General features: G+C 42.7%; 2 protein-coding genes across 4 annotated transcripts; one reads left to right on the top strand and one right to left on the bottom strand.

Moving 5' to 3' along the window:
- Positions 1-4,232: 4,232 nt before the first annotated feature.
- LOC306814085 (arrestin domain-containing protein 3-like) lies at positions 4,233-18,786 on the bottom strand (the record flags this gene model as incomplete). The annotated part of the gene is made up of 6 exons (XM_079329798.1): positions 4,233-4,703; positions 6,683-6,939; positions 8,070-8,172; positions 9,390-9,537; positions 14,746-14,827; positions 18,507-18,786. 6 exons carry the CDS (start codon positions 18,784-18,786, stop codon positions 4,233-4,235), a joined length of 1,341 nt encoding a protein of 446 aa, XP_079185924.1.
- Positions 18,787-19,707: 921 nt separating this feature from the next.
- LOC306814086 (arrestin domain-containing protein 3-like) lies at positions 19,708-49,272 on the top strand. Of its 3 annotated transcripts, XM_079329799.1 has the most exons (9): positions 19,708-20,272; positions 23,949-24,030; positions 29,241-29,388; positions 30,605-30,707; positions 31,834-32,090; positions 39,102-39,264; positions 40,084-40,238; positions 40,530-40,591; positions 42,224-42,697. In XM_079329799.1, the coding sequence occupies exons 1-9, from the start codon at positions 19,993-19,995 to the stop codon at positions 42,303-42,305; spliced, it is 1,332 nt and encodes a 443-aa protein (XP_079185925.1). In that variant the 5' UTR covers positions 19,708-19,992; the 3' UTR covers positions 42,306-42,697. The 3 variants fall into 3 exon arrangements, with proteins under 3 accessions (XP_079185925.1, XP_079185927.1, XP_079185926.1); XM_079329801.1 differs by lacking the exons at positions 40,530-40,591; positions 42,224-42,697 and adding an exon at positions 46,159-49,272; XM_079329800.1 differs by lacking the exon at positions 40,530-40,591 and having other exon boundaries at positions 42,224-42,696.
- Positions 49,273-71,889: the final 22,617 nt, after the last annotated feature.

Below are 71,889 nucleotides of genomic sequence, written 5' to 3' on the forward strand. Positions count from 1 at the left end.
TCTCTAGATCATGGATCATTTTTTGGATGGGGATCACAGCATCTCGATTTGTCCGGTACTGCCGGCGGTGCACGGTCATGGTGGCAATTGGCACCTGTTGCTCAGTCACTTTCAGGAGTCCTACTGCAGAGGGGTTTTCTGGCAGTCCAGGCAAGGTTTTCAATTGTTTAATGCTCTCTGTCGCTACAGTAGCTATTCCAAAAGCCCACCTGAACCCCTTTGGGTCTTTGTAGTAGCCGTTTTTGAGGAAGTCTATGCCTAGAATGCACGGTGCCCCTGGGCCAGTTACAATTGGATGTTTCTGCCACCCCTTCCCTGTCAGGCTAATCTCAGCTTCCAGCAAAGTGAATTCCTGTGATCCCTCCGTCACCCCAACAATGGAAACAGGTACCTTCCCCACATGTTCTGATGGTATCAGGGTGCATTGTGAACCAGTATCAACTAGCACTTGATGTTTCTGTGGCTTTGACGTGCCAGGCCATCGCACCCACACTATCCAATAAATCCTGCCATCCCATGCCTCTCCCTGGCTCAAGTCAGGGCCCCTCTAGCCCAGGTTATTATTTCCTTCCTGGGCATACATAGTGGAGGTTCCTTCCAGGGGATCTGGGAGATTATCCTTCCTTCCATAATACCCTGCACCTTGCTTGTGGGAGGTTGAGGCTACCTTCATTTTAGCGTGGTTCCCTTGGTTAGCATTTCTCTCCCTGTGCTGACGCACCCATGGTACCAGGAGAGAAGTGGGTTTCCCATCCCATTTTCCCATGTCTTCCCCATGGTCTCGCAGGAAAAACCACAGGTCAGCTCGTGGGGTGTACTTTCTCTCCCTAGCTGGGAGGCATTCGGTTCTAGATTTGAGGCCTGTGACTCATACTGGTGCAGCACTGATCTTCCTTATCTCCTCCCTTCTCATCTCCTCCCTCATCTCCTCCCTCATATCCCTCATCCTCTCTTGGAGGTCCCTGGCCACGGCAGAGACATTAGCCTGCATTGGGCCATTCATCATGCTCTCAAAATTTCTGAGTTTTTTGGCAACAGAACACACTGTCTCTGGACTGTTATCAGCATTAATCATTGCTGTGTAGGTGGTATATTGAGATGGACCCAAAATTGCCAAATTCCATAACATCTGCCCTGTGCACTTGACCTTGTCAGGGTCATTGTCATGCTGTCCATCCCTCCCAAAGAGTACCTCTAATACTGCTGTCTCTCTCAGCTGCTGGATTCCTTCCTCAAGGGTCTTCCAGCGCATCCTACGGTGGTGCTCCTGCATTCTCTCTCTGTGTACAAACTTCTCTCTCACACTCGTTAAAAGCCAGTCCCAGAGGGAAAGGAGGACTTGCTCCCTTACGAATATCTGGTCCACACCTGAATCCTGGGCCAAGGATCCCAAATTCCTGGCCTCAGTTCCATCCAGTTGAACACCTGTTCCTGTAAGGTCCCAGACCCAGAGTAACCAATTTGTAAAGGGCTTTACACAGGTTACGAAGACTATAGTATGAGAGGGACTCAGTGATGATCTCAACCTCTGGCTCCCTTGCTGGTTGTGAGGACTCTCCTTGCTGATCCCCATTATCTAGTTGCTTCATTTTAGTCTTAGATTTTCTAGTTTTCACAGGGGCAACTGCTGCTGGCTGTGGCTGCCCCTGTGGCTCAGCTGGATCCTGGACAGATACAACATCTACGGGTTCCACTGCAGAACCATCTGACTCTCCCTCTTTAGGGAAGGGGGAGGGTTTCTCACCAGATGGAGAATGCTCCTTTAACATCCGGCTGTGCTCCTTCAACATCTGGCTTTGCTCCTTCAAAATGTGGCCTATATCCTTCACTAGAGCCCCCCGCCACTCTGGGTGGTTCATTTCTGCAGTGGGCTGTGGGGCAGCATCAGGCTCTGGGGAGGCATCCCTAGCCCCTGGGGCAGGGGCAGGTTCTGGGGTAGCACCTCTATTTCCTGTGGTAGGTATCAGGGTTATTTTCCAAGCCAATATTCCCTTATTTCTGAATGCTAAGTAAAACAGGCCTATCAGCAACACCAGCCACTGTATAATAACACTGGCAATTAAAACAGATCTGAAATCCTTGAGAACCAGTGGGTTAGCCTCAAAAAACTGGGTGATGGGTTGGGAGAAAATTTCCCTTGTACTCGTTACCTCACAGTAAGTACCATTACTGCAATAACCCCAGAAACACGCAGTTAGAGTACGATATCTCCGGATCCATGCAACCGCTTCCCAGAAAAAAATAAAAACCCATGAATTCCTGACATAATCAATCCACCAAACGAATTGGATAATATCTACAGTAACTTTGGTGAGGGGACTCATATTCAAATAATGGCTTGCAAATGGGAGAGAGATATCTGTGGCCACATGGAGCCCAAACCAGATTAAACCAGACAACATGTTGCCACTTAAGAGGTCTGTTACTCCTGTCTTAACTTTCCACTCAGTTCCCTCTGCCCCACGTTGGGCGCCAAAATCTGTTCTGGTTTAAGGGACGGGTGTCTGCCCATGAAGGCAGAAATTTTTCTTTGAAATAGAGACTTTATTCCACTCTCCCCAAGTATTATGATTGTTTGAATCAAGGACTCTGAGGCAGAGATAAGGGGGTAGGAATAACAGCTCTTTTACCAGTATATCTAACCGTACAAGCAGAAAACAACAGCAGTTGTTAAAATTACCAACAAAACAGAACAGATAACTCGGTTCCAGTCCCTTCTTTATCTGCAGGCACGCTCTCTCTGTGCTCGGTCCCGGTGCTGCAGCTGGAACAAAGCCCGGAGCTGCAGAGAAACGGGCAGGAGCACAGGCAGGAGGGGACGGCAGCGGCCACGCCGGTCTCAGGTGGGAACAGACTGGAGAGGGCAGCTCCTCGCTCACCGTTTGTGTCCGGGTGATCAGCTGTGTCCACAGAGGCAGGAGGCTGGAACGGGGCAGATGCAGGGCAGGTGATCGCAGAGGGTCTGGCTCTCCTGTGTTCAGCCGCGTGGGCTGGAGACAGGGCGTCCTCCTCCGAGGTCGCTGGAAACAGGAGTCCCCTCTGGAAGCACGAGAAGCCCCTCCAGAAGCCACTCCCACCTACCCCTTTTTTCTAGAGTCGTTAAAGGTCCTGGGTGTAACCCGGCCAGCTCCTTTGGCATGATAATGGGAAAAATTCTTTAAATTGACACAGTAATAGAAAAACACTAAACCCCCAACAACGGTAAATTTTATCAACATTTCTGTTAAACAAGGTAGGTCTTGCCATGTTACATATACACAGATAATGTTAAATCTCTCTAGTAACTTGGAGTTTGGCCAGTTGCTCCTTTTACCACTACATACTTATTATCCCCAGGTTTTAAAGCTTCCTTTAAGACTGAATATATTGACCCTGTGTCAACCAAAAATTCCTCCTCTTTCCCTTCTTCCCCCAGCTTCATTTTTATAACCAGTGGATCTGCTGGGGAAAGATTCACCAGTCTTCTTCAGTCTTTTTTCAAATGCGAGACCACCACCCCCTTCTTTTCTTGTTTCCCCTCTCCCTGGCACCTTCATTCTGGGCACTGATTTTTCCAGTGACCAAATTTTCTGCAAATCGCACACTGGTCTCTGCCAAGCCGGGGCAGTCCATGCCTGCATGGTTCTTGTCCGCCTCTTCCTTTCTCCTCTTTTACAACTGTTACTAGTTTCCTTGTTCCTTGCTTATATTCCTCGTCCAGGTTACTAAAAACTCTCCATGCCTCATTTAATAAGGCTTCTAAATTCCTCCCATCCAGTCCCCGGAGCTTTTGAAGTTTACGTCTGTTATCTCCTGTAGATTGTTCTAAAAACAAATTCACCAGCTGTTGTATTCCTACCTCAGATCCAGGGTCTAATGATGTATGGCGACGCATCACGTCCCTTAAGCGATCCAGGAATTTGGATGGAGACTCAGAAGGACTCTGTTTGATTGCATATAAAGCTGAACAATTTATTGTTTTTGGAATAGCTCTCTCCATTACTCGTACTATCCACTCCTGGTATCTTTCTAGCTTCTTTATTTCTTCTGTTCTATTTGGTTCCCAGTTTGGATATTGGAGTGGGAAGTACTCTTTTACATCTTCCTCTTGGCCCTATAAAACTCTGCCAAATCCCCAGCCTTTTTCAAATTCAGCTCTTTCTCTGTTTCAGTTAGAGCATCCAGCAGTAGCTGCATATCACTCCATTCAGGGTTATGCTGCTTTATTATGTATCGTAAATATTCGGCAGTGTTTACTGGATCACTGCAATAATTCTTGGCAACCTTTTCCCACGCCTCCAGATCGATAGTTGAGAAGGGTACCTTAACCAGCATTCTTCCTCCTTCTGGCCCCCACTGCCTCCCACGAGGTGCTTGTACTGTTTGTTTTCTAGTTCTGAATGAGATTGGGTACTAGTGGGTGTTTTAGGGGGTGTTCCTTCCAAGTTCCCATCATCCTCCTGTCTCCTAGGGGGAGGTTTAAATAGATCTGTTAGATCTTGTTCTTGTACTGCTGTGCGATAGACTTTATCAGATTTTGTGCATCTCTGGCCGATGCTGCAGGCAGAGCAGCACCGCTTAACTTTACCTTTATTAGCTGCCTTATAATCCTTCTCAAGGGCTAATACCAGATTATCAGAGGGAGGTCTAATCCCAGAGTCTCTCTGCCACTCAGGGTGATCCCGAAGGGTAAAGAACATATCCGCATAGGAAACTTTGTCCCACTTCTCAAAAACATTAACTGTAACAATGTGTTATAATCTAAAGTTCCATTAGGTGGCCACCTTACTCCATCATCTAATCTCTATAGCAGCCACCACTGGCCACAGTACTTGAAAAGCATTTTCTTGTCCTCCGTACTTTTTATGCCTGTTATGTCTCCCCAATGGGCTAAAACACACCCTAGTGGACTAGCCTTAGGTATCTCTTTACTGTGTCTTGTCCCCATATTGAGATTCTCAATATTTTCTCTTTTACTTTTCTTAAACCACTTTTCTGCCCTTATGTAGAGATGTCCCGGGATCCGAATAGATTGGGCACACTCAGTCCTGACTATTTCTGGAGGTTTTTCTAATTTATCATTAATTCCATCTCTTACTATTACATGTAATCTTTCTCTCCCCTCTTCCAGTTTTCACCAACATTCTTATAGCTCTCTCTGTTGTTTTCACCTCTATATCAAAACACCTTGAACACAGCAAATGTGAGGGTAGCCTCCTCCGAAACACAGCACCCTAAGTTCGCAAATTCCCAGGAATTGAGCACAAACCACTCAAGGAGGTTTCCTTTGTTCGTCTAGGCAAAATATACACACACACATCCCTTACGCAGTGTCCCTCATGCCCCAGCCAATCAGCACTTACTGCACACCACACTCACTCCAGTCACTCCAGTTGCCCGGGAAATGGGTGAAATGATTTAGCAAACTCTCTCTCTGCTCTCACTTTTCACTGAAAGACCTGTTTCGGTCACTCACACAATCAAAACACAGCGCGAAAACACAGCACTGGCAAACCAGTCTGCCTCTCCTCCTGATTTTTGCAAGCACAGTAAATGTCAAGCATTCCTCGTTTTCTTGGTTACCTAATTTTTATGAACTATTCCTTACTCTTCAATTCCCCATCTCACGTATTAGCATGCCTATTGTTGGGGGTTGAGTGTTTTTCTGTTACTGTGTCAATTGAAAGAATTTTTCCCATTATCATGCCAATGGAGCTGGCCGGGCTACACCCAGGATATCTGATGAGTCCAGACAAAGGGGTGGGTGGGGACGGCCCCCGGAGGGGCCTCTGAGGCTTCCGGGAGGGCACTCGCGTTTCAGGCGAGCTCGGAGGAGGACGCCGGGGATCGTCAGCCCACGCGGCCAAGCACAGGAGAGCCAGACCCTCTGCGACCACCTGCCCTGCATCTGCCCCGTTCCAGCCTCCTGCCTCTGAGGACACAGCTGATCACCCGGACACACACGGTGAGCGAGGAGCCGCCGCTCCAGCCGTTTCCCGCCTGGGACCGGCGTGGCCACTGCTGCCCCTCCCCCCTCCTCCCTGCCTTCGTTCCCGCCTGCCTTTCAGCAGATCCGGACTGGGACTAAGCACAGAAACAGCGTGCTTGCATCTAAAGGGACTGACACCGAGTTATCTATTTTGTTCTGTTAGCAATATTAACTGTTATTGTTTTCTGTTTGTACAGTTAGATATATTAGTAAAAGAGCTGTTATTCCCACCCCCCTTATCTCTGCCTCAGAGTCCTTGATTCAAACAATCATAATACTTGGGGGAGGGGAGTAGAACCAAAGTCTCTATTCCAAAGGGAAACTTCTGCCCTTACTGGCAGACACCTGTCCTTTCAAACCAGGACACTAAGTTACCTTTGTATGAAAGTTTTCATGAGGAGTTTGTTTCTAATAGCCCCTTTTAGGGCCCACGTCCCTATGGAGCCATGAGCTCTTCAAGTTAGGAAGAGTCTTAACATGAGCCCTGACGTGGAAATGTAGTCTACTCATTAAATGCTTGCTTAGTTGACTAACAGCTGCTTTAAGAACTTGCATGATTTAAAGTAGATTGACTTACCAGACCTCCTGTCATGACACTAATACCAGAACATGTATTTCTTTCATAACTAATGATCACAAAATGCTGTGCTAGAAATTTGAACGGCATGTTGGAAGCTACTCACTCTCGCAAGTGAAACAGACTGGCCAACATACCATCAGTGAATACTCCACACGGATTATACTACAGTCAAGGATTGAAGGGGAAACAGGTGGAATTTTCAACTGTTTGCCATTCCAGGTTTCTGTTTTGCCAGATGACAAGGATTCCCCACGGAGGTTGGCAACAAGCTGTCTGACTTCCTTCATTTTCCCTTTGGCATAGAATGCTTGAGTTTGGAAAATGGTTGCCTTGGGCACGACCATACGGGAAGAACAATTCTCAATCTCAGCAAAGATCAGAATTGATTCACCTGAAACAAAAAGAAGAAAAAAAAAAACAACAAAAAACCTCAACAAAACAGACCAGAATTTCAATTTCTCTTTACATTTACAAGGCAGCTTAAGCAAACTTTCACATTCTTTATACTGTTAAAACGATGCTGCTATCACTGCTCTACCTGCAAAAGAGCATCCACTGAGGCTAATAGAAACAATATCCCCATGAGCTGTTCAAAAAGGAACAGGAAAATGTTTGTCTTGGTTTAGGGCAAATTTGGGAGGAAACCTCCAAATGGGGGCTCTCAACCGGTTTGAGGAAAAAAAAATATTCCCTCAGAGAGAAGTGGGAAAAAAACCCTGTTTATTTAACTGACAAAGCACTTCCCAGCACAAAAATGAACAATAACAAACAGCAAAACCTCTTGCCACTCTGAAGGAGTTGACAAACTCAGAAGAATCCCTTCCATGGGTCGCAGCCTGGCTCACTCAGTCTGTTCTCAGTCCCTCCGGCGCTGGGAAATGCCGCGGCCAGGCCAGGCCAGGCCTGGTGGACCACAGGTGTGAGCTCCCGGTGCTTTTTTGGGTTTTCAGTGCAGAGCAGGTTTGAACAATTCCAAGAAAAAAAGAAGAGTCCAGGGGAACTCCTTTGCCCCAGCTAGCCAGAAAAACTAACTAAAAGCAAAGAAAAGCTCTCTCCCACCATCCACTGCAGACAACACAGTCTGTGTGAAGAATGCGGGGGAGCAAGTGCAGTCTCTGATAACAGCTCTGCATCTCTTTCTCTCCCCCTTCACTCCTGGAACCAGTCTTAAAGCTGCAGAATTCAATATTCAACACCAACAGACAATTTGGGGATACAAGCATCATAAAGTCACCCCATGACAGAAAACAACACATCCAGAAAAAAAAAAACAAAAAACAAACAAAACCAAACAAACCAGTCTAACACCCAAAACATGCCAGTCTAACAGATGAGGTCGTTGAACCATCTAGAGATACAAGTAGCGCTGTCTTTGTTAACAGGGTATGCAGAGAAGATTACTAAATGCAGACTGATGTCATATAAATACCCTTAATGTTTCATTTATGTAAACACAGTAGTACAGACTCCAGCTTTAAAAAGGAAGGAAAACCACACAGAATTAATTATAGGATCACATACCTGGGATGTAGCCCTTTCTTTCAATTTTGGCACTTAAAGATATTGGGCCTGAGGTACAAAGCCAACAACATAGAGTTTTTTCTTTTGTGCCTGCTTGGGGTGACTGCAAGAAGAAGAAAAGTATTGTCCATCAAATTAGGAGCTCCATGAATCTCATCAGGTATTTAAACCAACACAGGAAAATAATAATTTTCGTAAGGTGCTTATTATTACATATTTAGATAAACAAAGCTGCTTTCATAGGAAAAGTCTCAAGCAATTTAAACGGCATTATACAGATACAATATTTGCCCTAATTCCACTGGTGTATTCGTATTGCTTTTTCTTCATTAAAACAATACTAAAAGAAAATACTGTATAGCTTGAAACAAAAGGCTTCATAGCCTACACATCCCAACATAATGCTGCAGAGCTTTTAATTTAACTAACAGCAAATTAGAACATCCTCACACTTTCCATTAAGCTGCATTTCCAAAGCAAAATAACTAAGCTAAACTATTGCAATGTTTGCTCCTGCTATTTCCTCAGTTTCTGAATGATCCTCTTTCATCTACGTTAAAGACTCATTTTACACAACACCAGGATTCAGGGTTTGATCCAAAGACCACTAAAGTCAAAAGAGAGACCTTCGATTTTCATGGAGTTTGTGCAAGGTCCCTTTGCAAGCTGATTTTTCACCCATACACACAAGAAATCTGTTTCAATGGTATTCTACTTTTCCCTCTAGATTAAAATTTGAGAAGGGGATAAAAATAAAGGATTTTTAGGCCAGACTGAAATCAAATCCTCACTGAAAGCAGTCGTGATAATAAAGTTATTTTAATAAAATGATATTTCAGAAAAGGATTATACACAGTTGCAATAATTTCCTCCCCATCAGTAGAAAACTATCCACATGGAAACTATAAATTATGCACTGCAGCAATTTTTTTATTTTGCATTTTTACATTAGCAATCCCTCACGAAAATATTAAGCATTGCATTGCTCCTTCATAGATTATTCTTTATTTATAATTTAAGAGGACCAACCAGTTCACCAAATATTTCTTCCTTAATGAGAGTCTACAATTTGTTACTATCAGATTAGACCACAAATGTATTTTACGTCTTGTAAAGATCAAGCAACTCCAAGTACAGGATAACTTAGCCTTCAAAATACCAGCAGTTAAGAGTTGTTAAACTGATATAATACTTAAAAGAAAAGCTGTACTTAAACTAGTAAATAAATATTAGGTTAAGTTACATGCTGACGTTGTTTCCGTTATTATACTTCATTATTTTTATGCCAGAAAAGGAATGAGTAGTTCTATCAGTTCTTACCAGTAACGAAGGAGTGTTGATATCTATATGTTCAAAGACCGTAAATTCCTTCTTTAATTTTACTGGTAGAAGCCAAGGCCTATGTAATTCAGCTTTCACCCAATACCGCACACTGCCATGTCTGCCTTCGAATGAGGTAGCAAGTGGTCTGTGCAGGACAAAGGTCAAAGTTGAGTAAAGTTATTCTCTCATTCCAATAACAATGCAATTGATCAGATTTGGAATTAGTATGTTGATGGGGTTTAGGATTTTTCCTTTTATTTCTTTCTCTTAGGGAATTTCCCCCCATTTTGTTGCTAAGAAGCAATAACGACCGGTACTTGAGAGAGACAAAAGAAGTAACCACAGAGAAGGGGGAGGAGTGCAGCTGGCTGCACTGTCGTAGCTGAGAGGGCATTCTCCTGGGAAGACATATCTCGAGATTTGGGCTGGACATAGCTCCTAGCTCTCTCTCGCTCTCTCGGCGTCGGAGGAGGACGACTGAGTTGCTGCTTATTGGGGGGGGGGGGGGGGGGGGGGGAAGGGAAATCACTGCCACCGCCGGAGCCCAGCCCTGTCCTGCTGCTTCTGCCATGGGTGAGCCTTTGCTCGTGAGAGCAGCCACTGAACTGGGACCTTATTAACACCTTCCTCACTAAAAAAACCAAAGGACTCTCACCATCTGCTCTGGTACCTCAGGGGAAACCCTGGGATCCCGAGCCCTTTCCGCCTCCCAGGGAACCTCTCCCTGCCGTCTTCGGGAGCCAGGCTGCCACTGCCCGGCCCCTGCCATTTCTTTGCCACTGCTCCGGGTTTTTTTGCTACGCTGTAGCCCGCACCCTCTGCCTCCCGGGACGCCCCGCGGTTCCAGCTACAGCTGCGGAGTTTCTGATACATCTCGTCTACCACTCCGGGATTTTGCTCGTCCCTGCTCTTCCAGCTTGCTGCTTCCGAGGTCCCTGCTACAGCTCTATTTGCTATCCAGAGGGGCACCAGGATCGGCTGCCCCTGGGGATTTGTAAAGGAAGCCCCTTTTCCATCCCTTATGCTGGCTGTGTCCACTATTATCCACGTGCAGAGAGACGATCGAACTCGCGCCACAGCGCCCCCTGCAGCCGCGGGGGAATCGTCCCACCTGCCCTTGTTGCACGACAGAGAGACACGAAACAACTAGGTTGTTTAGTGCGGTGCTTTATTGAGGGCCCTGGGTCTGAGGACTAGCGTCCAAAGTCAGAACCCACAGTTCCCCTTTTTCGTCAGGTTTTTATATCCTTTTACAAAGTGGTCTACATACAGAAGTACACATTCTTCAAGACAATACAGCTACATAAATCTTGTAGATATTATTCCTAAAAGTCATAAATTCTACATGCTTGTCTACTCAAAACTGTAGGTTACCCCCCTTTAATCCCCCTTGCTTGTCTTCCCACCACCAGAACCCTTTATCATTGATTATACATTAACCTTTATCGTTTATTATTTCATTGTGTTCTGCATGCTCTACTAGATCCTTTAGTTATTAGTTTGTGGTTCTTAGTACATTCCCAGGCCTGTTTCCCAGGGCCTGCTTGTGAACTGCTGCTTTCTAAGCCTTAGCATAACTACTGCTATTGCTATATCTACATTAGTTCTTTTTCTCGTTATTTCAGTATCACCCTGACCAGCTGGGGAGCCACCGGCGCCCCTGCCGGCTGTGACCGTAACTACACCAAAGGGGAAGGTGCCTAACAGCCGAGAGAAGGCTGTTTCTGGGTTTCTGGTTTTGTTTGTTGTTACTGCCATTGTTGTTGTTTGTTTGCCTTGTTATACATACTAGTAAAGAATTGTCATTCCTTTTCCCATATATTTGCCTGAAAGCCTCTTAATTTCAAAGTTATAATAATTCGGATGGAAGGGGGTCATATTCTCCATTCCAAGGGAGGTTTCTGCCTTCCTTGCAGACACCCGTCTTTCAAACTAAGACATATATAGAACTGTATTTTTCATGTACCATAACAAGCATAAATTATTTGCAACATTTGCATATCTCAGAAAAACATAATGTTAAAATTGGGGAATTGTGCAAGAAAAGTGCCAGAAGAATACACATCTCCTTTAGAGGCGATTTTCAAGTGTAGAATAAAGCATGCCCTTTTAAGGTCAAAATAAGGCCACCAAGAAAAACCGGCATTAGTACCATTCCGCTATTATTTTGGACACTGCATTCTGTTAATATCTGTGTATTATTTACTTGGCTGGTATCTCAGTGGTTTAACTAAAACTAAATGCTTTTGTAGTTTGTTTTGTCTTGAGTAGCTAAATATTTCAGTGTAGAGTTCTGAAGAGAGAGCTTTTGAGCATCATCTAATTGTCCTTTACCCTGATGTTGGGGGTTGGGGTTTGTTCCCTTACTGTCTCAGTTTAAAGAATTTTTCCCATTATTATGCTAAGGGAGACTGCCGGGGTACACCCAGGCTCTTTTCAGAACTGGAGACAAAGGGGTAGGTGGGGGGGTGGCTTCAGGGGTTTTTCACTCTCGCCGGCGAGGTCTGAGGGGGAAGGACTGCCCCGTCTCCAGCCCACGCGGTCCGAGCGCCGGGGAGCCAGGCTCTCTGCTATGGGACACTGTTCTGCATCTGCTCCGCTCCAGCCTACTACCTCTGCAACCACAGCTGACCACCAAAAACCCAAACGGTGAGCGGAGAGCCCTTCCTCCACCCTTTCTCCTACGTGGGACACAGCTGCCGCTGCCGCCCCCTCCCGTCTGCCACCTCCGCAGCTGCGCGGGCCCGGCCCCTCCTTTCACCACCGGGACCAAGCGCAGACAGAGTGTGTCTGCGGCTGGGAGAAGGACTGGAACTGAGTTATTTGTTCTGTTGGGTTGTTAATATTCATAGCTGCCGTTGTTTCCGTTTGTCCGGTTAGATATATTAGTAAAGAGCTGTTATTCCTACCCCCACATCTCTGCCTGAGAGTTCCTGATTCAAAAATTATAATACTCGGGAGGGAGGGGGCTTACATTCTCTATTTCAAAGAGGAGCTTCTGCCTTTATTGGCAGACACCTGTCCTTCAAACCAGGACACCTGATGAGATCATTTTTATATTTTTAATGTGTATGTGTGTGTATATATTAAGACTATTCTGCCCTGAATGCTGAAAGACAAATTCCTTTTGGGGAGTTGGAGAGGGGGGAAAAAAAATGCAGACAGGGACATCAAACCTTTCAGTATTACCCTTTTAGCCTCCCTCAGTACCATAAGAGGAAGGAACTAAGATGTGTATATTCCAGTCACGTCCAGTTAACTGTAACTTGTCTTTTCCTAACAATTTACTCTTTTAATCTCCAGGAAGAATTTTTATATTGCACTATGTTTGAAATGCACCATAATAAAAGATAAGTTGTGGGCAAAGCTTCCCTCCCTAAATTCTGTATCAAATAATACTACAAGTTTCACATCTGTTTGCACATCTGAAATGTTTACTTTTTTTCTTAATAACGCAAATGAAAGGATTTTCTAATCAACCTTCAATGTTTCATCCTGCTGCAGTATCCTCTAAGAAAAAAAAAAAAAAAAAAATTGTAAGGCCAGTCTGCATATTGGTTCATTTCACTATTGCTTTGTATTTGGTTGCACTGAGTCTGGCTGGGATGGAGTTAACTTTCCTCATAACAGCCCACATAGTGGGGTGCGCACACACACAGACACACAGGAAGGCCAGATGGGCAGGGCTGACAGACATTCATGGCTATGGTGTTTGTCTTCTCAAGCAACCACTACACATTCTGAGGCCTTGCTTTTCAGGAAGTGGCTGGACATTTGCCTGCTGATGGGAAGTAGTGAATTAATTATTATTTTTGCTTTGCTTCCACATACAGCTTTTGTTGGGTTTTTTTTATTAAAACTGCCTTTATCTTGACCCGGAAGCTTGTCCATCTTATTTTCTCTCCCTGGCCTGTTGATGCGGAAGAATGAGAGAGCAACCACACGGAGGGCTGGCAGGCAGCCAACGTCAATCCACCACATTGGTTGTGTTTTAAATAAATTTTAGAAATATTCCATGGATACAAAATAGCAAGAAATGGTAAGGAGGCAGTGTCAAACTAGTGTTTTTCAGGCCTTTTACTACCATCCTTCATTTTTTCCAGAATTATTAAAAATGCCTTCATAGTTATTATTTCAAGTCACTTGACAAAACCTTTAGTGTTTTAATCCATTCTTGTGCTATTTTAGAGCTCATATTTGAACGTTTCTTCCAACTCAAAGGAATATCATAATCATCCTTATCACTTCTATAAGAAGAGTTTTTCATCTGAACCTTAAATTGACTTCTAAAAATTTCCACACATATGCATCTTCTTCAGCATTCTAAAAATCGACCGTAAAGCCCTGCACTATTTGCAGGAACTGATCTGTAAAAGCATTTATCATCTGCAGGTTCTGTTAAAGCCAGTCCCTCAATAAGCACGTTTTATTAGCTTTAATATTAGGTATCAGTCCAACACTCTGCCAACTTTTTTCAACCTTAATGACTTTGGCACTTGGCTTTTTACAGTAAAAGGCTCCTCCTACCTCCTTTCTTCATCTATTTCCAGACTCTCTCTGTTCCTTCATATTTAATTTTCCTGCAACTTGCGTTTGAGCTAATTTTCATGTTGATAACTCCTCTATGTATAAATCTTCCCTTCACAATGTATACATTAGACACCTCCAACTTGTGTGTTTGTTTGTGTGTGGCAATTTATTTTAAGACTTCTGCTATCGCTCTTGTTTCACCTTTGCTTTCTGAGTCAAGCGGGATTAGGTATGGGAATGTTTCTTGCTTCATCCATTCATCCATTTCTTTGTTTTCCATCCTGGCTTTTTTGTCTAGAGGTCAGCCTGAGTACATACATCCTATTTGAAGTAGAAAAAAAAAAAAAAAAAAAAAAAAAAAGCCAAACAAACTCTTATTTAGTTCAAATGTAGTTAAGCCTGCCACATCTGTTTCAGACTGAGCCTGAACAGTTAAGCTGTTCTCACTAGGTTCTGATGGCTTGCATGGCTCCAGTAAAATCTTGTTTCATTTAGAAGATACCTCAGCCCCTCTGCAGGACTCAAATGACACAAATCCCCCTCCCGTCTTCTGTGAAGGAGCCAAATCCTCCATAAGGAGCCAACATACCTCAGTCAAAAGAAAGAGCAACCAACTGGGCAACAACAAGCTCCTGTTTTGTGAACAACTCTTAACCAGTTTAAAAGCAATCTTCAGTTTAATGAGATTATGTCCTCTATTGCATGTCTGAGCACAACTCCTAACCACTGAAAAGGTTTCCCTCCCCCCACAAGAATTTTTCTTAAGCAGATATGTATCTTAGCCTTCTCTCACACAAGCTGTGTACTGCATGTAAGTACTTACATCTGTGGAAGCTCAAAGCTGAATGCATATTCATGCCTTCCTGAATGAATGGTGTGAAGGCCTTCTTCGGAGGTGTCATCATCTAGGAGGGAAAAACCCAATATGCTATTCCACCTGTGAACATTTTACATAGCATATTATATTATATAGGTTTCTTTTCTAGAATAGGATGGATTATGCATTCTTTACAATACTAAGAATACAGTGTCTCAGAAACAAGTCTCTCCAGTCCATTTGTATTAACTGCTAGATGCATAGCTGTAGAATTTTAAGGTTAGGTGAGATTCCAAGACTCTCCTGACACAAAAGCAGAAGTTAACTTGTTTTAATTTATGGTTTTGATTCCAAGTACTGACATAGTTACAACTGCTGCCGTTTCAAGGTCTGCCTGAAAGATCCGTAATGGAAACTGTTTTCCGATATGACTTCTAGTTAAAACTTAAAATGAAATAGAGCTCTCTAATAGTATTAAGTAATCTTAGTATTGCCTGCTACATTAATCAATTACATTAAGTAATTCAGCTTCCTCCTATCACCCGCCTATCAAGTGTCCAAAAATTGCTATTTTAAAGAAGTGCACAAGCATCACCTAGGAAGTACCAAACAAATTCAGGGGCACGAGAAGTGGCAAGCTGTCCGATTAATGTAAAGAACTAATGTATCAAAAATTCAAAGTTTAGCTCGATTTTGCTTGGATAGCAAAGACCCAAACATTTGCTACTTTAAATTAGAAAGCTGACCTTGTTTTATAGTCACGATTCCTTGTATTGCTTTAAATGCCCCAATAAATTTGTGGTTTGTTCCAATATAATTACCATGAACCCAGAAAAAAACCCCGCTGATTCCAACAGAATAGAAAGTTATTTAGATAAAACAATTGAGCATCTCATATACAAAAGGGTTGGCATAATAAAGGCACATATAGTGGGATTACGCAAAAGACCCTTCCTGTTGTTAATAGTCTGAAGCATCTAGAAGGAACACTGCTGCATTTTAAGATTTTTTTAGTTCCCACTGTTCTACAAAACTGCTGATGCTCTAATTTCTATAGTGCACCAGAAATGCTGAAACAAACCTATGCAAAAATATAAAACCCCTGGAACACTATTTGCACAAATGCACCCGTAGCATGTAATGCCACGAAATAACAATCTTCAATACACTGAAAGAGCAAAGTAATATGAATAATGATTTTTTTTTTGTTGTTGTTAAAAACACTTGGAGGGCTTTGCTTGTTTTTAATTAAAAATAATAGTGTTTTCCTTGCACATATGTTTTTTCATCCCTTCTTCACTTCCTGTCAGATCAGCAGTCCCATTGAGCCTGAACAGCAGCAGCAGAATTATGGTAAGCAAGTACTGAGCTGTCAGTGACAGACTAGGCCGGAGCAGAAGAGGACTGGCCTAAACAGGCACGAGCACATCCCCTGCCAGCCACTCATATACATACGGTATACATTAACACCCCACTACATTTGCTCAGCAACTCTGCGCACAGCCGGGCCTGACTACCGCACAGGTAAGGAGAGAGGGGGAGGGCATCACCCACGCCTCACCATCCGCTCTCCTCATACCACAGGGCCATGCTGCCAGCTTGCCCCGTGCAGACACCCCAATCCTGCACTTCTCTCAGGAGCATGTGCTGACCATTACTGAAAGGCGATTACAGATAGTGCTGGCCAGGGGCGTGGGACAGGAGAGATAACCGAGTGAGGGATGCAAGAGGCTGCAGGGCCGAGCCGTATGTCCCAACGGCTGCCCCTGCTCAAAACTCCTTGCTGGTCCAGTGGAGGTGCATGGCAGGAGTTGGAATACTTCTGTCTGTCCCCAGAGGTGGGCATTCCCAAGAAAGGCAGTGTGCCCTCTGGAGCCACTTCGCTCCGCCCCCCAGCACGCACTAGAGAGCAGGCAAAGGAACTTCCCCCACGTCCCAGCCCCCTACAATCAGCAGCTGGCATCACCTTAGCAACAGGATGACAAACGCCAGCAGGCCAATGACAAGGCGGGGACAGGGAGTGGTCCTCCAGACTATGGTAGGGTACAGGGCATAAACTCCACTCTGTGCAGCGAGTGTTCACAGTCCTGCCGCTGCAGTCAAGGGAAAGACAGTGGTGTCCTGGGACAACTGCTTAAGATTGTACATGCTGCACATGCAGCACCAGTCTTGCTTCTGGTGTCGAAACGTGTCAGATCTGTCCCTTCCCTGCCACCTTTTGTTCCCTTTCCAGACAAAACCAAGCACCTACTATCGAGGTCAGCATGTGGATCTGCAGGCCACATGCAAAGTCACTGCTGCTGCTTAAGCTGACAGAAACATAGGATCGCCTTCTTACTACTAAGGATACATCCTGCTATGAACGACTCATGCACACTTGCATGTTTCTGTCATCTACAAGCCAGAAGTGAATGAATTTTTCGCATGAGAGAATTATTCCTAAGGCAGCAGTATAAAGAACATGTGAACTAGAAAGACCTCTCATGAGTGACCTGAGTTTACTTGCATCACGGTAACATAATTAAAATCGATAGCAACTGCTATTGGCAGAGGATCTCTGCAGTAAATATACTTCAAATAAAAAAAAAAAAAAACCAACCGAAACAAAATCACAAACACACTTCCCCCCCCCCCCCCCCCCGCTCCCTCCCAAACAAAGCCGAAACAGCACATCAAAACACCCAACCAAATTACGGAGACAGTTTTAAACATTTTCTTGTTCTAGGAACTGAGTCATCACCACCACCTGACATGTGCAACCAATCTGCAGAGAGAAGGAATACTCCCTCCCTTCTTCCCAGGACTGACCCCAAACAGGATTGAACCGCTTCTAACAAAGGGTGGAAACTTCAGAAATAATAAGCTTAGAGTCCCTTGTACTTTCACAATGTAACTATGCAAACAATAGATTAGCAAATTTAAGACCCACAATCCCACTCACAATGCAATACCCCATTTCCATACCCCAAAATAAGGGAATTTGCAGGGCACTTTCCATTTCTATAGGAGCTTAGCAGACCAAGTTTTCATTGAATGCAGGTTCCAGAACTCCTCAACTCGGAAGCGATGCTCCAATCATACAACCATGACCTCTTATTTGGCCTTTCAGACAGATTTTTACATCTGGGTCCCCCATAGAGGAGTAGAATAAAAGAAATTAAAGTAATTTACAAGTATGCTAGTTTAGAACAAAGGAAGAAATGGAAAATTATGGGTGCGGTGGAGATAGTACATCAAAGTAATCCACAGGAAATCTTTTATCTGCCAACAATGATCAACCTTAAAATAATTCTGCGAGTCAGACCTGTAGCTGTTATGTGTCAAAAAGTCTAATGTTACATTTTAATTACACTTAGGATTCGATAGGATGCTACCAATAAAGTAATTTACTACATATCTGGTTTTGATTTAACAGCTATTTTCCCCATAGAGAAACAAATCACGCTAATATCACTAAGAAAAAAAAAGGTATTGTATATTAAAAAGCACGTGAAAAAAAAAATGCAAATCCTTATGAAAAGACTGTTAAAAGGCAGGTATTTTTAAAAAGTCCTGTTTTCAGGTACTTTGAAAATGGACCTCAACATGCTTTTAAGTAAACGTTCAAATAATCAAAAATACAACCTAAGAATGTAACCAGCATTTCCTCATCTTTAGAAATAGTGAACACTCTGAGACTGCATATTAAAAAGAGATAAACCAAGCAAAGATGCATCTTTTTCTAGAAATATGTCTACATGTAGTGAATGAATAAGCGAAAAGCTTACCTCTCGCATGCCCGACTAGAACGTCCTTGTGGTTAAAATACTCTACTTCTTCGGTGTAATTTTGTGTATAGGCAGTGTTGGATCCAGCATTTCTAGATTCGCTCCAACGTACTTTTGCATGTCCTCTTGCATGAATTTTAAGAGCTTTCACTCTAACTTCCCCAGTAACTTCTAAACTGATCCTTCCTGAGACTGTGTCCCCACTAGAATACACGGGGATATTGCTGTTACTGAGACAGTCAAAGCTTATTGTCAAACTCTTTACCTTCCCCAGCACCATGATTTTAACGAAGTGTACAAAAATATACTGTAAGGAAAACAAAAACAACAAAAAAGTCAAGGTCTCATACAAAACGCGACCTTCACTTTATAATGAACAAACGCCTCTGCTGCGTAAAGAGCCTGCCAACAAGATCAGCGTGCCCCCTACGAACGCTTCATCGGAATTACTGAGAAGACAACGGCAGCCGCCCAACACTACAATATCCTTACAAAGGCAACTAGCCTGCACGCTGCCAGCTCACTTTAAGAACAGCTTTGTGAAAAACAACCATCCCCGCGCATGCGCGAAGCGAGTCGTGGCGACGATTTTCCTCCACCGCCTGCGTATCTTTCCTGTCGTGATTATTTTTCTTGTGTTATTGCTTCCGTCTCATGCAGAGAGTCACAGCACTCCCTGGTGGAGTTAGGGCTCTAATATGAGTTCGCAGTACGCTATTGAGCTACGCACTGAAGTTCTGAGACAAAAACGTCTGGGATGGTGCTCGAGGGCTTCTTGTCTGGCACGGCCTGAGGATCCTGGCTGGCTGGGATCCTTGTAAAAAGCTTTTCTTCGTGAAGCGGCTAATCCTGAGCAAATTATAGGCAGGGCCTCGGCAGGTGAGCAGGGCACGGCTGCCTTTGCCAGCCTCCTGCTCCTCCTTTCCCGCCCCTCCTTATAGCACCTGCAGCATTCACTGAGGAGTGAGGGTAAAAAAGCGTGGTATTATGCAAAAGTAAACATTTACACCTTTATCAGGGTGAAGTTTTCTATTTTAATACAGATCAATAGCGTACTGCGAACTCATATTAGAGCCCTAACTCCACCAGGGAGTGCTGTGACTCTCTGCATGAGACGGAAGCAATAACACAAGAAAAATAATCACGACAGGAAAGATACGCAGGCGGTGGAGGAAAATCGTCGCCACGACTCGCTTCGCGCATGCGCGGGGATGGTTGTTTTTCACAAAGCTGTTCTTAAAGTGAGCTGGCAGCGTGCAGGCTAGTTGCCTTTGTAAGGATATTGTAGTGTTGGGCGGCTGCCGTTGTCTTCTCAGTAATTCCGATGAAGCGTTCGTAGGGGGCACGCTGATCTTGTTGGCAGGCTCTTTACGCAGCAGAGGCGTTTGTTCATTATAAAGTGAAGGTCGCGTTTTGTATGAGACCTTGACTTTTTTGTTGTTTTTGTTTTCCTTACAGTATATTTTTGTACACTTCGTTAAAAATCATGGTGCTGGGGAAGGTAAAGAGTTTGACAATAAGCTTTGACTGTCTCAGTAACAGCAATATCCCCGTGTATTCTAGTGGGGACACAGTCTCAGGAAGGATCAGTTTAGAAGTTACTGGGGAAGTTAGAGTGAAAGCTCTTAAAATTCATGCAAGAGGACATGCAAAAGTACGTTGGAGCGAATCTAGAAATGCTGGATCCAACACTGCCTATACACAAAATTACACCGAAGAAGTAGAGTATTTTAACCACAAGGACGTTCTAGTCGGGCATGCGAGAGGTAAGCTTTTCGCTTATTCATTCACTACATGTAGACATATTTCTAGAAAAAGATGCATCTTTGCTTGGTTTATCTCTTTTAATATGCAGTCTCAGAGTGTTCACTATTTCTAAAGATGAGGAAATGCTGGTTACATTCTTAGGTTGTATTTTTGATTATTTGAACGTTTACTTAAAAGCATGTTGAGGTCCATTTTCAAAGTACCTGAAAACAGGACTTTTTAAAAATACCTGCCTTTTAACAGTCTTTTCATAAGGATTTGCATTTTTTTTTTCACGTGCTTTTTAATATACAATACCTTTTTTTTCTTAGTGATATTAGCGTGATTTGTTTCTCTATGGGGAAAATAGCTGTTAAATCAAAACCAGATATGTAGTAAATTACTTTATTGGTAGCATCCTATCGAATCCTAAGTGTAATTAAAATGTAACATTAGACTTTTTGACACATAACAGCTACAGGTCTGACTCGCAGAATTATTTTAAGGTTGATTCATTGTTGGCAGATAAAAGATTTCCTGTGGATTACTTTGATGTACTATCTCCACCGCACCCATAATTTTCCATTTCTTCCTTTGTTCTAAACTAGCATACTTGTAAATTACTTTAATTTCTTTTATTCTACTCCTCTATGGGGGACCCAGATGTAAAAATCTGTCTGAAAGGCCAAATAAGAGGTCATGGTTGTATGATTGGAGCATCGCTTCCGAGTTGAGGAGTTCTGGAACCTGCATTCAATGAAAACTTGGTCTGCTAAGCTCCTATAGAAATGGAAAGTGCCCTGCAAATTCCCTTATTTTGGGGTATGGAAATGGGGTATTGCATTGTGAGTGGGATTGTGGGTCTTAAATTTGCTAATCTATTGTTTGCATAGTTACATTGTGAAAGTACAAGGGACTCTAAGCTTATTATTTCTGAAGTTTCCACCCTTTGTTAGAAGCGGTTCAATCCTGTTTGGGGTCAGTCCTGGGAAGAAGGGAGGGAGTATTCCTTCTCTCTGCAGATTGGTTGCACATGTCAGGTGGTGGTGATGACTCAGTTCCTAGAACAAGAAAATGTTAAAACTGTCTCCGTAATTTGGTTGGGTGTTTTGATGTGCTGTTTCGGCTTTGTTTGGGAGGGAGCGGGGGGGGGGGGGGGGGGAAGTGTGTTTGTGATTTTGTTTCGGTTGGTTTTTTTTTTTTTTATTTGAAGTATATTTACTGCAGAGATCCTCTGCCAATAGCAGTTGCTATCGATTTTAATTATGTTACCGTGATGCAAGTAAACTCAGGTCACTCATGAGAGGTCTTTCTAGTTCACATGTTCTTTATACTGCTGCCTTAGGAATAATTCTCTCATGCGAAAAATTCATTCACTTCTGGCTTGTAGATGACAGAAACATGCAAGTGTGCATGAGTCGTTCATAGCAGGATGTATCCTTAGTAGTAAGAAGGCGATCCTATGTTTCTGTCAGCTTAAGCAGCAGCAGTGACTTTGCATGTGGCCTGCAGATCCACATGCTGACCTCGATAGTAGGTGCTTGGTTTTGTCTGGAAAGGGAACAAAAGGTGGCAGGGAAGGGACAGATCTGACACGTTTCGACACCAGAAGCAAGACTGGTGCTGCATGTGCAGCATGTACAATCTTAAGCAGTTGTCCCAGGACACCACTGTCTTTCCCTTGACTGCAGCGGCAGGACTGTGAACACTCGCTGCACAGAGTGGAGTTTATGCCCTGTACCCTACCATAGTCTGGAGGACCACTCCCTGTCCCCGCCTTGTCATTGGCCTGCTGGCGTTTGTCATCCTGTTGCTAAGGTGATGCCAGCTGCTGATTGTAGGGGGCTGGGACGTGGGGGAAGTTCCTTTGCCTGCTCTCTAGTGCGTGCTGGGGGGCGGAGCGAAGTGGCTCCAGAGGGCACACTGCCTTTCTTGGGAATGCCCACCTCTGGGGACAGACAGAAGTATTCCAACTCCTGCCATGCACCTCCACTGGACCAGCAAGGAGTTTTGAGCAGGGGCAGCCGTTGGGACATACGGCTCGGCCCTGCAGCCTCTTGCATCCCTCACTCGGTTATCTCTCCTGTCCCACGCCCCTGGCCAGCACTATCTGTAATCGCCTTTCAGTAATGGTCAGCACATGCTCCTGAGAGAAGTGCAGGATTGGGGTGTCTGCACGGGGCAAGCTGGCAGCATGGCCCTGTGGTATGAGGAGAGCGGATGGTGAGGCGTGGGTGATGCCCTCCCCCTCTCTCCTTACCTGTGCGGTAGTCAGGCCCGGCTGTGCGCAGAGTTGCTGAGCAAATGTAGTGGGGTGTTAATGTATACCGTATGTATATGAGTGGCTGGCAGGGGATGTGCTCGTGCCTGTTTAGGCCAGTCCTCTTCTGCTCCGGCCTAGTCTGTCACTGACAGCTCAGTACTTGCTTACCATAATTCTGCTGCTGCTGTTCAGGCTCAATGGGACTGCTGATCTGACAGGAAGTGAAGAAGGGATGAAAAAACATATGTGCAAGGAAAACACTATTATTTTTAATTAAAAACAAGCAAAGCCCTCCAAGTGTTTTTAACAACAACAAAAAAAAAATCATTATTCATATTACTTTGCTCTTTCAGTGTATTGAAGATTGTTATTTCGTGGCATTACATGCTACGGGTGCATTTGTGCAAATAGTGTTCCAGGGGTTTTATATTTTTGCATAGGTTTGTTTCAGCATTTCTGGTGCACTATAGAAATTAGAGCATCAGCAGTTTTGTAGAACAGTGGGAACTAAAAAAATCTTAAAATGCAGCAGTGTTCCTTCTAGATGCTTCAGACTATTAACAACAGGAAGGGTCTTTTGCGTAATCCCACTATATGTGCCTTTATTATGCCAACCCTTTTGTATATGAGATGCTCAATTGTTTTATCTAAATAACTTTCTATTCTGTTGGAATCAGCGGGGTTTTTTTCTGGGTTCATGGTAATTATATTGGAACAAACCACAAATTTATTGGGGCATTTAAAGCAATACAAGGAATCGTGACTATAAAACAAGGTCAGCTTTCTAATTTAAAGTAGCAAATGTTTGGGTCTTTGCTATCCAAGCAAAATCGAGCTAAACTTTGAATTTTGATACATTAGTTCTTACATTAATCGGACAGCTTGCCACTTCTCGTGCCCCTGAATTTGTTTGGTACTTCCTAGGTGATGCTTGTGCACTTCTTTAAAATAGCAATTTTTGGACACTTGATAGGCGGGTGATAGGAGGAAGCTGAATTACTTAATGTAATTGATTAATGTAGCAGGCAATACTAAGATTACTTAATACTATTAGAGAGCTCTATTTCATTTTAAGTTTTAACTAGAAGTCATATCGGAAAACAGTTTCCATTACGGATCTTTCAGGCAGACCTTGAAACGGCAGCAGTTGTAACTATGTCAGTACTTGGAATCAAAACCATAAATTAAAACAAGTTAACTTCTGCTTTTGTGTCAGGAGAGTCTTGGAATCTCACCTAACCTTAAAAATTCTACAGCTATGCATCTAGCAGTTAATACAAATGGACTGGAGAGACTTGTTTCTGAGACACTGTATTCTTAGTATTGTAAAGAATGCATAAATCCATCCTATTCTAGAAAAGAAACCTATATAATATAATATGCTATGTAAAATGTTCACAGGTGGAATAGCATATTGGGTTTTTCCCTCCTAGATGATGACACCTCCGAAGAAGGCCTTCACACCATTCATTCAGGAAGGCATGAATATGCATTCAGCTTTGAGCTTCCACAGATGTAAGTACTTACATGCAGTACACAGCTTGTGTGAGAGAAGGCTAAGATACATATCTGCTTAAGAAAAATTCTTGTGGGGGGAGGGAAACCTTTTCAGTGGTTAGGAGTTGTGCTCAGACATGCAATAGAGGACATAATCTCATTAAACTGAAGATTGCTTTTAAACTGGTTAAGAGTTGTTCACAAAACAGGAGCTTGTTGTTGCCCAGTTGGTTGCTCTTTCTTTTGACTGAGGTATGTTGGCTCCTTATGGAGGATTTGGCTCCTTCACAGAAGACGGGAGGGGGATTTGTGTCATTTGAGTCCTGCAGAGGGGCTGAGGTATCTTCTAAATGAAACAAGATTTTACTGGAGCCATGCAAGCCATCAGAACCTAGTGAGAACAGCTTAACTGTTCAGGCTCAGTCTGAAACAGATGTGGCAGGCTTAACTACATTTGAACTAAATAAGAGTTTGTTTGGCTTTTTTTTTTTTTTTTTTTTTTTTTCTACTTCAAATAGGATGTATGTACTCAGGCTGACCTCTAGACAAAAAAGCCAGGATGGAAAACAAAGAAATGGATGAATGGATGAAGCAAGAAACATTCCCATACCTAATCCCGCTTGACTCAGAAAGCAAAGGTGAAACAAGAGCGATAGCAGAAGTCTTAAAATAAATTGCCACACACAAACAAACACACAAGTTGGAGGTGTCTAATGTATACATTGTGAAGGGAAGATTTATACATAGAGGAGTTATCAACATGAAAATTAGCTCAAACGCAAGTTGCAGGAAAATTAAATATGAAGGAACAGAGAGAGTCTGGAAATAGATGAAAGAAAGGAGGTAGGAGGAGCCTTTTACTGTAAAAGCCAAGTGCCAAAGTCATTAAGGTTGAAAAAAGTTGGCAGAGTGTTGGACTGATACCTAATATTAAAGCTAATAAAACGTGCTTATTGAGGGACTGGCTTTAACAGAACCTGCAGATGATAAATGCTTTTACAGATCAGTTCCTGCAAATAGTGCAGGGCTTTACGGTCGATTTTTAGAATGCTGAAGAAGATGCATATGTGTGGAAATTTTTAGAAGTCAATTTAAGGTTCAGATGAAAAACTCTTCTTATAGAAGTGATAAGGATGATTATGATATTCCTTTGAGTTGGAAGAAACGTTCAAATATGAGCTCTAAAATAGCACAAGAATGGATTAAAACACTAAAGGTTTTGTCAAGTGACTTGAAATAATAACTATGAAGGCATTTTTAATAATTCTGGAAAAAATGAAGGATGGTAGTAAAAGGCCTGAAAAACACTAGTTTGACACTGCCTCCTTACCATTTCTTGCTATTTTGTATCCATGGAATATTTCTAAAATTTATTTAAAACACAACCAATGTGGTGGATTGACGTTGGCTGCCTGCCAGCCCTCCGTGTGGTTGCTCTCTCATTCTTCCGCATCAACAGGCCAGGGAGAGAAAATAAGATGGACAAGCTTCCGGGTCAAGATAAAGGCAGTTTTAATAAAAAAAACCCAACAAAAGCTGTATGTGGAAGCAAAGCAAAAATAATAATTAATTCACTACTTCCCATCAGCAGGCAAATGTCCAGCCACTTCCTGAAAAGCAAGGCCTCAGAATGTGTAGTGGTTGCTTGAGAAGACAAACACCATAGCCATGAATGTCTGTCAGCCCTGCCCATCTGGCCTTCCTGTGTGTCTGTGTGTGTGCGCACCCCACTATGTGGGCTGTTATGAGGAAAGTTAACTCCATCCCAGCCAGACTCAGTGCAACCAAATACAAAGCAATAGTGAAATGAACCAATATGCAGACTGGCCTTACAATTTTTTTTTTTTTTTTTTTTCTTAGAGGATACTGCAGCAGGATGAAACATTGAAGGTTGATTAGAAAATCCTTTCATTTGCGTTATTAAGAAAAAAAGTAAACATTTCAGATGTGCAAACAGATGTGAAACTTGTAGTATTATTTGATACAGAATTTAGGGAGGGAAGCTTTGCCCACAACTTATCTTTTATTATGGTGCATTTCAAACATAGTGCAATATAAAAATTCTTCCTGGAGATTAAAATAGTAAATTGTTAGGAAAAGACAAGTTACAGTTAACTGGACGTGACTGGAATATACACATCTTAGTTCCTTCCTCTTATGGTACTGAGGGAGGCTAAAAGGGTAATACTGAAAGGTTTGATGTCCCTGTCTGCATTTTTTTTTCCCCCCTCTCCAACTCCCCAAAAGGAATTTGTCTTTCAGCATTCAGGGCAGAATAGTCTTAATATATACACACACATACACATTAAAAATATAAAAATGATCTCATCAGGTGTCCTGGTTTGAAGGACAGGTGTCTGCCAATAAAGGCAGAAGCTCCTCTTTGAAATAGAGAATGTAAGCCCCCTCCCTCCCGAGTATTATAATTTTTGAATCAGGAACTCTCAGGCAGAGATGTGGGGGTAGGAATAACAGCTCTTTACTAATATATCTAACCGGACAAACGGAAACAACGGCAGCTATGAATATTAACAACCCAACAGAACAAATAACTCAGTTCCAGTCCTTCTCCCAGCCGCAGACACACTCTGTCTGCGCTTGGTCCCGGTGGTGAAAGGAGGGGCCGGGCCCGCGCAGCTGCGGAGGTGGCAGACGGGAGGGGGGCGGCAGCGGCAGCTGTGTCCCACGTAGGAGAAAGGGTGGAGGAAGGGCTCTCCGCTCACCGTTTGGGTTTTTGGTGGTCAGCTGTGGTTGCAGAGGTAGTAGGCTGGAGCGGAGCAGATGCAGAACAGTGTCCCATAGCAGAGAGCCTGGCTCCCCGGCGCTCGGACCGCGTGGGCTGGAGACGGGGCAGTCCTTCCCCCTCAGACCTCGCCGGCGAGAGTGAAAAACCCCTGGAAGCCACCCCCCCACCTACCCCTTTGTCTCCAGTTCTGAAAAGAGCCTGGGTGTACCCCGGCAGTCTCCCTTAGCATAATAATGGGAAAAATTCTTTAAACTGAGACAGTAAGGGAACAAACCCCAACCCCCAACATCAGGGTAAAGGACAATTAGATGATGCTCAAAAGCTCTCTCTTCAGAACTCTACACTGAAATATTTAGCTACTCAAGACAAAACAAACTACAAAAGCATTTAGTTTTAGTTAAACCACTGAGATACCAGCCAAGTAAATAATACACAGATATTAACAGAATGCAGTGTCCAAAATAATAGCGGAATGGTACTAATGCCGGTTTTTCTTGGTGGCCTTATTTTGACCTTAAAAGGGCATGCTTTATTCTACACTTGAAAATCGCCTCTAAAGGAGATGTGTATTCTTCTGGCACTTTTCTTGCACAATTCCCCAATTTTAACATTATGTTTTTCTGAGATATGCAAATGTTGCAAATAATTTATGCTTGTTATGGTACATGAAAAATACAGTTCTATATATGTCTTAGTTTGAAAGACGGGTGTCTGCAAGGAAGGCAGAAACCTCCCTTGGAATGGAGAATATGACCCCCTTCCATCCGAATTATTATAACTTTGAAATTAAGAGGCTTTCAGGCAAATATATGGGAAAAGGAATGACAATTCTTTACTAGTATGTATAACAAGGCAAACAAACAACAACAATGGCAGTAACAACAAACAAAACCAGAAACCCAGAAACAGCCTTCTCTCGGCTGTTAGGCACCTTCCCCTTTGGTGTAGTTACGGTCACAGCCGGCAGGGGCGCCGGTGGCTCCCCAGCTGGTCAGGGTGATACTGAAATAACGAGAAAAAGAACTAATGTAGATATAGCAATAGCAGTAGTTATGCTAAGGCTTAGAAAGCAGCAGTTCACAAGCAGGCCCTGGGAAACAGGCCTGGGAATGTACTAAGAACCACAAACTAATAACTAAAGGATCTAGTAGAGCATGCAGAACACAATGAAATAATAAACGATAAAGGTTAATGTATAATCAATGATAAGGGTTCTGGTGGTGGGAAGACAAGCAAGGGGGATTAAAGGGGGGTAACCTACAGTTTTGAGTAGACAAGCATGTAGAATTTATGACTTTTAGGAATAATATCTACAAGATTTATGTAGCTGTATTGTCTTGAAGAATGTGTACTTCTGTATGTAGACCACTTTGTAAAAGGATATAAAAACCTGACGAAAAAGGGGAACTGTGGGTTCTGACTTTGGACGCTAGTCCTCAGACCCCAGGGCCCTCAATAAAGCACCGCACTAAACAACCTAGTTGTTTCGTGTCTCTCTGTCGTGCAACAAGGGCAGGTGGGACGATTCCCCCGCGGCTGCAGGGGGCGCTGTGGCGCGAGTTCGATCGTCTCTCTGCACGTGGATAATAGTGGACACAGCCAGCATAAGGGATGGAAAAGGGGCTTCCTTTACAAATCCCCAGGGGCAGCCGATCCTGGTGCCCCTCTGGATAGCAAATAGAGCTGTAGCAGGGACCTCGGAAGCAGCAAGCTGGAAGAGCAGGGACGAGCAAAATCCCGGAGTGGTAGACGAGATGTATCAGAAACTCCGCAGCTGTAGCTGGAACCGCGGGGCGTCCCGGGAGGCAGAGGGTGCGGGCTACAGCGTAGCAAAAAAAACCCGGAGCAGTGGCAAAGAAATGGCAGGGGCCGGGCAGTGGCAGCCTGGCTCCCGAAGACGGCAGGGAGAGGTTCCCTGGGAGGCGGAAGGGCTCGGGATCCCAGGGTTTCCCCTGAGGTACCAGAGCAGATGGTGAGAGTCCTTTGGTTTTTTTAGTGAGGAAGGTGTTAATAAGGTCCCAGTTCAGTGGCTGCTCTCACGAGCAAAGGCTCACCCATGGCAGAAGCAGCAGGACAGGGCTGGGCTCCGGCGGTGGCAGTGATTTCCCTTCCCCCCCCCCCCCCCCCCCCCCCCAATAAGCAGCAACTCAGTCGTCCTCCTCCGACGCCGAGAGAGCGAGAGAGAGCTAGGAGCTATGTCCAGCCCAAATCTCGAGATATGTCTTCCCAGGAGAATGCCCTCTCAGCTACGACAGTGCAGCCAGCTGCACTCCTCCCCCTTCTCTGTGGTTACTTCTTTTGTCTCTCTCAAGTACCGGTCGTTATTGCTTCTTAGCAACAAAATGGGGGGAAATTCCCTAAGAGAAAGAAATAAAGGAAAAATCCTAAACCCCATCAACATACTAATTCCAAATCTGATCAATTGCATTGTTATTGGAATGAGAGAATAACTTTACTCAACTTTGACCTTTGTCCTGCACAGACCACTTGCTACCTCATTCGAAGGCAGACATGGCAGTGTGCGGTATTGGGTGAAAGCTGAATTACATAGGCCTTGGCTTCTACCAGTAAAATTAAAGAAGGAATTTACGGTCTTTGAACATATAGATATCAACACTCCTTCGTTACTGGTAAGAACTGATAGAACTACTCATTCCTTTTCTGGCATAAAAATAATGAAGTATAATAACGGAAACAACGTCAGCATGTAACTTAACCTAATATTTATTTACTAGTTTAAGTACAGCTTTTCTTTAAGTATTATATCAGTTTAACAACTCTTAACTGCTGGTATTTTGAAGGCTAAGTTATCCTGTACTTGGAGTTGCTTGATCTTTACAAGACGTAAAATACATTTGTGGTCTAATCTGATAGTAACAAATTGTAGACTCTCATTAAGGAAGAAATATTTGGTGAACTGGTTGGTCCTCTTAAATTATAAATAAAGAATAATCTATGAAGGAGCAATGCAATGCTTAATATTTTCGTGAGGGATTGCTAACGTAAAAATGCAAAATAAAAAAATTGCTGCAGTGCATAATTTATAGTTTCCATGTGGATAGTTTTCTACTGATGGGGAGGAAATTATTGCAACTGTGTATAATCCTTTTCTGAAATATCATTTTATTAAAATAACTTTATTATCACGACTGCTTTCAGTGAGGATTTGATTTCAGTCTGGCCTAAAAATCCTTTATTTTTATCCCCTTCTCAAATTTTAATCTAGAGGGAAAAGTAGAATACCATTGAAACAGATTTCTTGTGTGTATGGGTGAAAAATCAGCTTGCAAAGGGACCTTGCACAAACTCCATGAAAATCGAAGGTCTCTCTTTTGACTTTAGTGGTCTTTGGATCAAACCCTGAATCCTGGTGTTGTGTAAAATGAGTCTTTAACGTAGATGAAAGAGGATCATTCAGAAACTGAGGAAATAGCAGGAGCAAACATTGCAATAGTTTAGCTTAGTTATTTTGCTTTGGAAATGCAGCTTAATGGAAAGTGTGAGGATGTTCTAATTTGCTGTTAGTTAAATTAAAAGCTCTGCAGCATTATGTTGGGATGTGTAGGCTATGAAGCCTTTTGTTTCAAGCTATACAGTATTTTCTTTTAGTATTGTTTTAATGAAGAAAAAGCAATACGAATACACCAGTGGAATTAGGGCAAATATTGTATCTGTATAATGCCGTTTAAATTGCTTGAGACTTTTCCTATGAAAGCAGCTTTGTTTATCTAAATATGTAATAATAAGCACATTATGAAAATTATTATTTTCCTGTGTTGGTTTAAATACCTGATGAGATTCATGGAGCTCCTAATTTGATGGACAATACTTTTCTTCTTCTTGCAGTCACCCCAAGCAGGCACAAAAGAAAAAACTCTATGTTGTTGGCTTTGTACCTCAGGCCCAATATCTTTAAGTGCCAAAATTGAAAGAAAGGGCTACATCCCAGGTATGTGATCCTATAATTAATTCTGTGTGGTTTTCCTTCCTTTTTAAAGCTGGAGTCTGTACTACTGTGTTTACATAAATGAAACATTAAGGGTATTTATATGACATCAGTCTGCATTTAGTAATCTTCTCTGCATACCCTGTTAACAAAGACAGCGCTACTTGTATCTCTAGATGGTTCAACGACCTCATCTGTTAGACTGGCATGTTTTGGGTGTTAGACTGGTTTGTTTGGTTTTGTTTGTTTTTTGTTTTTTTTTTTCTGGATGTGTTGTTTTCTGTCATGGGGTGACTTTATGATGCTTGTATCCCCAAATTGTCTGTTGGTGTTGAATATTGAATTCTGCAGCTTTAAGACTGGTTCCAGGAGTGAAGGGGGAGAGAAAGAGATGCAGAGCTGTTATCAGAGACTGCACTTGCTCCCCGCATTCTTCACACAGACTGTGTTGTCTGCAGTGGATGGTGGGAGAGAGCTTTTCTTTGCTTTTAGTTAGTTTTTCTGGCTAGCTGGGGCAAAGGAGTTCCCCTGGACTCTTCTTTTTTTCTTGGAATTGTTCAAACCTGCTCTGCACTGAAAACCCAAAAAAGCACCGGGAGCTCACACCTGTGGTCCACCAGGCCTGGCCTGGCCTGGCCGCGGCATTTCCCAGCGCCGGAGGGACTGAGACCAGACTGAGTGAGCCAGGCTGCGACCCATGGAAGGGATTCTTCTGAGTTTGTCAACTCCTTCAGAGTGGCAAGAGGTTTTGCTGTTTGTTATTGTTCATTTTTGTGCTGGGAAGTGCTTTGTCAGTTAAATAAACAGGGTTTTTTCCCACTTCTCTCTGAGGGAATATTTTTTTTTCCTCAAACCGGTTGAGAGCCCCCATTTGGAGGTTTCCTCCCAAATTTGCCCTAAACCAAGACAAACATTTTCCTGTTCCTTTTTGAACAGCTCATGGGGATATTGTTTCTATTAGCCTCAGTGGATGCTCTTTTGCAGGTAGAGCAGTGATAGCAGCATCGTTTTAACAGTATAAAGAATGTGAAAGTTTGCTTAAGCTGCCTTGTAAATGTAAAGAGAAATTGAAATTCTGGTCTGTTTTGTTGAGGTTTTTTGTTGTTTTTTTTTCTTCTTTTTGTTTCAGGTGAATCAATTCTGATCTTTGCTGAGATTGAGAATTGTTCTTCCCGTATGGTCGTGCCCAAGGCAACCATTTTCCAAACTCAAGCATTCTATGCCAAAGGGAAAATGAAGGAAGTCAGACAGCTTGTTGCCAACCTCCGTGGGGAATCCTTGTCATCTGGCAAAACAGAAACCTGGAATGGCAAACAGTTGAAAATTCCACCTGTTTCCCCTTCAATCCTTGACTGTAGTATAATCCGTGTGGAGTATTCACTGATGGTATGTTGGCCAGTCTGTTTCACTTGCGAGAGTGAGTAGCTTCCAACATGCCGTTCAAATTTCTAGCACAGCATTTTGTGATCATTAGTTATGAAAGAAATACATGTTCTGGTATTAGTGTCATGACAGGAGGTCTGGTAAGTCAATCTACTTTAAATCATGCAAGTTCTTAAAGCAGCTGTTAGTCAACTAAGCAAGCATTTAATGAGTAGACTACATTTCCACGTCAGGGCTCATGTTAAGACTCTTCCTAACTTGAAGACCTCATGGCTCCATAGGGACGTGGGCCCTAAAAGGGGCTATTAGAAACAAACTCCTCATGAAAACTTTCATACAAAGGTAACTTAGTGTCCTGGTTTGAAAGGACAGGTGTCTGCCAGTAAGGGCAGAAGTTTCCCTTTGGAATAGAGACTTTGGTTCTATTCCCCTCCCCCAAGTATTATGATTGTTTGAATCAAGGACTCTGAGGCAGAGATAAGGGGGGTGGGAATAACAGCTCTTTTACTAATATATCTAACTGTACAAACAGAAAACAATAACAGTTAATATTGCTAACAGAACGAAATAGATAACTCGGTGTCAGTCCCTTTAGATGCAAGCACGCTGTTTCTGTGCTTAGTCCCAGTCCGGATCTGCTGAAAGGCAGGCGGGAACGAAGGCAGGGAGGAGGGGGGAGGGGCAGCAGTGGCCACGCCGGTCCCAGGCGGGAAACGGCTGGAGCGGCGGCTCCTCGCTCACCGTGTGTGTCCGGGTGATCAGCTGTGTCCTCAGAGGCAGGAGGCTGGAACGGGGCAGATGCAGGGCAGGTGGTCGCAGAGGGTCTGGCTCTCCTGTGCTTGGCCGCGTGGGCTGACGATCCCCGGCGTCCTCCTCCGAACTCGCCGGAAACGCGAGTGCCCTCCCGGAAGCCTCAGAGGCCCCTCCGGGGGCCGTCCCCACCCACACCTTTGTCTGGACTCATCAGGGACCCTGGGTGTAGCCCGGCCAGCTCCATTGGCATGATAATGGGAAAAATTCTTTCAATTGACACAGCAACAGAAAAACACTCAACCCCCAACATTATCCACCCCGAATTTTTTCCATGCCAACATGCTACATCATATTGAAACCTTTAAATTATATACATACATGTAGTTACAGGCACAGTATCATATATAGTTCACCCTACAACAAGGTCCCCTTGGGGTATGCATCGGGTCTCTCCATCCTTTTGCATCACCCACCAAGTGCAACCTGGTCCTTGAGCGAAAACCACCCCACGAACAGGATTGTCTTTGCTGGAAGCAGAGTTCACCCAGACAGTTTTCCCTAACATGCCTCTCAGGTGTACCCCTGGAACCTTATCTCCATCTGCTGCTTCCAAGGGCTTTGAATGGGCAGGGCCTGCTCGGTTAGTGGAACCTCAGGTATTCACTAACCATGTGGCCTTTGGTAGATTGATCTCCCAGTTCTTGAAAGTCCCCCCACCAAGTGCCTTTAAGGTGGTTTTAAGCAGACCATTGCACCATTCGACTTTCCCAGTTGCTGGTGCATGGTAGGGAATATGGTACACCCACTCGATGCCATGTTCTTTAGCCCAGGTGTTTATAAGGCTATTTTTAAAATGAGTCCCGTTGTCTGACTCAACTCTTTCAGGGGTACCATGTCTCCAGAGGACTTGTTTTTCCAGGCCCAGGATGGTGTTCCGAGCAGTGGCGTGGGGCACAGCGTAGGTCTCCAACCATCCGGTGGTGGCTTCCACCATGGTCAGCACGTAGCGCTTGCCCTGGCGGGTCTGAGGCAGTGTGATATAGTCAATCTGCCAGGCCTCTCCGTACTTATATTTGGACCATTGCCCCCCATACCAGAGGGGCTTCACCCGCTTGGCCTGTTTGATGGCAGCGCACGTGTTACAGTCATGAATAACCTGAGAGATGCTGTCCATGGTTAAATCCACCCCTCGGTCTTGTGCCCACTTATAGGTGGCGTCTCTGCCCTGATGGCCTGAGGCATCGTGGGCCCATCGAGCCATGAACAGTTCTCCCTTGTGTTCCCAATCTAAGTCTATCTTTGAGACCTCTATCTGTGCAGCCTGATCTACCTGCTTGTTGTGCCTGTGTTCTTCATTAGCCCGACTCTTGGGAACACGGGCATCCACATGACGGACTTTCACGGGGAGCTTCTCTACCCGAGTGGCAATGTCTTTCCACTCATCAGCAGCCCAGATTGGTTTTCCTCTACGTTGCCAGTCAGCCTTTTTCCACCTTTCCAGCCAACCCCACAGAGCATTGGCTACCATCCATAAATCAGTGTAAAGGTAGAGCTTTGGCCATTTCTCTCTCTCAGCAATGTCCAAGGCCAGCTGAACAGCTTTGAGTTCAGCAAGTTGACTCGATCCACCTTCTCTTTCGGTAGCTTGTGCAACCTGTCGTGTGGGGCTCCATATGGCAGCTTTCCACTTCTGGTTCATCCCCACAATGCGGCAGGAACCATCGATGAAAAGGGCATAGCGTGTTTCATCTGCTGGCAGCTGGTGGAACGGTGGAGCTTCTTCAGCCCGGGTCACCCGCTTCTGCTCTTCTTCATCAGCGAACCAAAATCTTCACCTTCTGGCCAGTTCATAATTATCTCCAAAATCCCAGGGCGATTTGGGTTACCAATACGGGCGCGCTGCGTGATGAGGGCAATCCACTTGCTCCATGTGGCGTCGGTGGCGTGGTGGGTAGAGGGAACCTTTCCTTTGAACATTCACCCCAGCACTGGCAGTCGGGGTGCCAGGAGAAGTTGTGCTTCTGTGCCAATCACCTCTGAGGCAGCTTGAACTCCCTCATAGGCAGCCAAGATTTCCTTCTCTGTGGGAGTGTAGTTGGCTTCAGATCCTTTGTAGCTTCTGCTCCAGAATCCCAGGGGTCGGCCTCGGGTCTCACCAGGCACCTTCTGCCAAAGGCTCCAGGACAGACCATGGTTCCCAATTGCAGAATAGAGCACATTCTTTACCTCTGGTCCTGTCCTGACTGGGCCAAGGGCCACTGCATGAGCGATTTCCTGTTTGATCTGGGCAAAGGCTTGCTGTTGTTCAGGGCCCCAATGGAAAACGTTCTTCTTGCGAGTGACCTGGTAGAGAGGGCTCACAATCTGGCTGTACTCAGGGACGTGCATTCTCCAAAAGCCGATAGCACCTAGAAAAGCTTGTGTCTCCTTCTTGCTTGTTGGTGGGGACATTGCAGTGATCTTATTGATGACTTCAGTGGGGATCTGGTGCCGTCCATCCTGCCACTTCACTCCCAGGAACTGGATCTCTCGGGCAGGTCCTTTGACTTTGCTCTTTTTAATGGCAAAACCGGCTCCTAGCAAAATCTGGATGATCTTCTCTCCTTTCTCAAACACCTCCATTGCTGTGTTCCCCCACACAATGATGTCATCGATGTACTACAAATGTTCTGGAGCCTCACCCTTTTCCAGTGCAGCCTGGATCAGTCCGTGGCAGATGGTGGGGCTGTGCTTCCACCCCTGGGCCAGTCGGTTCCAGGTGTACTGCACGCCCCTCCAGGTGAAAGCAAATTGAGGCCTGCATTCTGCTGCCAAAGGAATGGAGAAGAATACATTTGCAATGTCAATGGTGGCATACCACCTTGCTGCCTTGGACTCCAGCTCGTACTGGAGTTCCATCATGTCCGGCACGGCAGCGCTCAGTGGTGGAGTCACTTCATTCAATGCCCGATAGTCCACAGTCAGTCTCCATTCTCCATCAGATTTCTGCACAGGCCAAATAGGACTGTTGAAGGGTGAGTGGCTCTTGCTGACCACCCCTTGGCTCTCTAGATCACGGATCATTTTGTGGATGGGGATCACAGCATCTCGATTTGTCCAGTACTGCTGGCGGTGCACGGTCATGGTGGCAATTGGCACCTGTTGCTCAGTCACTTTCAGGAGTCCTACTGCAGAGGGGTTTTCTGACAGTCCAGGCAAGGTGTTCAACTGCTTAATGCTCTCTGTCTCTACAGTAGCTATTCCAAAAGCCCACCTGAACCCCTTTGGGTCTTTGTAGTAGCCATTTTTGAGGAAGTCTATGCCTAGAATGCACGGTGCCCCTGGGCCAGTTACAATTGGATGTTTCTGCCACCCCTTCCCTGTCAGGCTAATCTCAGCTTCCAGCAAAGTGAATTCCTGTGATCCCCCCATCACCCCAACAATGGAAACAGGTACCTTCCCCACATGTTCTGATGGTATCAGGGTGCATTGTGAACCATTATCAACTAACACTTTATGTTTCTGTGGCTTTGACGTGCCAGGCCATCGCACCCACACTATCCAATAGATCCTATCATCCCATGCCTCTCCCTGGCTAGAGGCAGGGCCCCTCTAGCCCTGGTTATTATTTCTTTCCTGGGCATACATAGTGGAGGTTCCTTCCAGGGGATCTGACAGAACATCCTCCTTGCTGTAATACCCTGCACCTTGCTTTTGGGAGGTTGAGGCTACCTTCATGTTAGTGCGGCTCCCTCGGTTAGCATTTCCCACTCTGAGCTGACGCACCCGTGCTGCCAGGACAGAAGTGGGTTTCCCATCCCATTTTCCCATGTCTTCCTTATGGTCTCGCAGGAAAAACCACAGGTCAGCTCGTGAGGTGTACCCTCTCTCCCTAGCAGGGCGACGTGAAGCTCTGACTTGGGGGCCTGTGACTCGTACTGGTGCTACGCTGATCTTCCTCACCTCCTCAATTCTCTCCATCACCTCCTCCCTCATATCCCTCATCCTGTCTTCGACCTGTTGGAGGTCCCTGGCCACGGCAGAGACATTAGCCTGCATTGGGCCATTCATCATGCTCTCGAAATTTCTGAGTTTGTTGGCAACAGAACACACTGTCTCTAGACTGTTATCAGCATTAATCATTGCTATGTAGGTGGTATATTGAGATGGACCCAAGGTTGCCAGATTCCATAACATCTGCCCTGTGCACTTGACCTTGTCAGGGTCATTGTCATGCTGTCCATCCCTCCCAAAGAGTACCTCTAATACTGCTGTCTCTCTCAGCTGCCGGATCCCTTCCTCAAGGGTCTTCCAGCGCATCCTACGGTAGTGCTCCTGCATTCTCTCTCTGTGTAAAAACTTCTCTCTCACACTCATTAAAAGCCGGTCCCAGAGGGAAAGGAGGCCTTGCTCCCTTACGAATATCTGGTCCACACCTGAATCCTGGGCCAAGGATCCCAAATTCCTGGCCTCAGTTCCATCCAGTTGAACACCTGTTCCCGTAAGGTCCCAGACCCGGAGTAACCAAGTTGTAAAAGGCTCACGGCACCGCCGAGCAATGTCTTTACGCAGGTTACGGAGACTATCGTATGAGAGGGACTCGGTGACAATCTCAACCTCTGGCTCCCTTGCTGGTTGTGAGAACCCTCCTTGCTGATCCCCATTATCTAAGTGCCTCGTTTTAATCTTAGATTTCCTAGTTTCCACAGGAGCAACTGCTGCTGGCTGTGGCTGCTCCTGTGATCCAGCTGGAACCTGGACAGATACAACATCTACGGGTTCCACTGCAGCACCATCTGACTCTCCCTCTTTAGGGCAGAGGGAGGGTTTCTCACCAGCTGGAGAAAAATACTCCTTCATCATCTGGCTATGCTCTTTCAGCATTTGGCCTATATCCTTCACTAGAGCCCCCACCCACTCTGGGTGGCTCATTTTCACAGTGGGCTGTGGGGCATCATCCCTAGTCCCTGGGGCAGGTATCAGAGTTGTCATCCAAGCCAATATTCCCTTGTTTCTGAATGCTAAGTAAAACAGGCCAATCAGCAACACCAGCCACTGTATAATAACACTGGCAATTAAAACAGATCTGAAATCCTTGAGAACCAGTGGGGTAGCCTCAAAAAACTGGGTGATGGGTTGGGAAAAAATTTCCCTTGCACTTGTTACCTCACAGTAAGTACCATTACTGAAATAGCCCCAGAAACACGCAGTTAGAGTACGATAGCTCTGGATCCATGCAACCGCTTCCCAGAAAAAATTAAAAACCCATGAATTCCTGACATAATTAATCCACCAAACCAATCGGACAATAGCCACAGCAACCTTGGTGAGGGGGCCCAAATTCAAAAAAGGGCTTACAAATAGGAGGGAGATGGCTGTGACGACATGGAACACAAACCAGATTAAACCAGACAACATATTGCCAGTTAAGAGAGCTGTTATTCCTGTGTTAACTCTCAACTCAGTGCCCTCTGCTCCACGTCTGGGCACCAAAATCTGTCCTGGTTTGAAAGGACAGGTGTCTGCCAGTAAGGGCAGAAGTTTCCCTTTGGAATAGAGACTTTGGTTCCACTCCCCTCCCCCAAGTATTATGATTGTTTGAATCAAGGACTCTGAGGCAGAGATAAGGGGGGTGGGAATAACAGCTCTTTTACTAATATAGCTAACTATACAAACAGAAAACAATAACAGTTAATATTGCTAACAGAACGAAATAGGTAACTCGGTGTCAGTCCCTTTAGATGCAAGCACGCTGTCTCTGTGCTTAGTCCAGAGCCCGGATCTGCCGAAGGGCAGGCGGGAATGGAGGAAGGAAGGAGGCGGGGGTGGGGCGGCAGCAGCCACGCCGGTCCCAGGCGGGAACGGGCTGCAGCAGCGGCTCCTCGCTCACCGTGTGTGTCCGGGGGATCAGCTGTGTTCGCAGAGGCAGGAGGCTGGAACGGGGCAGATGCAGGGCAGGTGATCACAGAGGGTCTGGCTCTCCTGTGCTCGGCCGCGTGGCTGAACGATCCTAGGCATCCTCCTCTCAGCTCGCCAGAAACGCGAGTGCCCTCCCGGAAGCCTCAGAGGCCCCTCCGCGGCCGTCCCCACCCACACCTTTGTCTGGACTCATCAGGGACCCTGGGTGTAGCCCGGCCAGCTCCATTGGCATGATAATGGGAAAAATTCTTTCAATTGACACAGTAACAGAAAAACACTCAACCCCCCACACTTAGGCTAATACTTATGAAATGCTGATAAAACCCCACATTTTAATCATATACTTGTTTCATTTTTCTTCAGGTATATGTTGATATTCCAGGAGCTGTGGATTTATTCCTTAACTTACCACTGGTCATTGGTACCATTCCTCTACATCCATTTGGTACCAGAACATCAAGTGTAAGCAGCCAGGGTAGCATGAACATGAACTGGCTTGGTCTGACTCTGCCTGAAAGACTAGAAGGTAACTTGATAATACAAATCTCAATCAATTCACTACTCTCTTTTGATTTTTTTGTCTGCTTTATTCATTGCAGTCTTGTTAACAGAGTCAAATTACATCCTTTTATAATGAAGTCCACAGGAAATCCATTGTGGATGTTTTCTTGCCGCCTGCTTGTTCTGTGTAGAGCAAGAGATTTTTTTTCCCTCCCTGCCTTTCTGTCTCTAGGACAGGCAGTGAAATCTAGCTTCTTGGGAAAGTGGCAGAAATAAAAGCACAGGATACCATTATATCTGTGTGTAACTTCATTGCTTCCACTTCCAGTATCCCAATTGCATCCTTGGTTACAAGGCATTGCAACCCATAATAGCAGTTTCTGGGCTTTCTCATCAGCCTTAGTAGCCAAAGCTTTGTGAAAATATATTATTTTCTATTGGAGATCTCTCATGGCCAAAGAAAGAATTATGTATTTCCTTCCTTCTCTTTTTGCATATCTAATATCTTGCTTTTTTTAAATACAAATCCCAGACCTGGAGACTTCTGGAGTACAGAGGACTGCAATGTTCTGTCATTTCTACCTGTGCAGGGATTAAATTATCTTTGGTCTGATTTAAATTTTAAGGGGATAATTAAGCCACAATAAACAGTCGTCAGTCTGTCTTTGAACATAAACTTAATATCAGCATAAAACAAAATAGTCCCCCTTTTTTGTTTAACAATTTTTAAGTCATTGTTTATCTGCTGGTGAATCTTTCAGTGGTTGAAGTTTAATATTTATCATGCTGTATATTTTGTCATGCATAAGAACTTGTTTGAACTGTATGTACTTTCTCCCTCCAGCACCTCCTAGCTATGCAGAAGTGGTCACAGGGGAAAACAGACAGTCTGGTATTGCATCTGTAGCTGGCTTTGATGATTTTCAGAGAGCACTGCAAGGGCCATTATTTGCATACATCCAGGAGTTTCGTTTTCTGCCTCCTCCCCTATATTCAGAAGTAGGTATATCTGTCAGACTATGATGAGTTATATATTGTTTGTGACTGATTTTATTTTTTTTTGTCTGATGGAATAAGTTTATAAACCTGTTTCTCCTTCCTAAAATTGTAAGAAACCATTAAAATTATGAACATGGAATAAGTTGGTTTTGAGGAGGATTTTTGTTTGTTTGCAAGATGCAGATCAATTGCATCAAGAATTTTCCATGCCTGTTTTACAGAACGGGTTACCCTTTTTATAATTTTGTAAAAAATTTTTTTACATGAACTCTGCAACCTCACATTTAAAAGGTGCTCCATGAGGTGCCTTGGCTTCTCCATCATGCTATTTCCTGGAGCTGCCAAACTGGGAGGTAATTTTTTCTTGGCAGCACTCTTCCCTAGTCTAATACTTTCTGGAAATTTTCAAAGTGTTGTTTGCCATTTTCGAAACATAATTTTTAAAAATTTGTCTATTAAAACTAAGGTTTCAACTCTTTCACCTCTGCTGCTTCCTTACATTTTATAGCAATCACTAAACTGTTTTGCCTGCATGTGTGTTTAAATTCTGTGAATGTAGGCCTTTTAGAAGTTTTATGTAGAAAAGCAATGTATTGGTATTAATTTATGACTTAAGGTTTCTGAAGTTCACAGTTCTTCGACACTTTTGACCTTCACAGAACTAAAAATGCAGCCACTGAATAACCATGAATGAGATGTAAATTTCAAAGCTTTTCATGTTGTTTTTATTTTCTTTTTCAAGAAAAAGAAGTGATATAGGACAAATTTTAAAAAGTGTCCTCTGGCCAAGTTTTGTCTGAATTGATCCACTTTAGGAAAATAGCATTATGTAGCACAATTCCCCCCCCCCCCCCCCCCCAGGCTTGAAATGCAAAAACAAAAGGGCAATATGAAGTTAACTGATTCAATGTTGTCTAAAAGATGCAAGGTACGCTTAAACTATTCTTACATCTAGATTTTGAGACCTAAGTTAGCAGGCTTGTACCCTTTATTTCTCCTGTAGAGAGAAAGAAGAGGTAAGGTTTAGAACACATGAGCTTTTTGAAACATCTCATAGGATATTTGAGGATTAACTAATTTAAAAGTAGAATGATTTTATTTATTGATAAATTTATGCCATTTCAAGAAAAACTTCTTTGCTTCTCTCAATTAAATATTTCTTAAATTATGTTTCCAGTGATATGTGTCAAGTCTTTTTTTTTTTGTATATATCAGATAATTCAAAGGACTTCTGTGTGAGTAAAGGAGAAATTTTTTTAATAGCAGTTATTCATGCTTATCCTTAAATTGCCATCATCCTGGAGTTTAAAGTCTTCCACTGGATTTAATATTTCTATTTATCCAAAGTTTTGTCTAACTAGAAGTTTTTCAATTATTTCAATAACCCTTGGACTGGAAATTCCACATATCATTATAATTGTTTTAAACTTGTGAATTTTGTTTTTTCCTCCTAGCAATTGATGCTGAAATGCACTGGGTTGTTGTGGCTTTTATTGTGGAGACCCTGAGAGGCATCCCCTAGTTGGGGAGACACAAGAGGCTTCTCTCACAGCAAACCCTGTTGTGTTATACCAATGTACCTCTGTTTTGTTCCCTCAGTTGGCCCCATGCCCCTTCTACCCTATTTCTCCATTGGCTCCCATACCCTAACCCCACCTAACCCATGTCCTCTGATAATTGGTCTCTGATGCTCTCCCTGCCCCGACCACCCATATACTTGAACCTGGGCCCTCACCGAGCCTCGGCTTTGCATTTGACCCTACACTATCCACGCTCATGGCTGAAATAAACATCTTTGTGGAACCCATACAAAGGCCCTTCCTGCCTCTTTACCTTCGACCATATTAACAGCTATCCAGGCTGCAACATTTTATTTTGGGTTGGTTTGTTTGGTTTTTTTTTTTTTTGCGGGGGGTGGGGGGTATTTGGTCGTTTGTTTGGTTGTTTTTTGTTGTTTGGGGTTTTTTCCTTTTTCTTTTGGTTAGATTGATCCAAACCCAGATCAACCCACAGATGAGATACCATCTTGCCCCTCTTCTTGAAGGAATCCATAAAAAGCTGACTTGACTTGAGTTTTGAATCACACCTTCTGTGTTGAAGATCAAGGTGTCATAGTGGAGACTTGCTTTTAAAGGAAATGGTATTGCTCTTGCCTGTATGGTGAATAAATGAAAAGAACCTGTGATCATGCTTTGACACCTACAGCGCATCATAGGACTGCTCCACATGCTTGGAAACCTGCATCCCCCTCCATTAAATAGTGGCACATACTAGGAGCAGCCTTATTAGCGTGCAGTCAGGTGTTTCAAAACACTCAAACCATGTTTTAAGAGAGGAATGGCTGCTTTCTATGATTCTATGAAAATTTGCACATGCTTATTACTTGTGTTATACAGTTAAGTGTCACTACAACTTATTCTCATATGTGATGGACTGTTGTTACCACCCCCCCCCCAACTGTTTGTGATCTGTACAACAAGGAACAAAAAACAAAAAAAAGAGATGAAGAGATGAAGGCTGACAAATGCCCTGACTTTTCTTTTAATTTGATGTAGCCTGGACTTTACCTGCATATGCTCAGAATTGTCCTAGTGGGCTGATCCTGTATCACCTCTTCAACTTTGATCCTATTGTGGATTTATTTACAAACACTACATGCCTTCAAAGTCAATCCTTGCTGTATGTTTTGCAGCCAACTGTAGTAGACAAGCAACAGATAGGTGGGGGAAGAGATAAGAGAAGGAAACTAATGAGACGTGATCAAGATTTTATACTTTCTTTATTTCTTAAAAGAATTTGTTGCCTTTCTGCTTTTATTGCAAAGCAGTGTTTTGTTACAGACTGCCTAAAGATCACTTAATCTCAGGTAAAATCATTGCTTGCCAAACTGTTAGAATACTGTTTGTTTTGTTATGTTGCACTGCTATTTACAGTTATGTTTTGGTTTTGTTCTTTGAGGAGGATTTTCTTACAAAGTGAAAGCAGCACCAGCAGACACTAGCAAAGTGTGAAAAGAAAGTGTGAAAAGAGGATAATCATATGCTGTCCAGGGTTCATGGGCAGAGATATCTTAACTATTAGGGATGGGAAGGAGAAGGTTTGTTGGTTGGTTTGTGTTTGGTTTTATTTAAATAATATGTAGTTACCTAATCATCAGAAATTATATATAAAATGAGTCTCCAGTAGAAAGTGTATTTCAGATTGCAAGAAAAAATTGAACTATGGCAACTAAGCAGCAGCTCAGTTTGCCCATTTGGTATTATCTTCAGGGTTTATGATACTCTGTCACAGAATCATAGAACACCAGATTTGAAGGGAACTCAAGGATTATCTGGTCCAACCTTTCTTGGCAAAAGCATGGTCTAGACAAGATGATCTAGTACACCTAAAAAGCATCCAGTGTAGGGGAATCTGCCACTTCCCTGGGGAGATTATTCCAATGGCTGATTATTCTTATTGTGAAAAATTGTTCTCTCATGTTCAATTAGAATCTCCTGTGGAGTAACTTGTACCTATTACCCCTTGTCTTTTCCATGTGACTCCTTGTAAAAAGGAAGGTTCCATCTTCTTTGTAGCCACCCTTTAAATACTGGAACATGGTGATAAGGTCTCCCCTTAGCCTTCTTTTCTTAAGGCTGAACAAACTCAGTTCTCTCAGCCTTTCTTCACATGACACCTTCCCAGTCCTTATATCATCTTTGTGGCCCTTCTCTGGATCCTCTCCAGCCTGCCCACATCTTCTTTTGTATATCAGGGACCAAAAGTGAACACAGTATTCCAAGTGTGGCCTGACAAGGCACTGAGTAGAATGGGAGAATGGCTTCTTTATCTCTGCTGGTGCTGCCCTTGTTGATGCAACCCAGCACCCTGTTGGCTCTCTACCACAGCAGCTCACTGTTCACTCATATTCACCTTGTTGTCCACCAGGATCCCTAGGGCCCTTTCCACAAAACATCTCCCCAGAGGGATAGATCCCAGCCTATGCTATGATGTTTTCCAGGTGCAAGATGTTTGTCTTTGTTGAACTTCATAAGATTCTTGTTAGCCCACTCTTCCAGCCTATCCAGGTCTTCCTTCAGGGTGGATCTTTCTTCCAAAGTGTCCGCTTCCCCACTCAGCTTGGTATCATCAGCATACTTTATCGGGCTACACTTGATTCCATCATCCAGATTACTTATGAGGATATTAAACAGCATCGGGCCCAATATCTATCCCTGGGGGATCCCACTTGTGACAGATTTCCAGTTTGAAAAGGAGCCATTTACCACCACCTTCTAGGTGTGGCCTGTCAGCCAGTTCCCCACCCACTGCACAGACCACTTGTCTAAACCATAACACATTAGTCTCTGTAGGAGAAGACTGTGGAAAACAGCATTGAAAGCCTTGGAGAAATCCATGTAGACAGTGTCCACTGCCTACCCCACATAACCAAGCCAGTTACTTAGTCATAGGTGATCAGGTTTGTTAAGCATTATTTGCCCTTGGTGAGTCCATGCTGGCTTTTCCCAACCCCATGCTTCATTTGACTTCTTATAGCCCCAAGGAAGATTTGTTCCATAACTTTCCTGGAGACTGAATAAGACTGATGGAACTATAATCTCAGTGATCCTCTTTTAATCCTTTCTTGTAGATGGGGATGATATTAGCCTTCTTCCAATCTCCTGGGCATTCCCCCGATCTCTGTGACTTCTCAGAGGTTTTGGAGTGCAGCCTTGCAATGATGTCAGCCAACTCTCTTAACACCCTTGGGTGGATAGTGTTAGGGTCCATAGATTTGTTTGGGTCAAGCTCCTGTAACAGCTCACATGCCAACCCTTTCTTCATTGACAGTAGGTCTCTGTTTGCATCAACCTGGATTTTTGTTTCCAAGGCATGGGACCCAACAGTGCTGGGTGAAGAAGACAGAGGAGAAGAAAGTGTTGAGAACCTCTAGTCTTTTCAGTGTTGTTGGTGACTAATTGACCTCTCCTGTTTAACATCAGGTCCATATTTTCCTTCTTTTTCTTACTGTTTACGTACACAAAGAACCCTTTCTTTGGGTTTTTGACATCTCTGAACAATTTCAATTTGGGCTGAACTTTTGCTTTTCTAACTGCTTCTCTGCATGCCCTGGCAGTGCCTTTGTAGTATTCAATAGATATATGTCTACTTTTCCATCTCTGGTATGCTTCTCTTGATGTTGAGCAGACTCAGAGGCTTGCAGTTAAGATGGGTGTGTGTGGAGGGGAGGGGGGGGTCTCTTGCTCTGCCTATTTCTTTTACCTTTAAAGGCGATAAATTGCTTTTGTGCCTCCAGGAAAGTGTTCTTGGAAAAACTCCCAGCCACTAGCACCTTTATCCTTTGTGGAAGTTTCCCATGGAATCCCTCTCAACTGAGCTCTGAGCAAGCTGAAGTTTGCTCTTCCAAAATCTAAAACCTTTGTCTTAAGACTAACCTTTAGTGTGCTCAGCTGGCTCTCCAATTCCACAATATTGTGATCACTGCAGCCAAGGTTATCACTAAAAGATATTACAAAGCAGGTTTGCTTGGTTTGTGAGAAGCATGTCCAGCAGTGCCTCATTTCTGCTTGGCACATCTAACCTTTGTATGAGGAAGCAGTCCTCTACATATTCCAGGAACTTGATGGCTGATATATGAGCTGCTGTATTGTTCTTCCATCAAATGTCTGGGTAGTTGAAGTCATCCATGAGAAGCAGGTTCTGTTGACCTGAAGCTTGTTTAAGGGACCCAAATATTGCTCCATTGGCCTTATCATCTTGGTTTAAAGGTTGATAGAGTAAAACTATTATAAAACTGAGCCAGAGTATCAGTGTTACCAGTCATACTCAAATTAGTTTGCTGAGAATTGCTCTGATCGCTCCTGGTCTAGTCCCGAGAGCTTTAAAACCAACAATTTATAACAAAAAATTTCCATTTTAGGGCCAGTTCTCTTCAACATCTTCATAAACGACTTGGATGCAGGACTCGAAGGTATACTAAGTTTGCTGACGATAATAAAATGGGAAGAGCTGTTGACTCCCTCAAAGGCAGAGAGGCCCTGCAGAGAGACCTTGAAAAATGAGAGGGCTGGGCAATCACCAACTGTATGAAGTTCAACAAAGGCAAGTGCCAGATTCTGCACTGGGATGGGGCAACCCTGGATGTACAGACAGACTGGGGAACAAGAGGCTGGAGAGCTGTGCTGCAGAAAGGGAACTGGGTGTTCTGGTCGATGCCAAATTAAATATCACTCAGCAGTGCCCTGGCAGCCATGAGGGCCAACTGTGTCCTGGGATTAATCAGGCACAGCATCGCCAACCAGTCAAGGGAGGTGCTTGTCCCACTCTGCTCCGCACTGGTGCAGCCTCACCTCGAGTCCTGGGGGCAGTTTTGGGTGCCACAGTATAAGAAGGATATAAATCTATTAGAGAGAACACAAAGAGGGCTGCAAAGATAGTGAAAGGTCTAGAGGGGAAGCCATATGAGGAGCGGCTGAGGTCACTTGGTTTTTCAGCCTGGAGGAGACTGAAGAGAGAACTCATTGCAGTCTACAGCTTCCTCATGAGGGCAAGTGGAGGGGCAGGCACTGATGCCAATCTCTTCCCTCTGGTGACCAGTGGCAGGACCTGAGGGAATGGCCTGAAGTATCAGGGGAGGTTTAGGTTGGATATTAGGAAAAGATTCTTCATGCAGAAGGTGGTTGGGCACTGGAACAGGCTCCCCAGGGAAGTGGTCACTGCATGAAAGCCTGACAGATCTCAAGAAGTGTTTGGATGATGCTCTCAGGCACAGGGTGTGATTCTTGGGACTGTCCTGTGCAGGGCCAGGAGTTAGACTTTGATGATCCTTGTGGGTCCCTTCCAACTCAAGATATTCTATGATTTTATGAAAAAAAAAATCCAACAACTTTAATCGTACATTCATCTAAAATGCTAGAAATTATATAGAAAAAGCACTGACTCCTTGAACGCATTCTAAAGAAGAAATTAATGATGGAGCTATTAGATCTGATCAGTGTTTTTATGCTAGAGATTTGTAAATGTAAATTTTCTTTTCAGAAATAATGTAAAAACAAAATAAAACCAACCAACCAACAACAACAAAAAACCCCATCCAAAACCAAAAACCAACAACAAAATCTATGGTCTGAGACATGTCTGATGTTGGCTATTTAAAAACTGATCCATTGTGCGAATCCTTGTACAATGAAACAGCTCAGAATGGAGGGGAGGGAAAGCTGGTGTTTCTCTATTGTGCTCATTCTTAGAGTTATGCCTTATTTTTAAGGCTTCATAAATAAAATAAAATAGGCTTTTCCATAAGTGGCCTTTGTGAAAACATGAAAGATATTTTTTGTTCCAAAAATGATGACAGGATGATTAAATGAGAGTCATGTCTTAAGTGATTCAGTTCAGATGTTTGGGCTTTGATAAGCAAGAATTGGAAATTGGGTGATGTCTTATGCTGCCATTTTTGTGACTGTCCTTTCCTTCAATCCTTTCCAACCAGACAAAATTTTACAAGTTAAAATTGTTGACATAAAAGGGCATTTGATGATTTTATTTTTTGGTTTTTTTTTTTTTGTTATCAGACTAGGGAACAATTGTTCATATACATAGCACTGAAGCACTTATCCCAGTATATTGGAAAAACTATATATCAAACAAAATTGACCAATGTTGTCATAACTGATGTTGCATCACAGGCTGTGATCAGAGTGGAAAATTCTAAAGCCTTATCAAATAAAGATTTCCCACTTAAACATTATTAGTTGCTCAGAGGCATTATAGGTTCATAGTTGTAGCCTAATATTTGATATAGAATCTTGATATGAATTAGAAAAAAGTGAAATCCAAGCATTAGAGAAACAAAGTGCAATATTAAATGCTTGCTTTATAGATTCTATTCTGTGGCTGGATTTTAGTTGGGGTTTTTGTTTGGCTTTTTTTGGTTGTGTTACTTTTTAAAATTAACTTTGCTGAATATGTCCTTATGGACTTTGTTTTAAGATAACTGTGGAAAACTAATATTTTTTTTCTATTGTTCTTCCTTGTGATAAGAAAACTTTAATTTTTTTAAAAAATGCTTTAAAATGCTTTAATTGTGATCTGTAAGTGTTTGTGACTTAAACATGTGTCTTTGTGTAAAATAACAGCCATAAGGATTAAATTATCAGAAAGGCATATGTTATGAATCAACTACATAGGGAAAAACTATTTCTGGAGCTACACCACTGATTAGTACAAGAGCTGAGTTTCAGCACCTTTAGTTCCTTTGTCTTGTTTATATCAATGGTTTCTTAGGGCTAGGTTTCAGCTGGGAAGGTAGAATACACTCTCCTAAACTTAGAAAATACCAATAACTTACAGGATATGAATGTTTTTTTTCAGGACACTGCTTAAAAATTACTGTAACTCGTGATTCCTGTTCAAGTTTTTTAGTGTTTCCCAGTACATATGGTGGGGGTGGGGATTGCACATTTTTGTAGGGGTGGGAGGAAACTGGGGAAGGCGAATTACTTTAAAAGCCAGATAACTCAGTGATTTGCAGTTGGGATCTCAAGGTTGGTTTGTTGAACTGGGGTCAATAAGGTGTGTCTTGCTGTTTACTTAGAAGTCTAATGTTACCAGATGTTGAAAATCAGTATCTGTGATTTGTGTTTTGGTCAGTAGAGTTTTGCAAGATATTAATACCGCTCCACAACATTCCAGAAATGAAGCACTGCCATAGCATCTTATTTCTCTATACTGCACACAGCTGAACCTCTGAAAGAATGGACTATCATCATTGCTTGGTATCAAAGTGACTTTTGACCTAAGGCAAGGTTCACTAGGCTAGCAGCCGGGACTCAGGAGTCCAATAAATGCTGTTCCTGACTGTTGGTGTTAAAGGTACGAAAGACCACTAGATGATCATGGTATTGTTACAGGAGGTTTTATGGTGTATGCTACTAACATAGACAACCCAAACATTGGATCTAACTCCTTGTATAATGCAAACAGTAGACTTCCTAAATACGTGAATTATTGTGTAAAAAAAAGCATTTTTTTTTAACTTTGAATTTGTAACTACCAACTAGGGAGAATCTAGAAAGATCTTTGGGGTTTGGGTTTTTTTCCCCCATGAATAACACTGTGAATCATTTGTGCCTGAGTTTTGATTGAAACCAATAGGAAATATAAAAATAAGGTTGTCTCTCATTATGATTATAGGCTCTAGAACTCCTTTATAGCTGAGTGACAATGATTAGAATATTTTTTCTAATAACAGCACAACTCTTTTTAATAACTAAAGTTTCTAATCCTATGTGGCAATGTCAGAATTTAAATTATCATCAGTTCATTTAAAGGACAGGCACTTTGAGCATTTTTGTGCAACATTTTCTTGTAATTACAATTTTAGACCACAGCCACTGCTCATTTTTTTTCCTACCTTTAGGTTTATTGCCAGTGATGCCTTAAAGACCTAGAAATAAAACAACACACTTTTGAGACAATATTAGTATAGGAGTTAATATGAAGTCTGGTCTTTATTGGAGGGCTCCAGGGGCAGATATGGAAAAATGCCCAACCCCCATGGGGTGAATACAGTTTTATAAGCTTTGCAGGTTAGCATATTTGGCAAGAATTCCCAATTAGAAGCACAAGTGATAAAGTAACTCTCCCCTTTTGGTTCCACCTCTTCTGTAGCCCCCCTATACATAGGAACTAAATTTTGTTTATGAAAATGTCTTGAAAAACTGGTTTCAACCTTGGCTCCCAGGAAGAACTAAGATAGGATAGAGGCCTCGGACCCCTCGGTTTTGGAGCCTCTGGAATGTCTTTTGTCTTTCTGCCTATCAGGGTAGGGAAAAGTACTGGAGCAAGCAAGGAACTATATAACTGTACAACAATAGTCTACAGAGCTATTAATATATATATATATATATATATATATATATATATATATATATATATATGAAGGAAATATAAAAGCAAAAATCATTCTGGAAACACTAGCATTAATAAAAAATTGGAAATTACCAGTTTTATTCTTTGAGATATGGGGGGTTCATTTAAAAAAAACCAAATGTTTTGTATTTCTGAATATTAAAATACCTGTGCCTGCATACAAATCTGTGCTATACCAGGATATAAAACTAATGACCCTTTTATATCAGCTATCCATAAAAAAATATGAAAGGGTGACTGTCCTGGTTTGAAAGGACAGGTGTCTGCCAGTAAGGGCAGAAATTTCCCTTTGGAATAGAGACTTTGGTTCCACTCCCCCCCAAGTATTATAATTGTTTGAATCAAGGACTCTGAGGCAGAGATAAGGGGGTGGGAATAACAGCTCTTTTACTAATATATCTAACTGTACAAGCAGAAAACAATAACAGTTGTTAAAATCGCTAACAGAACAGAATAGATAACTCGGTGTCAGTCCCTTGAGATGCAAGCACGCTGTCTCTGTGCTTAGTCCCAGTCCGGATCTGCCGAGGGCAGACAGAAACGGAGGCAGGAGGGAGGGAGGTGGGGCGGCAGCGGCCACGCCGGTCTCGGTGGGAACGGGCTGGAGCGGCGGCTCCTCGCTCACCGTGTGTGTCCGGGTGATCAGCTGTGTCCGCAGAGGCAGGAGGCTGGAACGGGGCAGATGCAGGGCAGGTGATCACAGAGGGTCTGGCTCTGCTGTGCTCCGGCCGCGTGGGCTGACGATCCCGGGCGTCCTCCTTCCAGCTCGCCGGAAACCCGAGTCCCCTCCCGGAAGCCTCAGAGGCCCCTCTGGGAGCCGTTCCCACCCACCCCTTTTGTCTGGACTCATCAGAGACCCTGGGTGTAGCCCGGCCAGCTCCATTGGCATGATAATGGGAAAAATTCTTTCAATTGACACAGTAACAGAAAAACACTCAACCCCCATCAGTGACGAATCATGAAACTCCAATATCTGAGAGATATTAGGCAGCATTGCAAAACTGATCATATTTTTCCAGATATGTAGTTAAAATAACACTTATTAATCCCTTTTTAAATTTAAGCCTTTCATGTTTTCGGAAAATCAGCCAATAATTTACCATAAACTACAGCTACCTTAGTTTTTTGCAGGACAGCTGCACTCACAAAAGTTCAACTACAGAATCAAAGAACATTCTTCAGAACAGATACAGTAAGCTTGGCTTTTGTCCAGTAATGAACTTTCTACAGGGACACTTCTTTGCTAATGTGAATGCTGCTGATTTGAACTGAATCCTGTGAATCAAATTATATGGCTATATGCAATTGCAAAGAGTTTAGCATCCAATGTGTTTTTTCACTAGGCTTCTGTTAAAAAATAACAGCTGCTCCTAGGAATATTGATTTGACTGGAGAGTCCAGCCTGGCTCAGTCTAGTCACAGACTTTCCACATTCCATTAATTTTGATCAGAATCATCTTCAGAGACTTCCAGACCTTTAAGAGATGCCAAGGACTTATACTTGCAGGACAGTTAAAAGGGATTTTTTTTTCTAGTGAAAGCAATGTACAAAGACATCATCAGGTGTGTTTCAACTGCCCTCTGAATTTGTTCTCTAAGTAATCGTTCACTCCTTGTCAGCTGCAGCTTTCTCTTTTTTAGATCTACATCTCCATATCTCCTGACCTAGTGGTAGCCTCTGAATAGAGGCTAGATGATGCTGTGACATATAAGTTGAATAGTGTACCTTTAATCCAGTTCAAAACATGAAATATTTGGAATTTAGAAGGACATTGTATTTTTAGTTTGTTTCAAGCACCTTGCTATAAATGTCACATTTGGATGAAAGACAATAACTTACAACAGGAAGGATGAGAGCGTGCAATTTTTAAGAGGGTAGAAATATACAATCACAAAAAAACAAAGTAACCCTTAACTCATATCCAGGAACTAATATTGAAGTGCAAAACCAGGTATTAAGCACAAGAAAAACAAAAATCTAAGATGGTGAATCATGACGTGACAGCACTGAGGTCTGCTATGAAATCCCTCTGCAGGTTCCCACTAAGGACAGCAGATGGAATTATGAAGTGAAAGATGATTCACCTCTTCTTCCTGTGCATCAGGCTATTCAAAAGTATGCCTTTGACATGCCTTCTCTTCAACAAATGTTGGGAATGGAAGAAGTCAGAACCTGTTAGCTGTTCATTGATTTAATAAATGTGCAGTAAGCTGTAACTCCTTCCTAGCTATTTACTGTGATAGTCTCTAAGAAGGAGCTAGGCACTGCATAGGATAAACAAAGGTTCAAAAGAGGCTCCTTGCCTTTCTCAAAGTTTGTAGTTTATTTCATGGTGGTCCCAGGGCAAAAGAGGAGGAGGATCTCAGATAACGGTCTTTTCTAGGAAAGGGTCAGGGAGGGGAATTTGGCTCTTTGCCAATAGGATAGGGACAGGAGGGAAGGATTAAAGCATTCCTTTTACCTCTGGTATTGGGTTATGTGAGAGTCCGTCCGAGCCTCTCACCTGTTTCTGCCCAACGACCCTCGCCTGAGGCCTGCACTGCCCAGGATTGGGAGGAACGCCAAGTGACTGTTACGCAGGTGATGCCTACCAGGACTGATTTCACATGACAACTAGTCACGGGGAGGTTACACAACAAGCTCCCACAGATGAAAGACAATGGACTGGTCAGTATGGGCTGACCCGCGTGTGTTCATGACGACAAAGGTGGTCTGATGTGCCTTGAAGCGTCCTGTTTCCACCTGCTCCCCCACGTAACGAGCTCCACATACAATAGTCCATAAATCTTCCCACCTTTTGGCCAGAAGCCACTCGCTTTGGGAAAGGACTATAAAAGTGACTTTCTCAAAGGAGACCCCCGAGATCTCCCCAGATGGCAACAGACACCTACCGGCCGACTCCACGAGGATTTGTCTGCCCGTCTTGGTAGCTATAATCCCGACCCCCCTTTCTCTCTCTCTCTCTCTCTCTCTGTCCCACTATCGCATTTTTGGTTGGCACTAAATAAATTGCATTTCTGTAGAAGTAAACTGGTTTTGTCCCCTGCTGTTTCTTTTGTGCTCCGAGATCCATAAAAGAACCAGTCGCGACTCACTCTTGAATTGGGCGGACCGTGACAGGTTACAACATAAATGTTCTGTCTAAAATGATTTTATGAGTGGGATGTCATTCAATCTTTCTCAAAAGAGATATGGCACTTGTTTTCAACTGAATAAAATGGGAAAACATAAGAGGAAGGAAAAATCACTACAAAATCTAATAATTTTTTATTTTTATCCTAAAAGTCATGCAATTATGTAAACAATCTCTTAGTATCATCAAATGGCCTAGAATCCAAATTAAACTTCTCACTAGAGCTGGTCATATTAATGTTCAAGGCAGATTTGTCATGCTTGTCCATCAGTCAGCAAACAGAATATAATAGATTTTTCCATGTTTCATTCAGCTCTGTAGAAGATACAAACCATTTACTGGGTAATGACATTTTTTTAAGCTTTTATTATTTGCATCCTAGTTTTAGGGCGAATTCTAAATCAGTTGCTGTCTGTATGGTTAACCAGTTCATTTTTATTGGTTAGCATTGCTAAGTTCAGAAAACAGATCACCATAACATATCAAAGTGTGCCGAGGAAGGTTGAGTAGATCATCTTGAGTGCGATTGCATGGTGCGTACAGGACAACCAAGGAATGAGGCCCAGCCACCATAAGTTTAGGAAAGGCAAGTCCTGCTCGGCTAACCTGATCTCCTTCTATGACCAGGTGACCTGCCTAGTGGATGGGGGAAAGGCTGTGTGTGGATATTGTCTATCTGGACTTTAGTAAATCCTTTGACACTGTCTCCCACAGCATCCTCCTGGAGAAACTGGCTGCTCATGGCTTGGATTGGGTGTACTCTGCTGGCTGGATGGCAGGGCCCAAAGAATTGTGGTGAATGGAGTTGCATCCATTTGTCAGCCAGTCACACGTGGTGTTCCCCACGGCTCAGTATTGGGGCCAATTCTGTTTAATATCTTTTTCAGTGATCTGGATGAGGGGATTGAGTGCACCCTCAGTAAGTTTTCAGATGCCACCTAGCTAGGTGGGAGTGTTAATCTGCTCGAAGGTAGGAAGGCTCTGCTAAAGGGATCTGGACAGACTGGATTGATGGGCCAAGGACAATTGTATGAAATTCAACAAGACCAAGTGCTGGGTCCTGCTATAGGGTCATAATAATCCCATGCATCATTTTTGTGGCCCTCCTCTTGTATGGAAAAATCACGCTAAGAAAAGCCAGTGTCCATAAAGGGGGCAGATGAGTCTTGCAACTTTGTTCAAATAAAGGGAGAGAGTCCACTGGGGCATATGCCCACAGGGTTATCTCTCTCAAGGTTTTGGAGGGCGCAGCCTTCTTTTTATTCTAAACTCCCAGCTGCATGTTGCCCTCTTCCTTTCCCCATTGGCTGAGGTACTAGGAAGGATGTGGTAGTTTTTAAAGGTTTCTTAAAATCTTTATTTGCTGAGACTTGGGCAGTTTTGTTTGTACCTGACAAGGACCAATCACTGTCGGATTTTTAATATTGACACATTATTACACCAATGATAAAGTTTATGGGTCTTTGTGAAACGCACATGTAAAAACAAAACAAAACAAAAAAAACCAGAAAAGCTCTCTTTCCCTTCTGGTCCTCTCACAAGGTAACACTAGCCTGGGCCCCATTCACGTGGTCCAGGCAGGGGTGGGCAGGCCCTGTTTTCAACCAGGGGCCCCGATAGCCAGGGAGAGGAGAGTCCCATTTCTAAGATCCAACCCTGCCCATGCAGCCTGGGGGAGAGAGAACTAGGCCCCGTTCTGGCAAGGGCCCCCCACCACCCTTGCCTGCTAGGCAGGGTGGAGGGAAGACCCCCAGCCCGAGGCTGGAATTGAATGCAGTAAATGCTGGAAAACAGCCATGCAGCCACAAAAGCAATCACCGCTTTCTGACTGAATCCTACAATCCTAGCCAGCCCTAGCGTGACCTTAAAAGACTTTTTATCATAAATATCTCTGACTGCTCCACCTGAAAAAGATCACAAGACCCTCTGCTGCACGGACAAGATATTAACTCTTTCAATGCCCAAAATAAGACTTTAAAAATACTTTGTTCTCTCTCCTGAGTTAAAAAAAAAAAAAAAAAAAAAAAAAAGACTAAAATAGTGATACACACAGAAAAAATATGAAAACACCATAGTGAGACTAGTGATCTTCTTCAGTTTATGGGTTGTTCATCGAGATGATGAAGAAAGATAATAGGAGATGTCCTGGTTTGAAGGACAGGTGTCTACCAATAAAGGCAGACACTTCTCTTTTAAATGGAGAATGTAAACCCCTATCTTCCAAATTATTATTATAATTTTGAAATTAAGGGACTCTCAGGCAAAGATATGGGAATTAGGAATAACAGTTCTTTACTAGGAAAATTAAAATAGAAATACAGTATTGTAAAGAACAATCCCAAAAACACTGAGAGAGTCAGAATACAACTTGACACCCTGTCATTCAGGGTGTTGGTAGCAGTCCCATTAAATGGTGGCTATGGTCCTCCTGCAGTGGCAAATGTGGTTCAGTTGAAGCAGTGCTCCTGTAGAGGGGTGCAGTTTTCCTCGGAAGATCCAGGGATGATGTGGAAAGGTCTGGCTTGCCTCTGGAATCCAGTGGAAAGAAGGTATATTTCTGTCTAAAATCTCAGTTTTTTATGTAGATAGAAAAGGCTTGGCTCCTCCCCCTGACTGGAGCTTCTCCCAATGGGGTGGTGTAATTTTATCAGTCATACAGTGGAACTTAATGGGCCAGCAGCAGATGATATCTTCCTGGAGGGAGGATGGGTTGTGGAAAAGATAAAGATGATTGCCCCATCTTGCCTTAAAGATGGCCCATTAGCAGATAATATGTGCCGCGGAGATAAGGGTCACTACCTCACCCAGCTTCAACAGATGGTGATAGAATACACATTTCTGGCCACATCCTATATTGCAACCCAACACAAAGACAGAAACAGAAGAAGCAATGACAGGTAATCATACCGTGTCCAATAGTTCAATTAAAAATTCAATTGTAATTATCAACCCAGTTTTCATTAGTCAGTGCTGCCACCTCATGAATCCCAGGTTTTTTAATGGGTAGTGGTTGTGAGGGATCTCACAATATTGTATCTCTTATATGTTGATTCAATATGTTTTGAAATTAGTTTTAGAATTATGCAGGGGATCTTCATTTTTAAATTTCATAGAGAGGTAGCCTCAACAGGTACATGTATTAACATGTGTCAATCAGCCAAGTTTCAAGAGGATTCCCAGCTCTTGTGGTATAATTGATTAACTTTGCACTCTGGAATAAATGTGAATGGATTTTGTGAGGATGTGTGTTTCTTCTTTACTGCATTCACATCTACTTAGAAGAATTTAATAGGTAACATTCCTATTTTGCTGGATTATTCTATACATCATGAAGGATTAGTTTTTATGATGCAAAATTAACACGCAAAACATTTTCATACAAGATGTTCTCATGCAAACATATCCTTACATCAGAGCTATGCTCTGTTTTCCAGGAGACAGATGTTGTAATTTACCCTTGACACAAACTAGAAACTGTGACTTTATTATTAGTGGGATTAAAAATGAAATTAATTCACTTCCAAATTTAGCTGTATTTTTCCAAGTAGGACTTTGTTATTTTCTCTTGAATTTCAGTGAGCAGACTGCCCTCATCACAATCTGCACCCAAAACTGAAAAGCATGTTTATTGCAGAACATGCTACAGTCACTACAGTGATTTGGCATAAATAGAAATGAGGCAAAGTTAAAATACTCTCTTAAGACATATAGCATGAAATTCAGCAGTACATTAGTTTGAGAGCTGGTAGAGGGCTTTTCTGTATTTTATTAATATCTTATTTGCAGTCCATGGCTACCACTCCCTCCCCCCCCCCCCCCCCGCCCCCGTTTTAAGAAGGGGGATTCAATAATTTCTCATGCAGCGTTTGCTTAGGTTTTGTTAAAATTCTTTAATTCACTAATTAGTAAATATGAAAAATTTAGCCAAATCATGATAATTTAAAAGCATTCTGAGGCAGAACTGGGAAGGTTACTACATATTTGCATGATTTCCAATATGTATAAAATATTATATCAACTTTAGGGATAAAATTGGTTGAGACAAAATATACGTCCATAAGACCTTTAACCACACGATTTTCCAGTAAAAACACAGAACAAGTTAGGCAAAAATCAAACTCAAGATTATGTAGAATGCTTTACCCAATTTTTGATCTCCCACCAAGTCACTTGCAATGAAAACACAAACAAATCACAAACATTAATGAGAGGAATGATGGATTTGTCCTTACAAACAAGCTGTGGATCTGCTGGTAGATAAGACTAGCACTTAGTGATAAAAGAAACAATGGGAAGGATTCCACTGATTGATGAATGGAAAAAGATATTTGTCTTTACAAACAAACTGTAGGTTTGCTGATAAATGAAGTTGGATATTGAAAGATGAAAGAAGCAATGAGGAAAAACCATGAATTCTATAAGAATTAAAAATTACAAGGGAGGGTTATACATTAGAGGGGAATCTTCAGTATCAGGCGTTCCAGGAAGCTTGTACCTCTCAAGTACCTCAGCCAATGGGGAAAGAGGGAGGAAAATGCGGCTGGGAAATTAGGATAAAAAGGAGGCTGCGTCCTCCAAAAAAATTTGAGAGATCCCAGGGGAATGTCTCATGGCCTCTCCCTTTATTCAAATAAATTAAAAGGACTCCTCTGTCTCATTTTTGGACATAAACCTCTGGTGTTTGTGGATTAATTTTCCTGACAATTTGGGAGATCTCATCCAGGATATTTCCACTGTCTGGGACGGCAGGCAGTAGTGGAGCTGAAGGCGCGTCTCACCCAGTTTTGGTGATCAGCTCCCCTTGCTGCCAGCTGGCAACAGGTTATCGACTGGGTTCCTGAAACTGTCCAGGAGACAGATGAGATGCGGACCGGGGGGGGTCTGTGAAGAGTCCACATTGAAGGACCACTGAAAATCTCACCGATGAAAAAAATGGGATCTTTGGGAAGTAAACCTGGGAGGGGCACCCATGGAGGGTAGCACAAGTAAAACAAGGCACCAATGGAGGGTTGCAAGGGTAAAACAGGGAAGGGGCCCTGGCAAAAGGTATGATGATCCCAAAATATCTCTTTTGGAATCCCTGGAAGAATGTGGAGTTGGTTTACACGTTCTCCCAGAGGTAATTAAGGATATAGATGCGTAAATGGGGCAATAGGGGGAGTCGAGAAGGGCTCTCTATGACAGCAGATGGACCTGTAGTGTTTGTGTGTTGGAACAGAATTGGTTGAGGGGGAGCGTGGAGAGACATGGGTGAGGAAAGGAGAGCCAGTACTGGGCGCAGAGGTGAGGGACTGAGAGCACGGGCTGGGGGCCTGTGGGGCTGCCGGGACTCAGGGCCGGGCAGTGCCTGACCCTGCCACCCCTGAGCAGGGGTGGCAATGGCTGCTGGCCCCCATGAGGTTGTTGGACACTCAGGCCCCATGAGGCTGCGGGAAGCCCTGGCCACCTATCATGCTTTTGGCCGTGCTTGCTGGGAGCACTGGTGGGGGAGGAGCCGTGCTTAGACTGTGAGAGGACAGGGACCAGCTCTGGAATATGGTGTATGATAAGGAGAGGGAGAACAAGGATGACGGAATGTCCGGAAAATGCAGATTGTAGGTGAAAGGATTAGGATTCCCTTTTAAGGGTTTTGTGAGCTTTGCCAGAAAATAAAAGTAAAACAAGGACAACCATGAAACTTTGCTGAATGTTTGACATGGGTTTGAAAAGCATGAGTTTCTGATTATTCCTAGTTGTGGTCGTGGTTTTCTGGGAGGGGATTTGATGGCTGGAGTTGGGAATGTGTGTTGTGGGGAGTAATTGGGAGGATAACACTGTTGTAAATGCTGGAATGAACCCAGAGGTGTGGGCAGTCCCAGGGGAATATGAAAAAGTGCATATGGAGCCTCTCCACATTACTCTGAGGTGACCTGGACAAATGGTGTCTAAAAAGCAATACCCCCTTTCAAGGAAAGAATGATGGGGTTCCAGCCTGATGCTAAGCTAAGGGTGGGTCTTTTGGAACCGTGTATGTCCCTGTAAGGGTCAGTCCGAAGTTTTCCCTGATCTGCCTCAAAACCTCCCAAAATCAGAGACTGAGACCCCGGGACCTCACCACTCACTCCAGACAGGAGATTCTGGCCTGGCCAAGGTAGATGCTTGCCAAGGACTGTTTGTAGGTGTGCTTGCTTGCTGCTTGCCATGGTACACTGCTCTCGAGCAGGGTAGTGGCTGTAGCATTCTGTTCCTGCACCTGTTTCTTGGAGCAAAAGTGTCCGCATACAATAAATAGTCCATAAATCTCTCCACCTTTTGGCCAGAGGCCACTTGCTTTGGAAAAGGACTATAAAAAGTAACTTTCCTGAAGAGACTTTGAGATCTCCCCATGGATGGAAGACACGTCTATTGGCTGAAGACCACGAGGACGTCATCCCATCTGTTGGTAGCTATTCCCCCTTCCCCCTTTTTCTCTCTCTCTCTTTACTTTGTTTCCTTTCCCCTCAAACCCAAACTGAATTATTGGCACTCAATAAAGTGCATTGCTGATTGTTGTTGAAAAAAGCTTTAGTCTCCTGCTGTTTGTCTTTTGCACCCTGGGGTCAAATGAACCATTACGACTCCTGGTTGAGTTGAGCGGATGGTGACATTAAATTGGTGTCACGGACAGGATATCTGACAGACAGAAGGGTTGCAGGGTTGTGTGTAGTCTGTAACAGGGGAAAGACGTCTTCCTCCAGCCACACCTAGCTGACCACCTCGAAAGGGGTGAGCTTGACTAAAAAGCAAGGGGGGCAGCTCAGATTTTGTGCAAACTGCACATGCCTAGGTGAAAGGCACCCCCATAGTCGTTTGAGGGCTCTGTCTTCATAATCTTCAAAAGATCTCTTGGTGCAAAAGGCGGGACTGTGTTGTTGTTGTTTTTTGTTCTTTATGTGAATATTGACCTCCCTAGAAGTGAGGGGGGAATACTGCGCAAGCTGCATATGTAACTTTAGTAATTGACCTCCCTGGAAGTAATGGGGGAATATGCGCAGGCTGTGTGTGTAATTTTAGTAATTGTCCTCCCAGGGAAGAGAGGGGCTGAACACAGGGAAAGTTGTGTGTGTAACTTAAGTTATTGACCTCCCTGGAATGGTTTTACTTTCCCCTCGTAAAATGACTGAAAATTATAGTGCAAAAGATAAAGCTGCATTTTACGCTCTATTAGCTAAATATAATGCCAGACCCTCACAAGGGGGGGGGGGAAGAGTGGGCGCACAGTAACTGGTTTAATCTAGAAAATGTGATTGATAGAATATGTTTTTTGCAACATGACACAAAATTCAAACTGGGCAGAAATAAGACCATTCTCTGCTCAGTTTTGGGGGCCTGTCTTACGGCAGCTATAGAAACTCGCTTTATGCGAAGAAATGAAGAAAGAGCAATTATTGACTCTACAAAATTTAGTGGAAATTTTGCAAAAACAATTAGATGAATAAAGGAAGGTAAATCATGCTTTAAGGGATGAGAATTATTCTTTAAGGGCTGCCCTAAAACAAGAATGCACCAACATTTTAAAACCCATTGACTCTCCACAAGAAACAGAGGAGAAGGAAATTGTTCACATTAATCAAATATGTCCTCAAAAGGAACTAATTGTGATGAAAAATTGTGGGGAACATTGCCCTAGCTTGAGACCTGCGATTAAAACAGAATTCAATTATTTTGATGATAAGGATTTTGATCCACTGTGAGGTTCTCGGACTTTCAGTGCTCTAGGCACCAACTTGGTCAGGTAATTTTAAATAAGCAAAGCAGCTAATAGTTAAAAAGGTTATTTATTACAAAGCATAACTTATTACAAAGCACATCAGTCTCAAAAGGCAATAGTGAAAAGGAATGGCAAAACAATAGCAAAGCAATAGCAATAAGCGAATGGTTAGAAGCTGGAATGGCTAAAAACAAGTGGCTAAAAGCCAAATGGCTAAAAAGCAACAACTCTCCCCGATACATATTCTTATATAGGATTTTTCCAACAAGTTAAGATGCAAACTTGGACCACCACTCCTTAACCTATTAGAATTCTAGTTTCTTAGCACACCAGGTTATGTATAGAACTACGCATACAACCTATCTTGTTCTATCTGAAAAATGTAAGTAATATTTTTACTATAGCTCTATTATGTCGAAGTCCTATCTACAACTGTGGGCCTGGAGTGTATTGCTGAAGATATCAGTATGTTTCAACCTTCAGTAGAACTCTCACTGCTACTGTGGCATTTGAAACTTTTCACTTACTAAAAGCATTAGAACTCACCCTAAAATTACTAACTTGCTTCTACTGTTGTACACAAAGTAGTAAAAAGTATAACTACTAAATGTGAAGTTATGTGTGCAGATAATTGAAAAGCTAGGATCAAGCTTCTAGAGAATAAATGAATCTTTACAGTTTGTCGGTTCTAAGAAATACAGCATAATTTTAAGTAATAATCAAATGTGTGTGTGTTTATGACTGTGCTCCTCAAATACTGTGATCCTAACTGCCCAGCCAGCACCTAGAATCTGGCTGCCTTAGAATGTAAGCTAAATTAAATACTCGTGTGTGCTGGTTTCACATGGGGCGGGGGGGGGGGGGGGGGGGGGGGTGGGGGGAGTTGCCCGAGAGGAGCACCGGCCTGGAAACAGAGGAGGGCTCCTTTCCCTGTAGAGTTTCCTCTGTGAGCTGCAGGGACCAATCAGAGGGCTGATCTAGTAGTTGACAGCCTAAGTAACAAATTAAAAAGCTATTTCACTTTCATAAATCACATGGTAAAGTTAATCCGTCCTCTTTTGACTTACGGCCTCCACAGAGGTGAGGTCGACTCCGGCTGGGGCCATGGCCCCAGCCCCGGCACCAGCTAGGCCCGGCCCGGCCTGGCCCCCTTCTCCATGCGGCCTGGCTGGGGCAGGGGGGCCACTGAAGCCCCCTCCCCTTTCCCTGTTCTTGGCTGGGGAGCCCTGGTGGCTGGGTGGGGGGAGGCTTTTGCTGAGGTCCTGGTGTCCCCTCCCCCCCCAGTGTGGCCATGACTCAGCCGGGCTTCTGCTGCCGTTCTTGGAAGCAACCAAGAGAGGAGAGGCCTCCAGCTGACCACGCGGCGTGAGGAGATGAGACTACTGATCTCCTGAGCTCCCCTGAATGAGAAGAATAAAGCAAGGAGTCTACTGAAGTCAGTGAAATGAAAGCTAAATTTTCCAGATGGGAAGAGATTGAAGAGATGCCACTGATAAGTAGCTGAAAACCTTTTTTTGTAGGCTATGAGGGGACTGTGACTACACTGAAATTCCTTTAAACTATGAAAAATACTTGGAGGAGGTTAAAGTGCATGAGAAAAGGATCTTTTGCCCCGAGGGAACAGGACTTTCTGTTTTGGGACTGGACATATGGACAGAGACATTTAATAGAAAAAGATATGAAGATAATTTTGTCTTTAAGCAGCTTGTCTTTAAAAGTAATATCTCCAAGTGTGTAGCATAACCCATAACATAGATCTGGAAAGACTGTGAAGATGGGAGGAAGTTCACAGTTTGCAATTTTTCCTGGGCGGGCACAGACTGTGAAAGTGAAGACACCCCCTTAGCCTAAACCAAAAAAAGGTACTTTTCTCTCTAGAGTGAACTGAAATGATTATTTAAGTAGATAACTGACTGAAGTGTTTTCTGTATGTTGCTGTTAAGAAATGTGGAAGATGAGGGAAGGGGGAGGAGGGAATAATCTGGAAATCTTATTCTGAATTTCTTTTTTTGTGTGTTATTATTAAATTTATTCTTATACCTTTTTAAGTTTTAAGCCTGCTTTGTTTTTGCTCCTAAATCCCATCTCTAAAATAAATTAAATATATTAAAATTGGCAAACCCAAGTCAATCCTTGACATCATGTAAGACAGCAACAGTAGAGTGTGCTGCACTTAGTAAATCATAACATTCACAAAATAACAGAATTTGCTGAGTTGGAAAGAACATATCAGGATTAAGTCCAACTTGTGTCTCTGTACAAAACACCCCAACATTCCCACCACTTGCTAATGGAGTTGTGCAAACTTCTTAAACTCTGTCAGGCTTAGTGTTGTGACTGCTTCCCTAAAGAGCCTGTTCAGTGTCCAACTGCCCTCTGGGTAGAAAACCTTTTCCTGATATACAACCTAACCTCTCCTAAAGTTCTAACCTCTCTCAACTTCATGCCATTAACTTAAAACAGTCCTGGCTTTTGTGTAAAGTTTGCAATAATTTGCTGAGTCTTCTATAAGTGCAGTACCACAAATAAAAATAAATAAATGTGCAGTGTCATGTGTTTTAAGAACACCCTCCCTAAGCAGGGAGGTGAGACCAAATAACCCACTGCGGTTCCTTCTAACCTGACCTGTTCTGTAGTTCTGTGATTCCATAAAATGCTTTGATGTTTGCAGAGGGGTGCATGTAGAGCACAGTAACACCTCGTGCTCTGTAAGCACATTAGACTGATGTGACTTATCCTAAAAAACAAATTAATACAATAAATAAAACAATGCTGAGGCAAAAATTAGGAGCAGCTGCTTCAAGTGAGGCCACATGAAATAAACTGTTATAAGAAGAATTTAAAAGATAGCAGTTGAAACTAGGAAAAGTTTCCGAAGTGTCTTGCTCCTGGCAGTGTGCAAGAAAAGAAGAAATGAAAGGTGTTGTATTATCATGACACACCTGCTACATGTAAACTAATTCAAAAGTATAGTATATTCTGAAAGCAAACTACTTTGCAAAAAAAAAAAAAAAGTTAATCGTGCTTTGTGCTCTTTTATGGCTAATTTAAAGAAAAATCACTTAAGCAACTTTTGTACGGTAGTTAAAAAAATGCTAAAATGTGAAAATTAATATAATGAAATGGGCTGTAATTCTGAACAATTAGTGCTGTTAAATTCTCATTTTTAATATTGTTTTATATGTATTTATTTGCTATTTTAAGTGTTTTTAACCTCGGTGCTTAAGCAGCCTGCCTGTTTTGTGACAAACAAAAACACTGGCAGCTGACTTTAAGCTTTTACATCCTTGAAGAGGAATACTTCCACTTCAAACAAGAAGATCAAGACTGTTTCAGTCAAAAAGTCATCATACTAACTAAGCTATGTGTAAATGTTTAAATTGTGAAAAAAATTATTGTAATTTACAAAATCAATACTCTTGTTATAAAAAGTATCACGTGCCAAATTTATTTTCTATACAGATAAAAATTAAAAATCACTAAAATAATAACTTTACTTTGTGAATGGCAATTTATAGTGCCTGTTGAATGGAAAATAGCTAAAAAACAATAAGAATCTACAATTAAAAAGTGTCAAAGATAATTTGCCTGAAAATAAGCAAAAAACGAGGTAACAAGGAAATAGAGGGCAAGACCAGATTGGCCACTGTACTTGTCACCAAGAAGATCATATACACCTGCTATGGGTAGCAACCCCATAGGCATGGGAAGTGGAAGTATACGCCATACTGGACCTCTGATATTCCTTTTTCTGTCACTCCATTTTTCATCTTTTTCCCTTATGGGATACCAACCAAGTAATGTCACAGATGCTACCAAAAAACTGTACATAAAAAGACACCAAACCTCTTTTCTTATTGCACATGCCCATGTCAACAGTCACTCTTATAACCCACCCAAGTTAAGTTCTTGAATGTAAAATGAAAAAAATACTAAATTGCAAAAAAAAACCCAAAATAAAACAAAAACCAACAACAAAAACCCCTAAACCACTAACTTAATTTAAAGAACAAACAGAAATCAATAAAGTAAAAAAAAAAAAAAGAAAATGGGGGATTGTGAGATGTTACATAGTGATTTGAGTAATTATCATCAATATAAAGAAAAATACTAAATCCAAAGAAAAACATGGACATGAGACACAGGAAATATCTAATGATTTCATTATATTTGTTTAAATAAGTTTGTTGTAAATTGATGATTTTTTTGTTTTTATGTATTTTTATTATTTTGTCACTATAATCATTAATTCTATCCACTCTTATGTATAAGGAAAATGCAGGCTTGTTTGGACATGAGCAGGCTTGTCCCTGCTGTTACATGCTTGCTAAGAGTGTAACCTGAGAACATGTTCAAGCCTTGTCCAGACCTGGTGGGGGCTTGAAGCCACTTCTGCTTGAGTGCTAGCCAACATGTTTGGGCTTGCTCGGACTTGTACTCCAGCACAGTGGGCATGTCACAGCCCACCAAGAAACTGCCTATAAAAGGGTCAGTGACCAGGGGTAGGACGGACGTGTTGGTGGAGCACAGACTCCCCATGCGCCCAGCGCTGCTTGTCTGTTCCTTACCAATGAATTAATAAATTGCCTTATTGATTGACCTACATGATTTTGGTAAGAAATTTATAATGGTAGTTTTGCAATAAATGAAATTGGATATTGAAAGATGAAAGAAGCAATGAGGAAAAACCATGATTTCTATAAGAATTAAAAATTAGAAGGGAGGGTTATACATTAGACGGCAATCTTAGGTATCCGGTGTTTTGGGAAGTCTGTACCTCTCAAATACAGCTAATGCGGAAAGAGATAGGGAAATGTGTCTGGGAACTTACGAGGCTGCGTCCTCCAAAAATTGGAGGCAACACAGGGGAACGCCCTACAGCCTCTCCCTTTATTTGAATAAAGTAAAAGAACTCCTCTGTCTCCTTTTTGGACATAAACCTCTGGTGTTTGTGGATTAATTTTACTGACATTAAAAACTGACAATGCTACCAATTATGGTGTCGCTTTAAATTTAATTTTTTTTTCACGCAGCTCCATGTCATGTGTTGGTAGATTCCTGTAAAAGAAAAGTGAAATTTTGGCCCACTAGACCGATAATTAAAAAGAAGTAAAAACTTCTTGTTGCTAACACAAAGTGAAAGAGTCCAGATGAAAAAATGGTTGTCACATTTAGGTGTGATTTTTAGACTTGCAGTTTCTGTGCTCCCAAACTGTTTTCCTTATCCTCAATGCAGGGATGTTTGAGATTGCTAGAAAAGAGAAAAGAAAAAAACCTTCCCTGGTAAAATATGCCAGAATTAAAGTTGTCAATTGCATGAACTTATTCAGGTGGAGTTCTGTAATAAATGGAGCAGGGCCAAGGCCTTTATTAAACAGCAGCTCTTTTATTGAAAAATTGGGGGAGTCGTCAGGGGCCGACACCTGCTGCTGCTTGCCTAGGCAACGCTGGGAGGAGGTTCTCAGCAATCCTGACCGAAGGTAAGGATGGGAGTTCCAGCCTCATGGACACGTCATGAACTCAGTTGAGGCTCATTGGTCTGGGGGTGTCACTCTTCTCAACAGCTCCTTAGGTAACGACTAGTTAGTTTGGACTTCCACTGAAGAGGTGTTTCTTGGGAGTTCTGGAAACTTTGCATATGGGGCAGTGTTTTTTGATTGACAGGGAGCAGCAGCAGGTGGCCGGAAGTGAAGTGAGGGACAGGGCGGAAGTAGGAAGTGATTGAACTAGAACTGGGATTGTTTGGGAAAGTACAAACAAATGGCCAACTTGGGGATACAGAACATGCACATCAAGAAGAGTAAGTTGCTTAACATTTTAACAGAGGGGACAACTCTTAAAACTATTTGTAACCCTTAATTATATGGCTGCTGAACCTTTTTATTTACCTCAATCCTTCCTCTTTTTCTTTGATCGGATCTTCGACTCACATCAAATCACAATTTTTGTCTTCTTGGGAGTATAACTTGTAGTTCTAGATATTGGTTTAAGATTTCTTTAGCTGAATTATGTTCTGGGTTTTGGGTTTCTATCATCAAAATTTTGGCTTTTGTTTGATTAGTCGTATTCTTTATGCTCATTTGTATGGTGGAATTTATAATTCTAATTAGACATGGGATTAGGCATGGTAAAAATAAAAAGCTTATGACTGCACTTGCAACTAAAAAAGCTACTTTTTTCCACCATTTAGTTTTTAGGGACCAGAAGTCATCCCACCAGCTAGTGTCCATCAGAGGGGTCCATTGTTGGTTTCCTACGTATGCTACCTTTCGGATTTCTTTAGATATGTTTCGTATCACCTCGCTTTTATCGTGAATTTCTAGGCAGCACTCGGATGTATTAAATTTTCCACAAATTCCTCCTTCATCAGCCAATAAATAATCTACTGCAAGCCGAATTTGATAGACTACTGCTCGGGTTTGAGTTAACTGTTCTGTGATGTGGTCTAATGCAAGGGCTGTTCGATTGGATATTATTTCTAATACTGCTTGGAGTCTGATGATTCGGTTCAGCATATAAATGGGAGTACGGTATCCCCATGACCCATCTTGTGCCCACATAGCTGGCCCATATACTTGTATGATGCTTTCGGGGGTCCACACTTCTTCTTTCCACTTTTGGGTACTTCCTAGATTAATTATGCTCCTTTTTTTTTTTTTTTTTTGCAGTTAGCTTTTTTCAAATTATCATACAAGGGAATTCCTAATTTAGAACCCAAATTTTTTGGAAGTAAGAAAAATGCGGGTTTTATAATCCCAATTGTACAGCTCCCAGCCCAATCTCCTGGAAGATTGGTATATTCAGTGTCTCCGAATATCCAGAATAGATAGACAGGTGCTGTCCAAAAGGTCTGGTTAGTTTCTGTGGGACATGTCCAATATGTGGATAATTCTTTCAATTCCCAGAAGGGATTTATTTTCTTTTCAGCACATTCATATAAATCATATCCTTCGTGATAAACACATTGTCCAAGTATAGGAAAAATTTTGGGAAAAAGACCTCCAAAGGGCCCCCTCCCCCCCCTTACAATTCCTTCCTTCACCAAGATCGGAAAGAATTTTCTTCAGGGGAAAGTGGAAAAAACTTTTTATTAACAAAATACAAAAGAAACACTTCCCAGCACAGACCCAGATGAGATGAACTCTGCAGATCTTCGCCGGGAAGTGCGGCAGAGCTTCTTTGGCAGACTTCCAGAGGTGGTCTCCGAAGTTCAGATCCGTGTCCTCTAGAGCCGGTGCAAATCTTAGGGATGAGGAGGAGGGAGAGAGGGAGAGGAGCATCTTAGGCAGCCGGGGGGAAAGCAGCTGAAGCAGCGGAGGGGGGGGGGGGGGGGGGATCAAGGGGGGCAGCAGAAGCAGCAGAAGCAGCAGCGAGCAGCAGCGAGCAGCAGCTAAAGCCCCCAAAAGCAGAAAAACACCCGCCTAGATAAAACAGCCCGGAGGAGGGGCCGGCAGCTCCATGGTGGGGGGTAGGGAGAGGAGCTAGTCAAAACATAATCCATAACACACATACTTTTTCTTTTTTATGCATTGTCCAATATTTGTTTGGCTCTTTAGGTATCCACCTTATAATTGAATTTTTTATATTTAAGTACCTTTTGCATGGCATAATTCCTACAAATGTTTCATATGGGCTCCCAACTCTTTTAATACAATCTTCTCCAATAACTTTATATTTTAAGTGCCATTGTTCTTTTCTTCGCTTTTGCCCAGGTAATGGAGATGTTTGGTTATTTTGCTTCCATTTTAGAATTTCTAAGGGGCTTAAACTGATTCCTTCCCATGGCCAAATTTCGGACATTTGTGTATTACCGCATACCCAGCAATTTGTTATGTTCAATTCTTTACTAATTCTTTCAACTAAATCTATGAATAAGTTTTTTCCCAAAGGTACTTCCAATTTATTTTCTTTTTTGGTATTTATCACTAATTGTTTTTCTTTGATTAAATTTATTAATTTTCCTTGATTATTTTCGTGTTCAAAGCAAAGCCAGGCTTCCCCTATAGGACACTCTCCAAGTAACCGCTGCCGAAAGGTGGGAGTATTTTTAGCAATCCAATATGTTTTTCCACTTTCATGACAGGTGGAAATTTGGGAATGATCAAAACAGCTGGGGTTCACATTAGTTTGAATTCTTATTAGGGACTCTTGGGTTTCTCCATCATATAGCGGATGGTAACACTTGTTGCACTTAGCCTCTTCGCTGCTTACTAGATTGTTTGTTAGCAAGGCCAGCAACACTCCTCTCAAGAGTCCAGTAAGAACTACTTTCAGTCTCACCCGGGCTTGCCTCTTGGAGGTGGGTATTCTCTTAGATAAGATCTTACTTTCCCAGAGTTTTTTTAATCCCTTTCACATATTAATTTAGGTGTCCTTGGAGAGTGTTCTGCAGGGAAATTAGTTTTTATGTTTTGGCCAAATTCTAATTTGAGGATTTAGACAGAAAATTGAGTGATACTTAAAATTGGAGAAGGATGTATGATACAAAACTGAATTTTGTAACGACAAGGAGTATAGTGAACTGGTGGGAATTTAACAAACTACAACAATTATGTAACAACAACGTTATAACAACTAGAATTGATATCAACTGCGTTACAGTGACACTTTATCTTTAAAACTGGAACTGTTCAAGTCCTTTAGCTGTCTTTTTCTTTTCGCTTAAAGGTAAGTCGGAGGTCTGTAGATCCTTTTGTAATGGTCCACTTAGGTGCCTTTGGCTGAGATTCTGTGGAGTCTGATTCACCAAAGGGAGGTGGAATTGGTCCTTTAACTTGAGATATGCGAGTCCAACCCCTTTCTTTTGTTCTTACAGCAGTGTGTGTAGTTAGGAGGACCTGGAAGGGGCCTTCGTACCTAGGAGATAGAGATGTGCGACTCAAGGATTTTATGAGAACCCAGTCCCCAGGGTTGATTTGATGAGCATTTGAGTCTAACGGAGAAGTTTGGGGAAGGTATCCTTTTCTCTTTAGTTGCTCTATTGTTCTTCCAATAACTCTTAAATACTCTTGGGTGGCAGCATCTCCTTCTAGATAACTTGCAGAGCTAGAGGGGGTAATTAAAAAGGGAAGCCCAAACATCATTTCATAGGGTGAAACTCCTATATCTGCGCGTGGTCTGGTCCTAATGCGTAATAGGGCAAGAGGTAGACATTTGAGCCAATTCATTTGAGTTTCTTCGATTAATTTTGTTAACACATTTTTTAAAGTTTTATTCATTCTTTCTACCTGGCCGGAGCTTTGAGGATGCCATGGAGTGTGCAACCTCCATTTCATCCCTAGTGCTCCGATGACTCCATGTAATATCTGTGATGTAAAATGGGGGCCTCTATCGGAGTCTATGCAGTTAATTAATCCATATCTGGGGATAATTTGTTCAAGGATTATTTTTATGACTACCTCTGAGGTTTCTTTATAGGTGGGGAAGGCTTCTACCCAATGGGTAAGATGGTCCACAATGACTAATAGATGTTTATATTTTTGCACTGGGGGCATTTCTGTAAAATCAAATTGAACACTTTGGAATGGTCTTAAAGCTAACTCTCTTCCTCCATATTCAATTTTTCGCAAAACTTTTTGATTAGCTTTTTGGCAAATTAGACACCCTTTAATTATTGATTTTGCTAGATTATATATCCCAATGCAAAAATTTTCTCTGAGGAAGTGGTCACATAATCCCTGAACACCCCAGTGTGTCAATTCATGGATTTCTGCTAATAATTTTCTGGCTAGAGCTTTATTTAAAAATTTGCGCCCATCTTTCATTACCCACTCTCCTTGATCTCCTTGATGTATTACTAACTTTTTTATCATTTTTAACTCTTCTTCGCTAAAAGTGGGCTTTGTAATTTCTGATTATTCTGGTGTTTCATTTAATTTAAAGACTTTTATAGGCCCTTCTGAACTTAATGAGACTTCTTTCGCTATTTTGTCAGCATACTGATTTCCTCTTTCCTCTAAGGTATTTCCCTTCTGGTGCCCTCTTATGTGCACAACTGCGATTTCTGTTGGTTTGAGCAAGGATTCTAATACTGATTTTATTAAGGTTTTATGTACCAAATCTTTCCCCTTTGAGTTTAAATACCCGTGTTCTGCCCAGATTTTTCCAAATGTGTGGACTATTCCAAATGCATATTTTGAATCAGTGTAAATGGTTCCTGGCCCCCTTTTAATGAGTCTAGCCCTCTTTTTAACGCATAGATTTCGCAACATTGTGCGGACCAATTGGATGGTAGCTTCCTTTTTTCTATTACTTCTAGATCATTTCCTTCTGCCCCTTTTACTACAGCATACCCGGATGCTCTTTTTCCATCTACTACTTTAGATGAACCGTCAGTAAACAGTATCTCTCCATATGGCAGTGGTGTACTCTCTAGATCTTCTCTTACTTTGGTTTGGAAATCTATGAGCTCCAGGCAATTGTGTTCTAGCTCTGGCAAGGGTTCCCCTGAGAAGAATTGAGCTGGATTTATACTTTTAGAGATGGCTAATTCTATATTACTTGTATTCATTAATATGATTTCATATTTTAGTATTCTGGCTTCTGTTAGCCATTGTTGGGCCCCTTGACTGAGGACAGTTTTAATATCATGTGGTGTATATACTTTAAGTTTTCCCTGCAATGTTAGTTTTTGTGCATCTTCTATTAAAATTGCTGCAGCAGCAATTGCCTGGAGACATAGTGGCCATCCTTTTGCTACTGGGTCTAATAATTTAGACAGGTATGCTATTGGCTTTCGACAGCCCCCCCATTCTTGAGTTAATACACCATAAGCTACTCCCCCTTCGGTGTTGGTAAATAGTTCAAACTCTTTTTTAAGATCTGGTAAATTCAGAACTGGGGCTGAAGATAATTTCTC

This window comes from Erithacus rubecula (genome assembly GCF_903797595.1).
Source record: "Erithacus rubecula genome assembly, contig: SUPER_W_unloc_2, whole genome shotgun sequence".
NCBI classification, from domain to species: Eukaryota; Metazoa; Chordata; class Aves; order Passeriformes; family Muscicapidae; genus Erithacus; species Erithacus rubecula.

Excerpts from the sequence above, each read along its gene's own strand:
- LOC306814086 (XM_079329799.1), top strand. The coding sequence starts at position 19,993 with ATGGTGCTGGGGAAGGTAAAGAGTTTGACAATAAGCTTTGACTGTCTC. Across the intron at positions 32,091-39,101 it reads GTGTGGAGTATTCACTGATG|GTATATGTTGATATTCCAGG; the intron begins GTATGTTGGCCA and ends ATTTTTCTTCAG. Across the intron at positions 40,239-40,529 it reads CTCCTCCCCTATATTCAGAA|GTGCTCCATGAGGTGCCTTG; the intron begins GTAGGTATATCT and ends CACATTTAAAAG.